This window comes from Amborella trichopoda, chromosome 5, assembly GCF_054954075.1.
Source record: "Amborella trichopoda isolate Santa Cruz 75 chromosome 5, AtrichopodaSantaCruz75HAP2 v2.0, whole genome shotgun sequence".
NCBI lineage: Eukaryota > Viridiplantae > Streptophyta > Magnoliopsida > Amborellales > Amborellaceae > Amborella > Amborella trichopoda.
The window spans coordinates 1,065,213-1,136,847 of record NC_142340.1 but is presented as its reverse complement, the minus strand read 5'-3'; the positions used below and the strand labels follow the sequence as shown (position 1 = coordinate 1,136,847).

Below are 71,635 nucleotides of genomic sequence, written 5' to 3'. Positions count from 1 at the left end.
GATAGGGCTCCAGCCGTATCAAAATAAGTAAAGTATCACCTAATAATTCATTGAAAATTGTAATTCAAGCATTGAAACACCTTTACATTGATCATCTCAACTTGAACATTATGGTTGTGGAAAAAAAAAGATTTCAAACTCTAAAAATAATTTATATTTTAACCAATTATCTAGATTGTCCATTTTGACGGTTCGGCACTCTATCTACCGATGGTTTTGGCCTCTCCAAAACCTTCGGTAACAATGAATTGTTCTCCTTCCGATGAGTACTGAAGCAATTACTATCATTTCTCATAATTGTTCTCCTTCCGATGAATACTTTATTTCCAAGACTTCAATTGAAGTAGTTCTTTTTAACTATGACCTCACTAAGTTTCCCATCCTTTATCTCTATCAAACTCAATGGAGACAACTACTTCAAAGGAATGCACATTTAAATTTTATCGAAGGCTTGAATCTTGAAAATCATCTTGATGGGTCTAGTCGGCTATAAAATGAATTTCTTTATGAGGAACCAAAAGAAATTCAAGGAGCCAATCCAAAATCATCAAAGAACCCCAAATTTCTAGAATGGCAAATGAAGGATAAACTACTATTGAGTTGGTTATTTCTACTCTTTCCGATGACTTGCTCACTGAAGTGATGCACTTAAAGACAATTCAAGAAGTGTGGGAGACACTTTACAACACATCAAAGGAAACATTTGCATTGTCCAACTTCAAATTGAATTGATCAATTTACAGTAGGCCTCTCAATTAGTGACTGAATATCTAAATAAGCTTCAAACTATATGTGAGACCTCCCTTGTGACCAAACCTCAATTTTCGTCCTTTTCAAACCTTGGATCATCTCTCCTCACATTTGGAGCTTGATTTGTATCATCATCGGTAGTTGAGAGTAACCCTCAAGCTTTGGTGAATACATCATCAAGGCACAAAAGGTGGATATAGTCGAGGATGTGGCCGTTATGGAGGTAGAGGACGTAAAGGTCGCAACTAAAATCAACAAGGCATTATTGGAGCTATCCCATCTTACCATTAACCTCCTCAACCAAGAATGGGTATGCCACCTTGTGTAACCTGCCAGTATTGTGGGCAACATGAACACATTGCTAAAAACTGCTGGGACATAAAAAATGCTTCAATTTCGAGGTCTAATTCCTTACCATGGTCTTTGCATGGTATTCACTGGAGATAGTACTTCCTCACATATAATTCATATTTAAACTGTGATTATTTCCACTATATTTGGTTCTTTAAATATCCCCAATGTTTTACGTGTTCTTAAACTAAAGAAACAGATCCTATATGTGTATCAATTTGCTAAAGACTTTAAGTATTGTTTTAAATTTACTCATCGTATTTGTGTCATGAATAATTTACAAAGTGGGAAGGTGATTGCTGAAAGAAGACTTATATATGCTTCAAAGTGATCAACTCTATAGTCTTGCTACGATTATCTCCAAAGCTAGATGATGAGCTTCTATTTTGTGGCATGAGCACATAAGTCATCCTAATTTCACTATTGTTAGTTGTCTCGGAAGAGAATTAGCTCTTGCCAATTGTGTTGATGGCCTACATTCTAGTTCATTGTGTTCATCTTATCAATTAGGAAAACATTCTAAGTCTACACTTGATGCAACTAATAAAAAGTTTAATGATCATCTTGATCTAATCCATAGTGATGTTTGAGGTCCAGTTTTTAGAGAATATTTGAGCCAAGTTGGAATTTATCATCAATATTCATGTCCATGCACTCTAACACAAAATGGTGGTGTTGAGCGCAAGCCTCGTCACATTGTTGATAGCAGTCTTTCCATGATCAAGCTGTCTACCACAATTTCTTTGACCAAAAGCCTTTGCTACTACTGTGCATCTCATTAACAGATTGCTAAGCTCTGCATTATCTTTCATATCTCGCTTTTAAAAGCTTATTTGTATTAAACTACATTATTCATTCCTCTATGTCTTTGGTTGAATATGTTTCCCACATATTTATTCTTCTCAAAGAAATACATTTTCTCCTAAGGTTTATAGGTGTGGATTTGTTAGATCGAACTTAGAACATAAAAGTTATGGATGTTATGACAAAGTGTTGATGCATTTTTTTATTGCAATACATATAACATTTGATGAAACTAGGTTTTATTTCAAGGACTAGTGTTCCCAAACTAACACAAATAATGCCATGCCAAATAATGTGGTTGTACATATTTCATGTCAAATAATGTAAATAAGGTCATGACCGTCAAATTGGGCCAGATTCACTCTGGACCTTTGTTGACATTGTAGTTTTCAGCCCATGGGTTGACATGATCTATTCCATATACACACACACACTAATGTGTAGCATGAATGGTGTGTTGGATGAATGGATTGAGGTGTTATCTTCCACCCTTTCTCTCTATCGCTCACTCTAAGGTTTTAAGATAAGAATTGAAGGGGAGAGAGATTTGAAGGGAGAGAAGAGGAAGAGAGAAAATATTGGATAGAGAGCTGAGGTTAGAGAGAGAGAGAGAGAGAGAGAGAGAGAGGCCAAGGGATAGCCAAGTTTTACATAGGCTAAAGAAAGACAGAGAAGGAGAATGCAAAGGATGGAAATCAAGAGATCATTAGCTAACCATTGAGAAAATCAAGACTTGGCATTCTCCCCTTCTCTGGTTTTTGCTTATATGTTTTTGAAAAAGTCCTCGGTGCATCAAGAGACACAATTTTTTACTATATCCCCTCATACATCCACGATTTACATATGATAGATGATAGAGATTGTGTCCAAATCTCAATTTTTTGATACAATCTCCATTAGTCATTGTAAGTGGACAATGGATATCTTAGGGAGCACAGTCAATAACGACATACTCTAATACATAAAAATTAGACCTATTTATTTTTCATATGAACTTGAAGGCAGCATAAGCATTTTGTGGTTATCAAATGGTTTTTATGGTTAAGTCAAGCCTCATCCAACAATTGAGAGATAGAAGGTAAGAGATGGACAATACTCTTTCATATAATATGGAAATCCTAATATTTAGACGTTCAGTTAGTGATCCCTTAATATTGGGAAGGAATTACGTGGACCTATGTAAAGATAAATTTGTTAATACCTAAAGAATGCGGATCTTCACATGTGAGTGTTCTAGACATAGAAAGACCTTGTTTTAAAGTATTTGATAGAGAGCTTCTAAACTCTTATATTATCCATTCTTTTATGGTATTTTTTTTAATTGTAAGAAGAGAGTTTTGTTACCATGTAGATGTAGGCAATTTTTTGAATTATGTAAATCTTGGCGTTGTGCTTTTTTATTTTTTTTTATTTTTTCCTTTTATTTTTTTACATTTTTTCCTTTTATTTTTCTCAAACATTAATTTTTATCCTCTATAATAATGTGGAGAGTAGTGTTTAGAGAGAGAGAGAGAGAGAGAGTGTGTGTGTGTGTGTGGATGGTGTATGGAAAAGAGGGGGAAAACGGTGAGTTGTTATTAGTGAAAACCAATAAAAGAGGCATCTACCGATAGAGAGAGAGAGAGGGAAGAGAAAAGCCTCTCTTTTAATATAATGGAAAATATTTTGATGCATCCATATTCTTTTGTGTTCCCTTCCAAAAATATATATTAGTGATGACTTCTTGGATCTATAATTTTCATAGTGTGGACCCGAACAATTTTGAATCTAAGAAAATTAAGCACAAGAATTAAACCTCAAAAATAAATTATTTTAAATATTAAAAATAAATGATAAAAAAAATTAAAAAAATGATTGCCCTACACATGGTAGAAATGGACCTTGTGACTTCATGTTGTGGCACTTTGTTGACCAGCTAGCCTTAAGCCCTAATTGTCACTAGAGTTTACTAGTAAAATCCTTATTCATCAAGAAATCTAGATAAACATCAAGGCCGTGACTCATGTGCAACATAGAAGTTGCCACTCCAAATTGCTCTTCTTACGTGAATATGAAACCTCTAAATCTTGCTAAAAATGTAGTTTCAGTGATGAAAACTCTTGCATTGACCTAAATATCCACTTTCCCATCTAATTTTAAATTTTAATAAACCAAAACAGTGCAGATTGAGCAGATCTATAAACACTTCAAAATTTTAGATATGGATAATCTAAATAATATGATAGAACATACATTATTTTTAGGACTAGAAATCCTCCCATATCCATATATATTAAAGTCAAGATTATCAAATGCAGGGTTCTTTGATATAATAACAAAAAAAATTGGTGGATTTTTGAGGTGCATCGAACTTCTATGATATAAGTTTGATACTTTATATAAAACTTTTCCTTTAATTTGCAGCTACTAAGTGGCAATTAAATGGGCCAATGTACCCTGGACATCGGCCTGCCACCAAACAACATTTATGTAAAAAGTCGCACTATCCATGACTTAGAAGTAACCCTAAGTAATCCAAATACTCCCTAGACATGCCCCCAATGTCATTCATATATAACCCTGATGTACCTCTAGATGTATGTATGGGAGTGTCTATTATGATGCCATTTACTATTGTTATAAAGAGGTCACAATCATTCATAACTATTAGATGTCAAATTGGATGACTTGGGATCTATCACAAAGATCGAAAAAAAAAAATTTGAACTTTGAGTCTAGTCAATGACACATTGACAACCACCCAATTTAAAATATGATGGATAAAAGTAATTTTGACATTCTTGTGCTAAAGATAAATGATCCCTTTGTATACTTTTCCTAAATCTTATTAGTTGGATTTGAAGTTTATGATGTAACCCTAATGTACATCTACCCTTACTCGATTCAAAGTTAGTGATGTGCTTCATGGGATAAACTTAAAGGGTTCCCGCCCTTGACCTCCCACACCTAAATCGAAATGTGCTACTCATATATCATTAATGTAAGGGATAGTATACAATGAGGTCATTTAGCTTTGGTGCAGGGTGGTCACAATTACTTATAACAATCTGATGTGAAATCCAATAGCTTGGGTATATCACAAAGTTCGAAAAAATTTCTTTTGAACTTGAGGTTGGTCGATAGTCAAGATTAATGATGACCACCTAGTATCAAAGGTAAATTGTCTCATTATGTATTTTCCCTTAATGTAAATATGAGCATATATGCAATTTTTTTTTAATGTTGAGTAAAGAATTCCTGACCATAAATAACATATATATATATATATATATATATATATATATATATATATATATATATATATATATATATATATATATATATATATATATATATAGTTTTTAGTTCACATATCATTACTCATTAATATAAATGTGGGTGAGTTTATGAAATAGAGACATCAAATACTATAAGGACACAAGTGGTTGGTGAGCTTTTATCTATTAACTCCTATAAATGGTGGGTCTTCATTTAATTCCATTCCATTTCCATCTCTTCCTGAAAAGCCATAAATCCCATTATAGAAAAAGTTTGTTTATTTTTTGTTTTGAATTTTTCACACTTTGTTTCTATATGTCTACATACACTATATATATATATATATGTCTCTCTACCACATATATCTACATGGACCTCTCTCTGCTATATATAGCTACATCTGTCTCTGCTGTATATAGCTATATGCATCTCTCTCTTTCTCTCTCTCCTATATAAATTTATATGCACCTCTCTCTCTCTCTCTTTCCTGAGCGGCATTCTTAAGGCATAAGCCCTAGTTGTGGCATCAATCACAGGGCTTCTATATCTATCCGGCCTAACGCTGATAATCTCCATCCATCATTAGTGGTCGAAAATGTCTTCCAAAAAAGTATTACATCCTAGACTAAGGTTCTTCCACTCTCTCTCTCACATACAGACACACACAAAAACTGAATATGAGATTCACCCTCTCTTTTAAAATTTCTCTCTCTATCTCTTAGCTCTTTAACATACACATGCAATATGAGTTTTTCCTTCTCAAAGGTTATTACAGTGTAGTTGTGTCTTAAATTCTATTGTAACCTAATTTCTATCCTATGTTAACCCTAGTCCCTCTTTCTCTCCGGCCTCCTCTTGCTTTCTAGCCGTAATTGGCCGGCCTCTAGAGGGTCATTCTTGCTGTCTAGCTGTAATTGGCCGGCCTCTAGAGGGTCATTCTTGCTCTCTAGCCGTAATTGGCCGACCTCTAGGGTCATCCCCCCCCCCGCGGTGGGGGTTTGTGGCAAGAGCCCATGACTAAGAAATTTGGGATTATCATGGGGTATTTCCAACATATAAATATACTTCTATATATGTTTTTTGGTTTTGTAATCAAGATTTCTTATGAGAGGGCTGCCTTGTACCTTTTGGTAAGGCTACACTATGATAATGAAGCCATTGATCGTCCTCCCCCCATAGATATAGTTACATTATTGCAGAAGCATGTAAATCTTGGTGTTATTATTGCAGAAATGTAAATCTTGGTGTTCTTATTATGTTTCATTCTATTTGCTTCGTATTGTTGTTTGATTTCTTATTTTTCACATTGTCATCAACCCGATCTAGTTAGGATTTTGCACATCATCTTTCTCTCACACACATACACAAATACACACTCACTCTCTCTCTCTCTCTCACTCGGACACACATATACACACACATACACAAAGAAAATGGGAAATTTTTGTATAGAACCCTAATTCTTCGTATTATTTCATGGGAGACCCTCTTTCCTTTTTTATTTCAAGCGATATAAAAAAACCCCTTAAAGATTTCACTATACCCCATCATCTCTTATCTTCTTTTTTTATTGACTTTTGATTATAAAAATTAACCCCAATAAATCTTTTTATATTATTTCAACCCAAATTTTTTTTTAATGCGTGAAAAAGGACAACGAGGGTTAAAATAGCTTTTGGGATGAAATGGTATAAAAATCTCTTTTAATGTGTGCAAAGAGAAAAAGATAGGTTAAATTTTTTTGGGATGAAATGATATAAAATGATATGTTGGGGCTAATTTTTATGGTGAAAAGCCAATAAAATAGGGATATAAGAAATGAGGAGGTATAGTGAAATCCTTATTTCCTTATGCCGTTTGAAAAAAAATGAAAAAAAAGTCTACCATGAAATAATACAAAGAATTAGGATTCTATTAAAAAAATTCTAAAAAAAAAAACAAAAAAACAAAAAAACAAAAAACAAAATAGGAGGTTTCCCTCTCTCCTCTCTCATGCACACAAAAACATGATGATTTCCCTCTCTCTAAATATGAGGCCCTCTCTCTCTCTCTCTCTCTCTCTCTCTCTCTCACTTTTTCCCCTGACTTTTAACAGCCGTAGAGTTGGTAGGCGTCCCACACCACCAGCAGATGACCCATCAATGCCTGGTAATTACTCTCTCTCTCTCTCTCTTACCCATCACTTTTTCCTTTAATTTCTCTGGAAATCATAGTGAATCTCTCTCTCTCTCAACCATGTGGAGTTTTCCTTCTTATTTCTTTGAAAAATATAGGGGCCTCTCTCTCTAATGTTGGTGTTTTTAACCCATGTGGAATTTTTCCTTTTGATTTCTTTGGAAATTATAGTGGTCTCTCTCTGTAAATTATAGTGAATCTCTCTCTTGACCATGTGGAGTTTTTCTTTCTATTTCTTTGGAAAATATAGTGGACTCTATATAGATATATATATGGTGGGGTTTTTGTTTAGATTGTTTCTTAACCCATGAGGAATTTTCCTTTTGATTGCTTTGGAAATTATAAAGTTCAGTCTCTCTAATGGTGGTTTTATTTTTTTATTTATTGTTTTAAAAACTATAGTTGAACTCAGAGTGGTGGGCATCCTTGGGCCCATTCTCCTGCCTATTTTCATTGGTATGACATTGAAATGGGGATTGATCACTCCAGCTCATGAGCAAAGCCCTGTAGAGTTCAAGATTTTCTACTGCTCCTATGTTTTGTGCAACACACAACTCTTCCTAGCAATGGCATTGAGGCTCTCTTTCTACATATATGTGCCCAATCTAGACACCAACAACCCACTCTTTAGAGCAATGGGTAGCTCAATACTGGTCAATTTTGTGGTTGTGGCCACCATGATTGGTGTTTTCTCTCACTATAAAAGTATTTTGTAATTTCCTCTCTCTTACTCTGCTTTTGATTTGCTTGAAGACATGAGAACTTGCCCATTTTTTGCTATGTGAAAAGTTGAGAATTAATAGTCATTTTTAAAGTGACAAAGTATAGTTATCTGCTTAGTATTTCGTCTTTAAGATTGATTCGTGTTGGATGCCGACACGTGTGGGAGTAGAGTGATTGCTGTTGTTTTTATTTTTATAAAAATAGTTTTTTTTTTGTATATAAAAATGTTTAAATGGTAATTTGGTCAACTGTCATTTGCTATTTAGGGATCTTTGATTGTATTAATTTGAATTTACAATATTTTGTTGTGTGGTGCGATAGTGGTGGTGATGGTGGCGGTGGCAATGCAATGATGGTGGTAGTAGTGGTGACTACGAGGTAGTGGAGATGGGGACGGAGTAGTGGTTGAGGTAGTGGTTGTGGCCAGTGTTGGTGGTGGTGGCGGTGATGGCTTGGCAGCGGCGGGGGAGATGGTGGTGGCTAGTCAGTGAAAGTCGACGTGGCGGTGGGGCGAGCGAGGGAGTACTAGTGGCTAGGTGGTGGTGGTACTAGTCGCAAGTACTAGCGGTGGTGGCAACGGTGATGGTAGCCGTGGTGAAGGAAGAGAGAAAATGAGATAGCCAATTTGATTTTTTATAAAACAATTTCGAGTAAATTTGCAAAAAAATAAAATAAAATAATTTAAAATCAATTAGAATCAATTCAAATTTGGAAATCAAATACCCCTTGATATTAAATTGTAGTTGCAGGTGACGAATTTCCAAACCAACCTGAATCACGACTTTGGCCTAGAAATTCAAAGGTGTAAAAGTGTAATGGGGAAAATTGAAAGGGTGGGATTTGTGCAAGATGTCAACCTTATACTGTACAAAATAAAGCCCGCCTCTAAAAATTGCTAGAATATGTAATTTTGGTGCATAAACTTTTACAATGGATTGAAAATCCATAATTAACCTAAATTTAAATGGAACTAATCATATTTTACCGAGTGGAGTGAATAGACGAATCGTAATACTATTTTTGGCACTAGGTAAACTTTTTAGGAAAAATATCGTACAGAACTCTAATTCTCCATTTTATTTCACCGTAGATTCTATTTCTATTTTTCTTTCAAGCAGCATAAATAAACCCTCAAATATTTCACCTAACCACCTCATCCCTTATTTCCCTATTTATTCACTTTTGGCAATAAAAACGGATCCCAACAAATTATTTTATTCTATTTCAATCCAAAATCCTTTTTAATCCTCATTTCCCCAGTTTTCATTTACACTACGATATTCTCTCTCTCTATACATCAAGACACCAAGAAACCTTGATTTTTATACAAAGAACATACAATAAATGCAGCGAAAAAGAGGAAAGATCAAAATTAATAGAGATCAAAGAGAGAGGAAGTGAAAAATAAGATCACAGATAACAATGAGAGAGACACAGTGAAAAAGAGAACAATGACCCAAGGGGTAGAGAGAGACGAAAAACAAAAGATTGATACGACAACAGTACCAAAAAATGGGAGGAATAGAGGTTTCGAAGAGAGAGAGAGACAAAGAGAGAGAGTATCAAACGGTGAGAGTAATAGATGTTTGAAGGCAGGGGGAGAGAGAGAGAGGAGAGAGAAAGATAGAAACTTACCATGAGAGGTGAGCAGACTTTGCCGAATGGAGAAATAGAGCCCTTGCCATAGTAGAGAGAGATTATCATAGTAAAAATAAAAACATAGAAAATGAGGGTTAAAAATGATATTGGATTGAGATTAGTTTGTTGGGGTCTTTTCTTATGACCAAAAGTGAATAAACGGGAAATAAGGGACGAGGGGGTTAGGTGAAATATTTGGGGATTTATTTATACCGCTTGAAAAAAAAATGAAATGAGGGTCTACAGTGAAATAAAATGGAGATTAGAGCTCTGTACGATATTTTCCCAACTTTCTATGTGGTGTCACCCACTTACCCACATATAAAAGACATCTGATTGATGTTTCCCAACCATTGGATATAATTATCGAAATGGATAGCTTTTGCTTGTAGCTGTTGTGACCTAGACCGGTTGATTGAGAGCATCTCTAAGTATTTTAATAAGATCAAGCTCAAATCTTAGGTATCCATACTTTCACCATTATATACATGTAAAAATATATAAACGATCAATAATGACTACGACCTTCTTGTATCAAAAGTAAATGATCTCATGATAAATATTTTCATACATTTGTAGAGTAATGATTTGTACACACCCTAAGAATCTTGTATTGATAATACTTTTAAAAGGGAAAAGTTTATATAGAGTCGAGGCTCTAAACAATCAAATTTGAGCTTACCTCAAAATTTCATTAGAAGAGGTTGTTTTGATGCCCAAATATCTTCAAATTGATCATCTCGACATCAAGATACATGGACATGAAAAAAAAATGGATCGCAAGTTTTGAAAATAGTTTATTTTGTGACGCATTTTTAAACTGTCAATTTTCAAGTTTTTCTTAGATATATCAATCTACATTATTTTTGAAACTTTAAACTTTATAAATAAATATAAAAATATATTTTAAAGCTATCACAAAGATTTCCAATATTGAAACCACATTTCTCAATACTATTTGAAGGTAGGCTCTAATTTGATTGTTTAGAGCCTAGGCTCTATACAAACTACCCCTCTTTAAAATAAGTAATGTAAGGGTGAGGTTTGTATAAGATGCCCACCTTACAATGAAAGTAAAGCATATTTCCAAACCTTATTGGATTTTGAAGTTTATTTGTCGAAAACATGTATTATGGTTTCAACATCTATTTCTAATCCTTTTCATCCGAGCTTAATCCAACTATTTGGAGCTTAAAAAATCTTAAAATTAGATGGTCCAAATAATGTGTTCCAAAATCACTATTTGTAAGACTCAAAATCCTTTTCTTCATATCCACATCTCAAAGTCAGCATGATTAATTGGTTAATTTTTGTGGTGGAACAACTCCATTTTTTTGGTGAATTATTATCTACGAGAGAGGAGCCTAGGATATCATATTGAAACTCATGTCCCTTACTTTCTCTAATGAGTTTTTGAAGTAATAAAATTTAAATAATTTAATACTATGACAATCATACAATCAAGATCTGATAACAACCGAAAGCCGCAATCACATTGTGTGGATGGTTAGCTGCACTCAATAATCTTCATTTTTCATTACATGTCAAATTCGATTTATAATGTGAAACTACCACACAAAAAAAGATAAAAGAAAAAGTAGCCTACGAGATCATTTATCATCGAGGTGGTCCCAATTAATTTTGGCCGTTAAATGTGAAATTAGATTGTTACATTTATTCTATTGACTAAGCTCAATCTTTATATTTTTTTTTCAAATTTTGTTATGGCCCAGGATATTTCGTATGGATGGTTGTAAATAGTTGTCACCTCTTTCTATCAAAGATAAATAATCTCATTTTTTACCACCCAAAAAAAATTAAAAAAGTCATTATTTTCTGTTTTTTAATAAGTGAGCAAATCCATACACAACCCCATCACCAAATATATGCAGCAAACGTGGCAAAAACGTTTGCAGTGAAAAAACCAGTGCTCAACATGAGCAAATCCGCCATTGTTGTTACAGGGTCTAGGGTTTATTCTTCATTTATGAGGTTAATGGCCCGTAACAAACCCATGGTTTCAGGTGACATGGCTTCCTCTGTGTTGCCCTCCTCTACCAGATCTTGTGTTAGGCGGCGTTCTATTACTAGGTGAGTGTTTAATCTCTGGTTCTTGTGGTTCTTCGGTGTTGATACTTGTTGGGTGATTGGATTTTAGGGTTTCGGGAATTGGGGTGCAGTAAATTTCGGTTTTTGAGTGTTTGATGTGTTTGGCCTTATTGCTGTGTTGCCACCTCTCTTTCTCTGTTTCTAGTGCTGTATTGCCATCTCTCTCTCTCTCTCTCTCTGTCTCTTGCTGTACTTTCATCCTCTTTCTCTCTCTATTGCTGTATTGGCATCTCTCTCTGTGAGCGCGCGTGCGTGTGTGTGTTGTGTATTGTGTATTGGGATTTGCAACTGGGGTGGTTTTCTGATCAAAGATTAGAACTTTACATGGCTTTCTATACTTGTCTCCCCACCGCCTCTATATCTCTCTCCTGTTTATGTATTGAGATTTTACGTTTGAGTTCTTCATTCGGAGATTGCAACTGCTGTCCCCCACTCCCCGCTGCTCTCTCTCTCTCTCTCTCTCTCTCTCTCTCTCTCTGTCTCTCTCTCTCGGGGTTTTAGTATTTGGGTTTTCCATTAAAGTCTTAGACCTTTACACTGCCTTTACTCTCTCTCTCTCTTCCCCCTCCCCCCTCCAAAAAAAAAAAAAACCAAAAGAACACCCTGGTTCAGTGTATTGGGGATATATATTTGGGTTCTTCATTCAATGTTTAGAAGTGCTACATGCCTACATTGCTTTTGTATCTCTCTCTATCTATTTGGACTTTACAATGTGGAGTTGTGAATATTAGATTACCGGTGGAGCTTAGCTGTTTTGGATCATTGCCACTGCACAGTGCAATCGCTTCTGCTCGATTGCAATCGATACTCTCCGCTGAGTTTCATAACCAGGGATTGCTTCCTCAAGGTACCAAATTTCTCCTATCAATAGCTAAAGTGCTGAATTATTTGTGTAGGGTTCTTGTGAACCTTGTAGCTTGCGGAACCCGGAATCCCAAACACCGGGATCCCACCCATGATCGTGTACATGATTGACCAAATGCGAAGTAGATGAATACAACTATAAATCGAGTGCAAGAAACAAAGAAAACATAAAAAACACACTACAACAACACACGATTTACGTGGTTCACCCCATAGGCCTACATCCACGGCCTCGGCAACTAGAAATCCACTATCACAATGAAAATTACCGTTTTGGGTTACAAGAGATATACCTCTCTCAAAACATCAGTAAAAAACCATTACTGATCTTCCCTTCTAAACCTGCTCTCCCGATCAAGCAACACCATCGATCAATACCGTTTTTCCCTCTGCAATACCACCTTCTTTCTCTGCAATACCGCCTTCTTTGCCTCTGTAATACCGCTATTGGAAATATAACTTCGAGAGCAACATAGAGATTTCTCTCTCTAAAAGTGGAAGTTAACCAACTCAAAACTCATGGAAATACCTTCTCTAGAAGTGGAAGTTAATCAATCCAAAATTCATGGGAATACCGCCTCTTTCTTGGAGGCCATGTGTCTTTCTCTCTTGGAGACCCATCTCCATATTGGAGATCCATTCCCATACCCCTAAAGGGGTGACCCTCAAAGGATGGGTATTATGTCATCTTTCACTCTCTTATAAAGATATCACTTTCTTGTTTACCAAGAAAATCAATTTTTTATTTTCCATAATACCCTAATCTTTAGAAGAAAATATGGGTATGGTGATTTAGCTATCACCAAACCCAACAATTTGCTTGTATGGGCTTGTATGGTATAGAAAATACTGTGTAAATTAATGAAAAAATAACTGAATGTACTGTAGTGGATAACACTGTTAAGTGTTAACCTGTTTTTTTTTTTAATACGATTATGTGTTAATCTGTTATTATTATCGTTTTCGTTAAAAAATTATGCGTTGTATTGAAAACTGTTATAGGCACTGGACGTTGACAAACTGGAGAAAGGGATATTGGACAATGTGATTTTTTTTTCTTTGAGCATTGGACACAAAAGAAACTTCATGAAACACCATAAAATAAGAAACGAAATGGAGGCCTCCAAGAAATATATAGTAGAGCTATTTTTTACAGAGTATGGGATGCTCATTTAATTTTATATACTGCATACTTTAGTGATATTGATTAATTAATGGAAGAAAATTATTGGGTCATTGGTCAAATTCCATTTGTTTAAGGTTCACATCATTGGCTTGTAGATATGTTAATTTTTAGTTTCTTGATACATTGAACTGGAAAAGAAGCATGCAATGTTGTAGGCTTTATACATAAAATATTTATGATGTTAGTAACATCACTAGGAGGCTTGGGTCACACTTGATTCACTTGAGATGCAAAATCACCCAAATAACATGCAGTGAAACACATGAAAGCCTTGCATGTTCATGTCCAGTCTTTATTATTTCTACGAGCTGAAGTTACTCAATCCTAATTACTGAGAGATGCGACATCAACTGAATTGTCTCACACTTATATTTCTCATGCTATTTTTTCGGTTCCAAAAACTATCATGTCAATCCTTCTAGATGAACGCATAGCAAAAATGTAGAATATATGGTGTTTCCTCACGTGAATATTGGACTTAATCACTAAAGGCTTCTAATTTCTGTGAATAATTTATTGATTCCTGGTCCTAGAGTTTGTATTCTTGGCATGGTTGTGCATGAACCTCTCGGGGGTCGATAAGACATAAGCCAGAGTCCATTGCCCAATCTATCGTTAGGCATAAGCTCTATCTAGCTGCACCCATCAAAATTTTATTGAATGCAAGAATAATTTCTGTTACTGTTAGTTTTCTATAGGAATTTTTGGTTCTAAGGACATTGGGGCAAACCCTTTGGCTATATCAAACTACTCTTTGAATGATTACCCTGTACTTGTCCTAACATCTATCACATTGTATCTATGTTTCTTCCAAATTCACTAATGTAATGAAACTCCTGGTTTCTTCCACCAGATACCACCACTATCTCTTCTTCTTCTAAACCTAAGAAGAGGGCCCCGCTCAAGGATCCCATCCCTCATGCGAAATCATCCAAACTCCATTCGCTGAGTCAACAAATTTCCAAGATACTTATGTGTGAGAGCCAGAAAAAGCTGCATATCCCTAACACCTTATCTTCATGCAGACTAAATCTTACTTTGTTGAGAAATGAGATCTTCCTCATGAAAAAGTATTAAGGCTACTTCCTTTGGAGTTTGGACCTTATGGGTACTGTGAGATGAACTCTTAGGCAAATCAAGAAGCCTGTTGTGCAATATGACCTCGGGAAAACCATATAAAAGTTTGCGAATATCTCCAGGAAAGAAATTGGTAACCCTTGCTTAATCTAGCCCCCATATCCCTGAGGGAAAATGTGTTACTTTGATCTTCCCTTTCCTAGCCGTAATATCATTAATATTTGTTGAACGAATATATTAGGACTTCCTTAATTGTGACTTGTGAGTCTCCCTCTTGAGCTCATGTAAAATCATTGTTATTTTCTTCTTATAAATGTAATGCTGCCTTTAGATCGTATTTCAACTCTCTTCAGTCTTAACAGATCTCAGCTTTCCAAGGAATTTGTGGCACAGCTTTTGTTGGGGACCTTTGTTTGGCATCACCTTTCTAGATGCTGAAACCTAGAACCTACAGTCATGGGCACTTTTTGACAGCTTGTGGGAGGTGGGACAAACACTACCTCTTGCTCAAGATGAGAATTAGATTGATAGCCTTTGGACCCCTTATGGAAGTTCTCTAAGTGATGAAAGTCCACTAGTCAAGGCTCTTTAAAGCTTGACTTATTTAGTTTGAATACCCTCAAGCACTCATAATGATACTACAAATGATTTGAAATTACTGACCAAGTGCCAAGATATGAGAACTACCCTGCATCCTAGCCTCCAAGACCCAAATTTGCATATGATCCTGTTCCTGCCTTTGAACACCAGAGACTTGAAATCTTCCATGAGCTTCTTTTGATAGGGGTATACTTGAGTATGAACATATACAGCTTGAGTTTTTACTTTTTATAATAACACTTTTTTGGGGCTCACAAACATATGGTGATTTAGGTTTCCAATAATCCTAGATTATCTCACATTCGTTGATTAGATGCACCGGGTTAAGCAAAAAGTTTCTCCTTATTTTCTTTCTCCAACCTGTACAGTTGATTGTATCAGTGATCAAACAGGATCACACTTCTCTGGTGCGATCTCTTTTCTGTTTTCCTTCCCTTGAATTCTAACGACCTTGAGAATACCCTTTTCTCCCAGCTCTGGTACATTACCCCACTGTTCGAGCTGATGCTGCAGCATTACTTGAAGGGGCTAGTGTCTAGTGGCTCCTTTTCCTAAATAAGTCTCAAAAGGCTTATCAGAGTGGCAGAATGATCTAAGCCTTTTGCTGCTATCAAACTTAATCACTTTGACTTAATTCGAGGAAGGGAAGCTGTGGAAGGTTCAAGCATGACTTCATTGTTTATTGATATGGAATGGACTATTCCATTTGGATGGGACATAGGGAGTTTGTCTATTCCATTGGCTTCCTCAAATGATGGGTGTCTGGTGGTCTTTAGGAGCCATGGTTTTCCTCATTTCCATTATGATTATGTAAGCGACTTGAACATGAGTTATCGCAAGTGATGAAATTTCCTATCCGATATCGAGGCTTGACAATCCACAACTCTTAGTGCTACTATGACCTTATCTCGGAAACAAGGCATTATCTTGTAGAACCTTCGAGTTTTTTTTTTTGAACTTTTGATTCTTTTTTGCTAAATGATTGTACAAACTGCATCATTGGGAGAAGGATTGTTCTTCTTTTTATTTTTTTTTTAAATCATCATAAGTATAGGGTGCTGTTATTTGAATATTTGGGGCTCAATGATTTCATAACATGTTCTTCAATGAAAAAGCCTTAACAAGTTGTACCTTAGAAGTTTCTTCTTGGAGGACCCTCAAAGATTGGAGAAATGGATTTTAAGGTCATAATGGGAACATATTAAATCAGCTTCTTGGTTCACAATCAAGTCCTATTTTTTTCAAATAAAGTTGACATTTACTGATTTACCAAGTCCTTGAGCTCTAATAGAACTATTGTTAATTTCTGCACTGTGTTTTCCTCAGACTTATATGACTGAATGGTGCTCTATATAACGTTTGAACCAATCAAACTATGGATGGTTATGGCTCCTTCTAAGATAGTTATCTTTTGGGAAAATTTCGTATAGAATCCTAATTCCTCGTATTATTTCATGGTAGACCCCCTTTCCGTTTTTCTTTCAAGCGACATAAGAAAACCTCTAAAGATTTCACCATACCCCCTCATCTCTTGTCTCGGCCTTTTATTGACTTTTGATCATTAAAATTAGCCCCAACAAATCTTTTTATACCATTTCAGCCTAAAAACTTTTGTAATAGGAAATGAAAAAAGAGAGTTAAAAAAGTTTTTGAGATGAAATGATATAAAAAGATTTGTTGAGGCTAATTTTTATGGTCAAAAGTCGATAAAAGACGGAGATAAGAGATGAGGGGGTAAGGTGAAATCCTTTAGGGATTTTCTTATGCCATTTGAAAGAAAAACGGAAAGAGGGTCTACCATGAAATAATATGAGGAATTAGGGTTCTATACGAAATTTTCCCTTATCTTTGTTTAGGTTAGAACCTGGATTGAAAATTGCAGTCACAGTAAATGGATATTGTTTCCAAATATCAGCGGAATAATTAACACGAAATTTATCTATGAGAATGATGAGGTTTCTGGTACATGAGGGACTAACTTTTGGCTTCCCATCCCCTCAATGCTTAACTGGGTTTTCATTCTTCAATTGTAAGTAATAAAATAAATCTTATATGGGGTTTGTTTCCGACTCCATTTTTACGTTTTCTTTCAAGTTTCAAGTGAAATTTCTATCTCTATTTGCATAACTTACATGAAGAAGAAAATGGAAATAATTGGGACATATCTTTTATTCCGGTTTCGGAAAATCATTGCTGACTACCGAACCTAATGGAGGTTCCGAAAAGGTTCTAGCATTTAGTCTTTTGAAACAGCAATTGAAGTATTATAGACACTCTGGATGTGGATGTCTGATGTATGTTTCTCATAGGTGAAGTATCATAGACAGTCTGGATGAAAGCTTAGTGCTTGATTAGTATTTTAGAGATCTTCAGGGTCTCTCTCTCATGTATAGGGAAAAGAGATTGGAAAAAGATTATACAAGTCAACCAGCTTATATGACAGCGTAAGCCACTTTGAAAAGTAGGGATTAGTTCGACCCCAGATTTTACACACATGTAGACCTCAACTAGGCGAACAAATGAATAAAAGAAAAAAAAAGGAAAATATTGAATTTGTATAAAAGAAGGGAAAAGGTGATTTTTTTTTTTTGAGATGTCAACAATACAAAATGAATAAAATATGTTTGTTTAATTGTTTATTCTTCAAATCAAAATGTGCAAAGTTTCAGCCCAAAAGAATCCCTTCATGTATTTTGGGGATCAACTGATATTGTAGTTGGTCTATATGTGTTGTTGTGTGTGCACGCACGTGTTCATGTGTATGTTGTGTGTGTATGCATCTAGCTTTCTATTTTGTGTGCGTGTGTATTATACCCACACACAAATGTATGGCCACAATACACACACAAGCTTTTGCTTTATGTATCATGGCTAATCATGCTTTCATGTTCTTAAACTCCTTTTTATCTATTTGTTCTTTTGTTATCTTTTTGTAGGTATTTCAATGCCTCTTTGACAAGAAATTATCAGCCATGCTTTCATGGTCTTAAAACTCCATTTTATCGATTTCTTCTTTCTTTATCTTTTTGTAGGTATTTCAATGCCTTTATGACAAGAAATTATAAGGAAATACGGAAGGTGGTATTTTCTTTTTTTCTCATACTTTCAAGTAATTTAGTGGATGGTGGAGTTAACTTTGTTACAACTTTAGAGCAACAGGGGAACTGTGCCTTGATTTTGATGAGAAAACTGCATTGGATTTGCTTATTCCTTGTTTTCTCCTATCTCATTCCTTCATAACCAGATTTATTGGAGCCATGTGGATCTGATGTGTATGAGAGAGAGAGAGAGAGAGAGAGAGAGAGAGAGAGAATTGGGTAACAATGAAGAATTATGTGGTGTCAATGTCATATGGAGCCTAGGCATGCTTGTGGTGTGTGTGTGTGTGAGAGAGAGTGGACACTGAAGAATTATGTCAATTTTCAAGTGGATCCTATCCATGCTTGTGGAGAGAGAGAGAATGGTTAAGTATGTCGTTGTGGGAAGAAAAAATTTATGTTTTTATTTTTATTTTTGGTGGTGGGGGTGGGGTAGGACGCACAGAGAGAGAGAGAGCAATATTTCTTAGCCCTCATTCCACCCATATATTTTCAACAGTCTGTGTACACTATACTCCTGCACTCTTATTTTATACCTGAATCCCACTTTAAGGAAAAAGTTTATATTAGGTTAGAATTAAGGTACACCAAAAAAATCTATCATAAAAATATATTTTTTTTAGAGCTTAATTTTTTTTTTTTTACTACCATAATGTTTAAGTTGAGACGATCGATGTAAAGGTCTGGATTTGTAATTTTTGATGAGTAATGAGGTGAGGATTTGTTTATTTTGATAGTGCTGCAGCTCTATCAAACCAAATGGGTAATCAAATCTTTATTCAACCATGTAGAATTGAATTCATCATTTTTTAATGAAGGGAAAAGAGTGAAACAGTTTTTCGTTTTTTCTCTATCTGTGAAATAGAAAGGACTTTTTATTCATCATCTAAAAATATCTAAATTTGATCCCTAAGACCCTGTAGATAGTTTGAACCATATAAGAACAAGAATAAATTTTAGCTAAAATAGAGTGTAGGGGAATCCCGCCTTCTCTCATTTTCCATTAGTTCCACGCTTATATAAACTCTTATCTAAAGTATTTTTGCAGCTTCATTGCTGGCTCATTCAAATAAATAACTTAAAACAATTGGAAATATATATCACGAGAACATTTATTTTTAGTACAAGAAGGTTACAAATATTATTGATGTAAAATCGGGGGATGTATCGTTGAGTAGGCACAATATTCATAATAAAAATTTTCGAATATTGTGACACTTTAATCTATTGAATATCATATTTAATGGTTAATAATGATTATTATCCCTGTATCAAAAATAAATGGTTTTAGTACCATTTTAAAACAGCTCCGTTGCATCAATATTTCTAGAAATGTATAGGACGCCTCTATTGAGTTTCCAATAGAGAACTCCTTTTTGTATACATTTCATTTTTATAATATAGTGTTTCTTATCTTGGAAACACTATTCTTCAATGAAGAATATACTTGACCTTTTAAGAATGTCCCTAAATGTTTTAATCAAAATTTCAAAACATTAATAGATAGTTGTTTGAAAATTGGGATTGGTGGGGCGCATTGTTCACCTATGGATCCGTGTCAAATCATTGGATAGACGATCCGGATTGGGTCTGGATGGATTCGAATTGGTGATTTATTAAAATATTAAAAAAATAAAAAAAATATAAAAATCAAAATAGAGATTTATGTGGTGGGAATTCACAATAAATCTAAAAAAAACTAAATAAGCTTAAAAGAAAAAAAAAAAGGAATGTAGACAGAAATCTCACCATGAATCTTACCATTTTTGAACCGATTTAGTCTTACCTAATTCCCATCGAAATCAACAATACGAACAAGAAATTTCCAGATTTAAAAATACTGGTTTAGCAATTTTGGGATTCACATAGAGGACTGTTACTAGTTGACCAGAGAGGAGGCCTTCACCTTTCTCAATAAATAAAAAGGTTTAAGAGAAAAATAGGAAAAGGAAATAAAAAGGTTTAAGAGAAAAACAGGAAAAGGAAATAAAAAGACTTCTAACATATTATCAGTTTTGTGGTGGAGAATCATTGGAGCTTTGTCCCCTCTAATAATTTCTATGTCATTTTCTTCACTTCCCCAGACCTTACTCCCTCTCTCTCTCTAAACAAATTGAGGTATAAAAAAACCCCTCTCTTTCTCTCTAAAAAATTAAGGTATAAAAAAAAAACCCAACTAAAAAATATGTCTCTCCCTAACATTAAAAAAAAACAAAAAAAAAAATATATCTCCCTCTCTCTCTTAACAAAACTGAGGTATAAAAACAACTCAACTGAAAATAAGACCTCTCTCTCTCTCATCTTTCCTTACGCAAACACTATACTCTCTCTAAACAAATTGAGGTATCAAAACAACTCAACTGTAATAAGACGTCTCTCTCTCATCTTTCCTTAACCCAACACTACTCTCTCTCTCTAAACAAATTGAGGTATCAAAAAGACCCAACTAAAAAAAATCTCTCTCCCTCTCTCTCAATAAAACTGAGTAATCAAAGCAACCCAATTGAAAGTAGTACCTCTCTCTCTCATATATATACAAAACTGAGGTATAAAAATAACTTTTTCTATGTAATTTTGATTTCGATATGATATTATTGTGCTATATGAAACCCTAACTAATTTCGGCTGTTTATTTATGTTTATTTTCACCCTTTCCACCCTCCCTCCCTCTTTCACCAGCAAGCCACTATTCCGACGTATGAAAAATGACCACATAATTATTATTATAGGCGCAGTTTGTATAAAGTCGAGACTCTAAACCATCAAAGTAAAGCACACTTTCAAATAGTGTCGAAAAATGTGGTTTCAACACATAAAATTTTTGTATTAGCCTTAAAATAAATTTTTATTTTTAATTATAAAATGTAAAGCTTAAAAAATATAAAACTAAAAATTTTTGTATTAGCCTTAAAATATATTTTTATCTTTAATTATAAAATTTAAAGCTTAAAAAATATAGAACATCGAGCATATCTATAAAAACTTGAAAATTTTAAAAATTGACGGTCTAAAAATGTGTTACAAGTTGCATTATTTTCAAAACTTGAAATCTATTTTTTTCTAATGTCCATGTATCTTGATATCGAGATGATCAATTTGAAAGTATTTGAACATCAAAAGAGCCTCTTCTAATAAAATTTTTAGGTTGGCTCTAATTTGATTGTTTAGAGCCTAGGCTCTATATAAACTTTTTCATATTATTATTATGTCTTTGTTTTTATAGCCCAGGCTCTCTCTAGAATTTCTGGCAGTTCAAGGAAACAATGGCCTCCATTTTTGCGACCGCATTTCCTGCTATCCTCTGCAATAGAAGAGTACCCATTAGAGTCAATGGGTCATTTCCTCAGAGCCCATCTTTGAATCTTGGAAGTAAGTTATGTACTTCAAAATTTGAACTTTTTTGTTGCTAATTTTATCTTTCTATTCATGTATTGATAAAAATAAGAATGAAAAGATGAGTCTTTTTCATGTTTCCTATGAATGAATATAAGATAGAGTTGCATACTTGTAGAGAGAGATGGAGCTATGTCTTGTTTATTTTGTTGGGTTATTTTTGGGGGAGTTTATTGTTGTTTTTGCTGGAAATTACAGTAGGATAGAATGTTCACCATGTTTTGCTTTGTTGTTTTATGAGCTTGATTTGTTTTCTCACTTTAGAAATTTTGGGGATTTTGTCCACTCAATGTGAGAATCTCTCTCTCTCTCTCTCTCTCTCTGTAGTGTTCAACTTTTTCTCATTTGAATTTGGGTTTGAGCATTTTACTTTATGATTCCATATAAAGAATAAAACTTTTCTCACTCTCATGTTAATTCATTATGAAATTCCTGGCTATTTGTCTATTATTTACTGAATTCAAGCTTTGGTGGCCTAAATAATAAGTCTCTCTCTCTCTAAAAACTTCTGAATTATTCCTTGAACTCTTATCATTTTGAAAATCTGTTTTCGTACTCTCTTTTTAAATTATTACTTTTTGTTTCAGGAATCCAAAGGGGCAGGACTGTAGTTGCAATGGCCGCAGGCGATAAGTCTGATTCTTCATCTTCGAGTATTATAAAATCTGTCCAAAATTCTGTAAGCTTGTTTTCTACTCTTCATTTATGTTTCATTCTAATGTACTCTCTCTCTCTCTCTCTCTCTCGCTCTCTCTCTCTCTCTCCCCCTCTTGAAATGCATGTTTTGTGTACACACTTTTTAAGGTTAAGAATCCTAGGGATCCTCATGTATTTTTGTGTTTTCTTGACATCTTTATTCAATCTATATTCTTGATATCTTTATTCAATAGATAATGCTGAATTGGCCCTTGAATTTCATTTGTTAGTTACCTTTTGGGATTAGTAGATGATTAAATGTGATTGAATTTTTACTGGTTCATGTGACTCTTGTTGAATATGGCCAAGGCAATGGAAGCAGTTTGGGTTGCAAACTTGAGCTTAATTTTCAAATTTCAAAGCCCAAAGCATGCAACAATCGTTCATCAGAAAATTATCAAGGAGTATGTGCACTCTAACTATGAATGCAAATGGACAAATTACCCATCCACTTTTTCATGTTTTCTCCCAAGTTACATGACACAAACAGAGGCAAAAAAGTCAGACTTCATTAGGGACTTGCTAGGGTCCTGATCCCGATTTCCCCAGTTCGAGGAGTGGACTGGGGAAACTTTAATATTAATAATTTGAAATTATGAAAAACCAGGAGACTGGAGAGATTCAGGGGCCTTTCGGCCCGAAATCAACTGGCTCCTGATCTGGTCTAACTCGGGAGAGCCTCGAGTGAAGCTAGCAACTTTTTAAACACTGAACACAAATAACATGAAATTGAAAGGGAACGATCTCACTAAAGAACGACACCACTCCCAATCAAAAGCTGAAGAGGTATGCATGAGCAATGTCTGAAGAGCTCACCTAAATGGTGGTAGTAGCCCTTTCTGAATTTACATTAAGCGCTTGCTTTACACAGCAGGTTAGAGAGTGAAATTGTAAATAAATCAAGTAGCTACGATGAGTGTTAGAGTCCTTGTATTGGAGTATTCTTGCAAGGGCATCAGTAGCCACCTCTGAAAGAGACAGAAGAAAAGTTCCATTCAATAACTTATTTGACTTTCTTTCCTAGTGATTTTTTCATTGAAGAGAGGGAGGGAGGGAGAGAGAGAGAGAGAGAGAGAGAGAGAGAGAGAGAGAGAGAGAGACTGCACAGTACTGCTCTAAACCTCATCCATGCTTCCATCAAAGAGAGCTGCCTTGGTAGTAAGGGGTAGCGAAGGAGGTAGAGACACTTCCCAACTTAGAGAATGAAAAGATGACAAAATTGGACTTTAAAAAAAGGGTGAGGTTTGTATAAGGTCTCAACCTTAAACAATCACGGTAAGGTGCACCCCAAAATCTCGTTAAAAGATGTATTTTTGGTGCCAAAATTGTCATCATGGCCTAAGAGTCTATTTTCCACCTCTATTATGAAATTGAAAGGTCCAAAAATGGTGCAAATCTAGCAGATCTATGAACACTTGAAAATCTTAAAAATGGATGGTCCAGATAATGTGGTACAAAATACACTATTTCTTAGACTCAATTCATTTTTTCTTTCATATCCATATGGAGGTCAAGATGATCGATTGGAGAATTTTCTAGTGACGAAACAACATTCTTCAATGGGTTTTTGAGGTGCACCTTACTTCTACAGTATAAGGTTGACACCTTATATAAACTTTTTCCTTAAAAAAAAGGTCACTTTAAAGGGTAGTTTGCTCATTTAGAAAAATGAACAGTTTGGTAAATAAAAGATTGGATGCTTTTGTGAACTATGGTGTGGGACAAAAATATGGAGAAACCCATGAAAGCCCAACAACTCCTAACCTACAAATTTCTTGCATTTATATTCGAAAGCTTAGTGTGCTACATTTATATCTGAACTTCATATCTAGTTAGATTAGCTTTAGGAATTACTAGATGATTGCATGCAACTCTTGCTTAACTGGTTTATATAACTATAATTTGATTTTAGTCTTGAGCCTAATATAAACACTTTTAAATATTAATACAACAGGTGGGGTTCCCGTACAAACCAATGCTAATCTAGTGGTAAAAGGAAAAAAAGAAAGAAAATAAAAGAAAAGAAAGAAAGAAAATAAAAGAAAAGAAAGAAAACAAATTTGATATGGTATGCTTCATTTGTAGCTGTTGATTTTTTCTGGAAGAGAAAAAACTGAGTATTAGTATGTTTGTTTATGTTACTTTTGAAACAGTGGAACAGGTTTGAAGACCGACTTGCCATCATCGGTTTCGGATTTGCTGGTGTGATTGCAGTATGGGCATCCAGTAATATTATTCGGGTAATAACTTCTTTGCATACAAAAAATGCATGTCTGTTTATGTGCTAGAGAGAGAGAGAGAGAGAGAGAGAGAGAGAGAGAGGATGGGAGGGTGAGAGGGGGTTTCAGATTAAAATTTCAATGGGGATTAATCTCTCTTACTCTCTCTTTGAGGGGGTGGGGGATAGAGTGAAGTTTCAGATTAGAATGTTAATGAGGATGTGATCTCTCTCTCTCTCTCTCTCTCTCTCTCTCCTCTCTCTTGGGGGGAATGTTTAGATTAAAAATGTTAATGGGAATATGATCTCTCTTTTTGTGTGTGTGTGCAATTCACAAATTAGTTTGTCGTTTGGTTATTTTGGCTTACTTATTATCTAAGACTGTGGTTTAAGTCCTAATTTCAGGGGTTGTCCATTTTCAGATAATTGACAGCCTTCCTTTGATTCCTAGTGCATTAGAATTTATTGGGATTTTATTTTCTTGGGTAAGTAGCTTATTCTCAAACCCATCTTTTGCAGTAAAAACTTGGGCATGCTTATTGCTTTCAGTTTTTATTTCTCTCTTAGCTGAATTCATACTTACGTTTGCATTTTGTCTCTCCTTTTCCTTTTCCCTCTCTCTGCAGTGGTTCATATACCGCTATCTTCTATTAAAGCCTGACCGGTAAGAAGTGTCTGCTATATATCATCTTGAAGACCTCTCTTACTTGTGTGTTATGCTCTCTAAACATTAACTAATTTTGTTTTAATTTATCGATTTCATGGCGAACTTATTGGAAACTGTTATCAAATCATATTTGATGAGATCCCTAGCTTGTATAATCCGAGGTATAGCATGCCTCATCACCATAAGCTTAGCAAGAATAAAACTGGAGTGCTAATAAACTTACTCCCTCTGACAAAAGAGCTAGTCAGGAGGATTCTTCTGATTTGAAAATTTGAAATTTACTTTAGAATCTTGGGATGAGTATTTCCCATAAAAAGGATTTTCTGTTTCTAAACACTTAGATATGACTGTTTTAGTTTTGATTTCTCAGATCTAGTATGCACAGAATCTTGCACAGAATTTCATATCTAATTTCCTTTCATGTGCCCATCTGACCCTGTAATTAGGGTACTGTTTGTATACTCATTCATTACTCTATATACAAGTTATTTTCTCTAAAAAAAAACACAGATATGACCATCCATTAGGATGGTCTCAGTCTTAAGACTTTTTCCTTTCAGGCACATATAGAATGCGTAAAAACATCTCTTTTTTTTTAGTTATCTTTTGAGGTTAGTCACTAGGTAGAGGACGTTACATCTCTGAAAATCCGGGTTCCTTAACACTCCTAGATAGGGGTATACCTGAGGGACTGAATGACTGATAAGTCTCCTTCAGGAGCATATAATCTTTTGGCCTAAAACTATAGTTAGAACTTGAGAGCATTTGTTACACACACTCTCTCTTTTCCCCCCTCCCCCCACACAAACACAAAAAAAAAGGTCTGTTAGTCTATTGATTCTTCCATAGGAGATATCAGATTCCACTATGCGCTCACTAGTGCATGATCTGGATGAACGGTTGTGGCCCTGTATTCTTTGCTCTTATGTCAAGTACTTGGAGATTATACGTATGGATTTTCATTAGTAATTATCCTTATGTAGTTTCATTCTTACTCTTGGACAAACACTTGATCTTGGTCTTGGATTAATATGGGTTTTCAAGAGGAAGCTAAATGTTTTCTGTGTATTACTTTAATGTTCATAAGATATTATGTATGTTCATATGTATGTTTGTACTCATACGGGGAGACCCTTTATACTCTCATAACACTTATTGTCCTTAAGCAGGGAAGCTAAGATGTTATGCATTGCATGCATGTATACATATGTATGTATATATGTAGTTTTAGGGACTTATTCTTTGCTGTGTGTTTGAAGATACTGATAAAGATTTTCTGCCTTTGCTTATTGCCAACAAATTGAACCCTATTAGTCTATTGTTTCAATTATACTTCCATGTTGGTGATAGTCGTCATGAATCTAGTTGGTTTCTTTCTCATATGAGATTAAGAAGGTTAAATCATTATATTCGTGTGTTGTTTCAGTGAAGAGCTGTTGACGAAGATCAAAGATTCAATCTCTGAAGTTGTTGGCGAGTAACTTCAGTTTCAGTTGATTCTGATAATTGTGTCTTAATGTATGTGTTTTCCCTGTCAATTGTGTGTGTGTGTGTGTGTGTGTGTGTGTGAGAGAGAGAGAGAGAGAGAGAGTTGATTTGCAACAGCAACTGGCATTTGTATGCAATTCAACATATGAAGTTCAGGTTTTGACTATTTATAGTTACATGACCATCCATGCTCTGAGATGGTTGATGCACTGTTTGGTCAGAGAGAGAGAGAGAGAGAGAGAGCGAGCTAATAAAACGCATATACCTATCTAATGAAAGGAAACCACCACAACAGCAGAGGGAAATTTACAAAAAAAAAAAGAAAACATGATTTGTTTTTGTGAGGGACGAAATTCAGTGGGGAATAACTGACCCTACCCGTTTTTTAAATGGTTGGATTTTTAAAATTGTCAATGAGATTGGAGAGCACGATGTGCGACTAAGGTGTTATTGTACAATGTTCTATAATATTTCATTTAGTAAAGTAAGATAAAAAGCATAACAAGAAGGAACTGAGTGAGAGAGCATAGCATACTATTCTTTGCCATCTTAAGGAACAAGAGTTTAGAGAGGGAAAGAAAGCATTAGGCCAACGTAGAAAAGGGCAAGGATGATTCAGAAATGGGTTGCATTCTAATTACGGAGAATCTTTGCTTAGAGAGAGAGAGAGAGTAGCATTCCACTTATTGGGCGTGTAAATAGGAGAGAGAGAGAGAAACATGTTCCCATGGGCATCTAAAGAGTGTGTTTTGTGTGTGAGAGAGAGTATGGGTATCTAGAGAGAGAGTGCATGGGCACATAGAGAGAGAGAGGCAAGATGTTTATTGGGCATCTAAAGAGAACAGAAGTAAAAAGTATTGAGAGAGAGAGAGAGAGAGAGAGATCTGTTCATTTAGAAAGGAGACTTGAGAGAGAGAGAGAGAGAGAGAGAGAGAGAGAGAGAGACCTGTTCCTTTACAAAGGAGAATTGGAGCATGAGAGAGGGAGTGAGTAGTATTGTGCTTCTTGGGAATCCAACAGGAGAACAAGGATAAAAGTTTCGCCATAAAAAGATACAATTCTCCTTTGTAAAATGAATAAAAAGCTCTCTCTATATCTCTCTCTAAACAATGGTCCCTTCTGATCTTATTTTAAATAAGCAAAATCCTTGTCTTAATGATTTTAAATTACATTGTTTTGTTCCATTATGTAGCCAAAAAAACAAAGCATAGCAGAGACAGAGACAGAGTTTTTGCCAACTTTTTTTAAATTTGATGAGTGGCATTTCAGAAATGTAATCATGCATTTAGGGGCCGTTTCTTGATTCCCCCCTATATTTAAGGCAGAAACATCTCCTGTGCCTCCTGTAAACAAGCAGTGTCTGAATTTTCCCTCCATTGAAACTATACCTCTCTCCCTCTCTCTCATATTTAAAGGAGAGACATCTGCTATGCCTCCTATAAACAAGCAGCGTCTTAATCCTCCCTCCACTGAAACCATATTCTCTCTCTCTCTCTCTCTCTCTCTCTCTCTTTCTCTCTGTCTCTCTCTCCCCCTATAAATCTCTCTATCCACTGAAACTATAGCCCCTAAATCTCTCTCTCTTTCTCTCTCTCTCTCTCTCCTATAAATCTGTCTGAATTCATAGTCTTTATCCATTGAAACTATAGCTTCTGTCTGTCTCTAAAAATCTCTCCTCTCTCTCTCTCGAATCCCTATGATTCGTATTTTTATCCACTGACTACTCTCTCTCTTACGCTTTTGTTCATATGCCGCTCTCTTTCTCTGTCTGGCAACTCCTTTAAATGAAGAGTAAAAAGACCATATGTGAGGCTTCTCAAAAGCATAAAAAATGGCTTCAAGTTTCAGTCCTCTGGAACTCAAGCAACCTTTTCACGCTTCTCTCCTTCTTTGTAAGTACCCAAAAGCACTTATCCACAAAACCCAACATTTTCCTTGTCTTATGCATGCTTCATCTAGAGTATTAACAGGCAACTCTTCTATGTTTTCTCTCTCTAGAATTTATGCAAAAACTTTGTCTGGAAATCTTTCCATTGATAGTGATGAATGCAAAACCAAACTCGATTTTAAAGCTCAGACAAATAAATACTTGAGAGAGAAAAACTTGGGTTTTGCAGATGATAACACAGGCAGTAAGAACATTGGGGAGAACAAGAGAGAGAAAAGCTTGAGATTTTCTGAGTTGGGTATTGCAGAGAAGAATATAAGCAATGAGAACTCTAGCAAGCATGGGAAGCAAGGAGGGAAAAACTTGGAGTTTGCTGAATTGGGTTTTGCAGAGAAGAGCATACACAGAGATAACTCCAAAGATAATAAGAGAGATAAGACTTTGGGGTTGTCTACTTTGGGTTTTAGAGAGGGAAAAACAAGGGATAAGAAATCCTTGAAAAATGAGGATGGTTCAGTACATTTGAGAGCTAGATTTGATACAATCAACAAGAATTCAAAGAAAAAACAGAGAGAGAAAAACTTGGGGCTTTCTGAATTGGGTTTCTCAGAGCAGGCTAAGGGAGGCGAGAGCACTAAGAAAAGTAAGAGAGAGATAACCTTGCAATTGTCTAGTTCCAGTAGTAGAGAGAGAAAGACAGGAGCTAAAAAATCTGAGAGAGACAAAGATGGTTCAGTGGAATTTAGAGTTGGGTTGGATATGTGTTCTAAGAAAGGGAATGTCTTGAGAGCTCTATCGCTTTATGATTCGGCCTTGAAAGAAGGTGCAGAGTTGAAGCAGTATCACTATAATGTGCTTCTCTATCTATGCTCATCTGCTGCAATGGGTTTGGTTACTCCTGCGAAGAGTGGGAGTAATAAGGCTCAGGATAAATTGCTTCCTAGTTCTTTGATTTTAGGTGATTCTTCTCTAGATATGGATAAGAATGGAGCTGTTTCTCTCTCCAAATTTGACAATTCAGACATAAATTCTCAGTTTTCTAGTCAGTTCCCTATAGAATCTGATATTAGTGATACAGAGGATTTTGAGGGTTTTCATAAATCAGAATCAAGTTCTCAGTTTTTAGGTAGTTTCTCCAAAGATTTGGATTCAAACTCACAATCTTCAAATGGGTTTTCTGAAAAAATGGGTAGAAATGAGTCTGAGAAAATGAAAGAGAATTTGGAGGAAGAAGGTATACGTGTTCCTGATGAAGTGAAAAGGTATGCTCTCTCTAGAGGACTCGAGATATTCGATAAGATGAAGTTAGAGAAAGTCCCTTTGAGTGAAGCTGCTTTAACTGCAGTGGCTCGAATGGCTATGTCTGTTAACAATGGGGATTTGGCATTTGAAATGGTGAAGAAAATGAAGGAATTGGCTATAACCCCAAGGTTAAGATCCTATGGCCCTGCACTCTTCACATTTTGCAAGAATAGGGAAATTGATAAAGCATTCGAGGTCGAAACCCACATGTTGGATTGTGTGGTATTCCCTGAAGAGCCAGAATTAGAGGCACTTCTAAAGCTGAGTGTCTTAGAAGGTAGAGGAGAGAAGGTATACTATATTTTACATAAACTTAGAACTAGTGTGAGACAGGTCTCTTCATCTGTAGCAGAGCTCATTGAACAATGGTTTAAGGGGAGAGCAGCTTCAAGGGTAGGAAAGAGACAGTGGAATAGAGAGAGAATAGTTCAGGCTATGGTTAATGGTGGAGGAGGTTGGCATGGTCAAGGTTGGTTAGGTACGGGCAAATGGAAAGCTGAGAGAACAAGTGTTCGGCATGATGGTGTTTGTGGATCTTGCGGACACAAGTTGGTGACAATTGATATTGATCCAATTGAGACAGAGAACTTTGCTAAATCGGTTGCATCCATAGCTGCAAATAGAGAGAGGAATTCGAGTTTCCAAAATTTCCAGGTATAAATCATGATCATATGTTTGATATCGCAAGATTTTGTGCATGAAAGAGTGGACTCCATTTCTAAGGATGATCTAAGTTTGTAATACTCCCATAAATTAATTTACTTCGGTATACATGAGTTTGAAATATGGCAATTCTCATGCAAATATAAAATATAGCTATATTGTATTCTATCAACACTAGCTTCTTGTATGTGCTTGTGTGTAAAACAATTGAGCCCTAGAAGTTCCAAAGTGAACTATGTAGATTGCTATTGATTAGAAGAAATTGAATAAAAAAGAATGCCTGTTAATTTTTCCATGATAATTGCAATTTCTCATTTGGATGTTCATCCAACATCATACAATAAACATTTTACTGAAGTCTTTATTTCTTCGACAATAAAGGACATTATTGTTCTAACGATTGTGTTTATGTACTAAAAGAGTAACTTGTGAAGTATGTGTGCTACATCCAATTGCGGAGGGTGTACCATAATCCGATGGAGTTCTGCATATGGTATTCAAAAGAGGTATCCTCCATCTGTTCCTGGTGATGGACAGTGGAGAATGGAGATTAGCTACAATGGCATCCTGCAAGATAATTAATGCTTTTTGAAAGATGTCCTTGCGGGACATTCGCTCAGGCATGATTAATCTCCACCGTCTCTCATTGGAAGCTAGCAGTGGATACCCCTTTATAATAGGGCATATCATACCTTATTCGAGTATGGTATACTCCCCCACAAAATAAAGTTATGTCACTTGACAAAGTCTAACTCCATTCACTTGTATAATGCTGCACTATAAATTTTGGCATATAACCCATTGCAACTTTCTTTTATTTTTTATAATATAGAACCCATTTTCACTTCTTTCTTTATATGCGAGGCTTAAGTTTTGATACCTGTGTTGATGAAATTATTTATGCTGTCTGGTCATATTCGATGGAAAGCTCAAGGCATGTAATTCTTAGACTTAGGTCTCTTTCAATTTTGTACCCTCCATTTAGGTTTCAGAGCATTTTTCTCTCTTGGATTTTCATGTCTTATCTAGCTTATCTTTTCCATTTTCATTACTTTGATTAAGTAAGACTTATATGGCTAACCTACCCAAGATCAGGGAGTATTTCCCTTTGAAACTTAAAAAGCAATCAAACTGCGTATGCATGCATGTTGTGTGTGTTTTTGTGTGTGCGTGTGTGTATGTGTGTGTGTGAGAGAGAGAGAGAGAGAGAGTATGAGCGAGAAAGAGAGTCTTGTGAATTGTTATTGTTGTATGCTTAATAAGGTAGAGTTGTTTTGGTAGTACAGAAATGGCTGGACTACTATGGACCATTTGAAGCCGTCGTGGATGCTGCTAATGTGGGCCTTATGAACCAAAAACGCTTCTTGGTGTCCAAGGCAAGTTATTGGGCCTCTCCCAGGCCTAAAAGGTTTCAGCTTATTATACCTATCTACACAAAAAAATTTAACCCCAAATTGATTTTGAGTTTTCTTTCGAGTAATTCACCATTTCTTGTCAAATACATAGGTCAATGCTGTTGTTAATGGCATTAGACAGAAGCTCCCATCAAAGAAATGGCCGCTGATCATTGTGCACCATAGGCGTATACAAGGAGGGAAGGCAGATGAGCCAGCTGATAGAAAAGTGATAGAAAAATGGAAAAATGCTGATGCACTTTATGCCACCCCGACTGGTTCAAATGATGATTGGTAAGCCAATGCAGTTTTTCCATGAAGACAATATGTCATGCTAAGCTTGTGTATAGTATATGGTAAACAACAGAGGGAATTGCCATCAATTCTCCACGATGAATGGTGAAATGATCGTAGTTCCCGATTCCAGACATTCATCCTAGTACAAATTAATCTCCTCCTGCATTGTTGAGAACAGAAACTAGACCCTATTACTGTATCGTATATCATACAAAGGCCGTGTACAGTATAATATCCCTTTTTTTAACAAGTTTACTCACATGTTTCGACAAAATGCATAACAAAAATGTCCAGAAAAGAAATTTTCAGTCTGTAGAAAAAGTATCGTAGAAAACAAAATATTTTAAAAATAATGTCATTACAATTTTTAGACATGTATATCCTTCTCATATGGTGAAAAGAACAAAAACAAATCCAAATACCGAATTACGAATATAGATATAAACTACGTATCCATGTTTATGTGTGTATGTTTTGATAAGTATGATGCTTTGGGATATCTGTAACTTAATTGTCATGCAATAAGACCATTTATCTTTTGTATAATGAGGTCACAGTCATTTGTGAATGTTAGATTTGAAATCAAAAGTCTGAGAGTAGATGGTCTTATAATATACAATCCCAAGAAGTATATACTGGTTACTTGTTTCATGTTTTTGTACAGTTAAATAAAGCCATTATAGGTATTGACCTATGCTTCAGGTACTGGTTGTATGCAGCTATCAAGTACAAGTGCTTGATTGTGACCAACGATGAGATGCGGGATCACATATTTCAATTGTTGGGGAATGATTTCTTCCCCAAATGGAAAGAAAGACATCAGGTGGATTATTAGTCATTTAGTCAATAAATATTTTATTTTTTAGTTTTATTCATTAATGATTATTCAGCAATTGGAATCCTATATCTAACTTTCTTTTTTTTTCCCTAAAAAAAGTTGATTGTATATTATACCGTAAATAGTTAGAGGAAACAAATCTTGAACTATACAAAATTGGCCACCAGACCAAAACAGAACATGTACAACATGCTTCACCAAAGGCTCCTAAACAGGACTGAAATCTAGTTACATGGATACCGATGGTACCTGCTTCATTCTTTGTTACTGTATTCGCAACAGAGTTTGACTCTTCAAACATGCTCGAAAGTCATCTGTACGGAATTGCATATATCAAATGCTTCATCAAAAACTTGTTGGGGATACCAGGGGCAAAGGCCCACCAAATGAAATTAATGGAGTCACTTTCTTCTACAAAGGCAGAACCCCAATAATGGTCGAACAACATAAGGCCTTCCAGCTGCAGCTTGGCCTCAGCCACGCAAATGGACCCTGACAGGGATAGAGCTTTGTGGATTCGTGAGACCTAAGGTACCACCCATGCTCGCTGGCCCCAGGTACCAAGGGAACACCCATCAGAATTCAACTCAATGACCCTGGGGTCGGAGGTGACCGCTGATGTGATCAAGGGATCGCTATAGGCCAAGCTTTAGCATATGACTCCAGTTTCAAAAGAAATTTGAGGTCACCTAGCCAGGGAATTGTTTGCTGAATTTCGCGAATCACAATATTTTTCGGCAAGTTTTTGTCTTGGGTTGTAAATTTGCTTGAAATCATTTGGAAGGATACAGATATTTCAACTGGAGCTATTGGCTTTTAAGTTGGGGATACTATGCCTGAGCTTTTTTCTTTAATGGCTATTGCAGGTTAAGCTGAGAATTAGTTTATTTTCTTAACATTTTTATCCGGCTACTAACTCTGAAATTCGTTTGCTGCTTGTGAAGGTCCATTTCACTTTCCAAGCCAGTGGCCCTGTGTTTCAAATGCCCCCACCTTGCTCTGTGGTCATTCAGGTCTGCAATTCCTTCAACATCCACTCACAGAAGTCGGAGGGTTTTTTTAGGAGTGCTTTTCATTACACTCACTCTAGTAGTAGATTTGTTGATGAGTACTTTTGTTATGGAGAATTGTTTGGTGCGTCCAAGCATGCACTTGTTACTATGCGGGCTTGGATATCTACAACATCCACCAAAGAAAGTGTAGATCCACACCATAAATAATAGTCATCCAAAGAAAAAGTAAAATCAGTCGTTTAAATATTTCCTCCAAAAAATATCATTTCTAGTTTTTAAAGTTTATTTATTTTTACATATTAATAGTCTACATGTTAAAGATTATATATTTCCTAAAAATTAGGATTAAATTCTATTTCAAAAAATAAATTACCAAGGGTCCTGCATTTCTACATGCGAGTTCATGGACTCATAGAAACCGTGTCCTTTAGTTATTGATATGCCTCTCTCTCTCTCTCTCTCTCACACACACACACAACACATAAACACAGACATGCACACGTGCAGACAAACACACAGAATGAGAGGTTTTGAAGTGTCTTCTGTTAATGATATGTTTCTCTCTCTCTCTCTCTCTCTCCAATAGAAAATGAAAACTATTTTGAAGTTTAAGGTGTTAATGAGATGCTACTCTCTCTCTCCCTCACTCACATACACACAAAATACACAGATCTTGGATTGTACTCTCTCTGTTAATGATACGCTTCTGTCCGTCTGTCTCTCCAGCTCTTGGATGCACATGTATGCACATGTTTTTCTTGCAATATATGGACAGAGAGACACAGAGTTAATTATCTTGAAGGAATATTCTCATGCTTTTCCTTTTCTCATCTCTTTGAACTGCAGGAGTCAGAGGACGGAAATTGGCACATCCCGTTCGCTAGGGAACATGATACAGAGAGAGATCAAAGCTGGTTATGCATAACACGCTCTATGAAAGATACATCCACAAAACCACAAGGTAATAAAACCACACCAATGAATTTCTCCAATTTCCTCTAGGAACAAACCTGAGTTTTATTTTTAAATTTGACATCAGATTCAACGCCCAACTTATTTTTAGGGATGAATAATTTGATATACCATGTATTTCATGAAACAAATTAGAGAAACACACTCGTCTCAAAGGCAAGGATAAAATTTGTTTCTTTCTTGAGAATGGGAAAGGAGTCATGAGAGAAAGTTATACCCATGTGCAGTCTAATATAAAGGATAAGAATAATATCCACATGGACGCTTGAAAGATGCGCAAGCATGCTTTCAATAGTTTACATTGAATTTGGATCGATCTGAAAGCCATAAATTGATTTGGTTTATTATTTTTGATCGTTTTACACATTTTATTGACATGGAAATGGGTGTATATGCATCTTTATAATGCACCAAAAAAACAAAATTCCAATAAAAAATTGACCAAAATACTCTTGAAACAGTTAAGGGTCAATTTTTTAGTAGAATTATTTTTTTTCATTTTTACTGGGAATACGCTTCTTAGATGCATGGATGTCCTAATTTTCATGAAAATAAAATTTAGTGAAAATAAAAAACAAAATTAACTGTGCACCCTTCAAGCATTAACATGATGCGGATGTTTAACTATTTAGAAAGGAAAGGCTAGTTTCCGATCCTTTTTCACGGGAAAGGAGCGACGGGAGAATCTTATAACAACAGGCCGAGATAATGAGAGAGAGAGAGAGGGGTAGCTTTGATCAGAAAACCCAGTCGTAAACTCAAGCGCGCACAGAGAGAGAGAGAGAGAGAGAGGATTCACTGTTGGCTGATGATTGATGCTACTGGTTCAGATAATGAAGCTTGCTCCCAGTATAAGGTTTCAACCGGCGGTGTAAGCACTCACACCCACTCTGAATCCAAACCAGACAAAAGAGCATACACAAAAACAATGGCCAGCTTATCTTCTTCGGCTAAGATATCCTCGAATTATCTGAAAATTTTATCTGAGATTGAGGCCGCCGAGAAGCTCGGAGATTGCATTATTGATTTCCAGATATGATGAAATCCTATTTAATCATAGAATTACACATCTGATGTAAGATACAAAGGCCTGCTCAAATTGGGCTTTGTAAGTTAATTTATATGAAGTCCCCAAATTTCTTGATTTTCTGTCATGTGTGTTTTCACTTTGTTAGACTGGTTATGGTACGTCTAGCTCTCATTGTTTGCAAAATCGGGTGGTTCAAATCGGATATGGTAAGTGATCGGTGCCGGTTTTGACCGGTTGTGGTAATCCAGTCAGATATTTTTAAAAAAAAAATAAAAAAATTATATAAAATCTCAAAAAATAAAGGACTTGTTTCTAATGTGTTTTGAAATTTTTTCATCATTTTGGCAAATATTGTAGAGTACAAAAATACACTTGGGCATAAATCAATTTTTTTAAATCTATTTTTTTTCACTAATTTTCAACTTTATTTGGATATGTTTTGTTCAATCATACTTAAAAAATATTTTTCGTATTTTTTATTTTATTTCATTTTTTTGACCAGCCAAGACTTGTCCGGTTAAGTTAGTTGAACCGGCCCTTGGCCAGTTTCCGAGGGCGGTTCGATTTTTTTTTAACACTGCTCTCTCTCTCTCTCTCTCGTTAAGTATCAAATGCAATTTGTTTAGGTTGAAACACTGCTCTCTCTCTCTCTCTCTTTAACTGTCAAATGCAATTTGTTTATGTTGAAGCCAAAATACAATAAAGAGTACTCATGTTTTGATTCTATTTGCTCTTATATACAAAATAAATCACCTCAAAAATTGAAAATCAAAAGATTCATGTGTTCTCGTGTTCATGTATAAGTAGTAGACCTCGATGTGGTTATAGGAACTGATGCCTCAACATAGTATCCTATACTCCATTCCAACCCAACTATTACGAAGAAAAACAAGGAGAAGAAAATCAAAGTTATGTTTTCAAAAATTCTCAAATCCAATCATCTCGAACTTGAAGTTTTGAAAATAGTGCAAAATGTAATACATTATCTGGACCGTCAATTTTCAAGATATTCAAATATGCGTCACGCAATGCATTATCTAGACCGTAGATATTCAAATATTCATAAATCTGCTTGATCTACACACTATTTATAAAATTCAAATTTTATAACTAAAAATGAAAATAAATTTTCAGACAATCATAAATATTTTCAATATTAAAACGACATCATTAGTGCGTTACTTTGATTGTTTACGTACTCAGCCTTACACAAACCACACCTTTTATATATCCTTGCCTCAAGCCTCATTGGAATGTAGTAGGAATGTGTGGGATGCAATAGACAAGGCGATCATCATCACCTTGACAATCAAAGATGTAGGGAAAAAAAATAGATTGCAAAAACTAAATATAATTTATTCTGCAATATCTTTTTTAAAGTTTTTATTGGTTTGTGTGATTTGCACTATTTTTTGAACTTCAGATTCCACAATTAAGGTTGAAAACGGATTTACGGGCTACACCAAGGTTTCACAACCCCAGATCTAGTTTTCCTGGGAGATTTTTGAGATGCGGTTTTACCAAATTTCATGCGACCTTACCAAAACCCATATTTATCTAATTCTATTACTTTTAATATATAAAAAAAGGGAAATGAATTTGTTAGACCCTCCCACACCTATATGTATAGGAACCAAAATGTTAAATTTGACACATCTAAAAACAAAAAAATCAAATCTCACCCTCATGTGATAACTTTGCTAGAGATTTGTACCAAATTTAATGGTGATCCTTTGAAATTCTACACACATGTATGTAGAAAGATCTCATAAGATCATTACTCATAAAAAAAAGCTTTGTGAATGAAATTTAACTCAATATAACAAAGACCCCCACTTTTTGGATTGCCATAGACTTTTCTTTTCAAGTTTATGAAAATGCTGAATTGGTGATTCTAAACTCAATCCCACATTTCAGATTAAGTGTAAGGCATATGCTCTCAAGGGTACACACTATACCAGCTCTTACTTAAATTCATAAGGAAACAAGTACCAGTGTTATCACGACCAAATTCACTACCAAACCTATAAGGTTATAAGGGGTTCGGTTCAATCAAAATCAGTCCAGCAATTAATCCAACAGTTAATCCAATTGAACTGCAATTTAGAGTTGGATTTGTATACAAAGAGATCATTTACCTTTTGATCATGAAAGTCACAATCATTCTTGTACCTTCAATTTCAAAATGGGTGGACAGTTCCAAAAAAAAAATCTCAAACTTCATGACTCACCCAAACCTATCCAATATGACATCTAATAAGTGAGTATAATTGTAACTTCCATGTACAAAAGATAAATAGTCTCTAAACAATCCTTTTAGAAATAAAGTTTTTTTAAAATAAAAATCATAATTTAAAACTTAAAATATATTAAAATTGCCAATCATCATTTAGCTAATCAATACGGTTAAAACCTGACCGGTCTGAATTGGCCCAAACTAGTTAAAAACTAGTTTTGACAACTTTTTCACTAAACCCAATTTCCACCTTGAACCAAACTAGCCAAAGTACTAGTTGGCAATCAAACCAATCAGATCAACAGTCCGGTCCAATCTTTATAATTGTGGCCAATATTACATTTTACAATACAATATGCACACACACTCATTGACTCTCTCTCTCTCTCTCTCTCTCTCTCTCTCTCTCTCTCTATCTCTCACAGGTGGGTTGCGCATGTCCATCCCTGTCAAACCACAAGCATTGTACTTAAAAAGTCCAACTGGTTTGGACTTAAATACAGAACCAATAGGTCTAAAATCCAATTTGAGTCACCCGTCCTTCAATTCACAAAAATTAAAAAGTGAAACACTTCAGCAGGATACTTGATGGAAATTAATACTGATATATACTAATTTTCTTTTCTATGAAAAAATACTTATTATGTTTTCCCCCTGGTATCAAGTCAATTGGTAGCAATGCATGTAAAGGTGGAGGGTTCCGAATAGACAATCCCCGGATCATTAACTTCCCGAGAATTTCTGTGAAAACTATTGCCCTGGCCAACTCAGGAACTGCCTGAGTTCGACCCAGCCGAGCAGGGGCTTTATTTTAATTTTTAAACACTGGAGGGGTGGAAAAAGGAGGGACAATGCACAACATTGGTTCTTTTTTGTTTCCCATTTTCCTCAATACTCATTTATTTTCCTATACAAAAAATCAAAACAATCATAATAATATCATGTAAGAGAAGACTATACATGATTTTCTTCTTCTTTTTTCCCCTTGAAAAAAAAAATTAGGTAAGCGTGGACAAGGCTAGGGCCCAAAACCAGCACAAAGAAAACCTAAAACCACGAACACCAAAAGCGAAACCGCTCAATCTACATGATGGTTTCAATGATTAAAACATATAAATATGAGGACCAAAAGAAACCCATTTTGAACAAAATAAAATAAAATAATTCAAAAGAAAAAAGAGAGACAAAAAGTGAAGAAACAAAGAGAAAACCCACTCACAATGATTTACAAACTTCCAACTTTGCTAGGTGTGGCTTTAGGCTTTGATTTGGCAAAGTCAACCAGGTCCCCGAATAGCTTATCTTCAGGCTTGGCTGGTTTATTCATAGGCTGCTGGTTCAAGTAAGAAGAGGTGCTCATCTGGTAGGGGCTCATATTGTACCTTTCATCTTGAAGAGAGAGACCATATGTTCTTTGAGTTAGCTCTTGAGGGGTAATAAAAGAGTAAGCCGGTCTTCCTTGTTCAAGGAATTGGGCCTCGAATCTCTGGCCATATGGGAAACCAGTTGGTTGATTGTTTGGGAAACCGGTCTGTTGGCTGTTTGGGAAACCAGTTGGTTGATTGTTTGGGAAGCCAGTCTGTTGGTTGTTTGGGAAACCGGTCGGTTGGTTATTTTGCGTTGGCTGAACCTCCCATGGTGGTGGTGGCAGGCCCCCGGGACTTTGTTGACTTAATCCTGTGAAAAACAAATATATATATACATATTAGATATAATAAGATTTGTGAATTCACTTTTCATGAAATATTTAAATTGCTATTTTCTTCATTTTTTAAGAACGATAAAAGAGAGGGTCATTGAAACATAAATATATATGAACACCCATTCTATTATGCACACCCCAAATCTTGTCGAATTCAAGGTTTCCCCACGAACGGAGGATACTCTGTTAATGCGAAAAGCAAAACAGTTTAATATCTTATCATACGTGAGGTCCCATTTACAAGGTAGTCAAAAAATTTAGAATGATCAGATTCCTGCAAGGTATTTCACTTTCATGAAAGAGATTAAGAGAATAAAGAGGGTTGCTGAAATTTATGAGAACCAGTACAACAAATCTTGTCCAATTCAAGGTAACCCTATTAAAGAAAGATTAATTCTGCTTACCACAAGGAAAGCCCTCCAACGGATCATGGCAACTACTACAGCCGTGACGGCACCTCCAAAACCGTTTTAAGAGGATTTTTTACACTTTTCCTATTTTTTTTAATAGATCTTTGAATCACCTTAGAAAAAAGAAACAAAAAAGCTCTTAAAACTGTAGGTCTTATCATCGAATAGGACGGACAGACCAGAGTTGTAGTTAAATCTGGAGCCACAGTCCAACAAATTAATGGTGTTTTGGAGCCCGGCTAATGCTGTAGAATTTGACCATGCATGCCCAAAAAATTATTCCAACCATGAAAGACAAGACAGTTGACTATCTAACTTAAGGCCCCCTTTTCAAGATAGTCTTAACTCCAAAAAGTGTGCTCCTAATTTCCAAAGGTACCTATCTTCAAGGCAATAATAATATGTTTCTCATTCTGTAAAAAGCTAACCAGCGTACAGGTCATTTCTCCATAATCAATTACAACCCTTACCCTATATACATACATATGAATATATATATATATATATATATGAAAAACACTACAAAACGCCTATAGGTGAAGTTCTACCGTACTTCACCTACGGTTTTATCACCGTTCAGAGTTTATCACACGGTCACAAATATCTGATAGTGTTTGAATTTTAATCGTTTTTTTCATATCATAATAATCTGAAATTTTGTAGGTGTGTGCACTTTAGTGAGATGCACATGAATAAAATATAAAATAAATAATTTGAATGATAAAAATTATGCAAAATACCCCTATAAAGTTTCAGGGGTAATTTGTCATTTTATTTTATGCGTAATATTTTTTTAATATTTTATTTTGGTATGACTTGGTCATATGTGTATAGGCCCCGAATTTTAGATAAATTTGATTAATACAATAATTATAAAAATTTAAATACTACTGGACAACTGTGACCATGTGATGAACTTTGGACGGTGATGAGGTATAGGTGAAGCACTATAGAACTTCACCTATAAGAGTTCTGTACATGCTTCTTATATATATATATATATATATATATATATATATATATATATATATATATATATATATATATATATATATATATAAGAAAAACAAGATTGAAAATTTAAACCTTGTAAAACTTAAAAAATAGTGCACATCAAGCAGATTCATAGACACTTGAAAATCTTGAAAATAAACGATCCAAATAATTGTTACAAGATGCTACTGAAAATGATCAATTGGAAAGTTTTCCAACTTCATAATACTCTTTCGGAACCCTAATTATGAAATTTAACATTTCAAAAAATGGTGTGCATCACGCATATTTATAGACACTTGAAAATCTTGAAAAAAAACGATCCAAATAATTGTTACAAGATGTGCCTGAAATTCTTTCATTTCATTATATCGAAACATCTCGATGTCGAGATGATCAATTGGAAGGTTTTCCAACTTCAAAATACTCTTTTGTACTGGATTTTTGAGGTGCACCTTACTTCTTTGTAAGGTGACAACCTTATATAAACTTTTTCCATATATATATATATATATATATATATATATATATATATATATATATGTTCTTTTCCAAGATTTTCACAGGGTTTATTGAAATTTTGAAACTTCCTAACAAATTATCTCACAACAAAAATCCCAAGAAGACAAGATTCAGGGGTGTGGGTGTTTATGGGGGGAGGGGGGGGCGGGGGTGAGGAGAGAGAGAGATTACCATAGACATGAGCCTGCGGCTGCGCATTCCAAGCAGGATTGGTGTGATTCATAACTGCACCTTGCGCATAACCGACCTGCTCATACTGGGGTACCATGGTTACCTGACCACTTCCATTTGGATAAAGTAGTGGTTGGGGCTGGGCTTGTTGAGTTATTGGACCACTTCCATTGGGATAAAGTAGCGGTTGAGGCTGGGCTTGTTGGCTTATGGGGCCATTTCCATTTGGGTAAAGTAGCGGTTGAGGTTCGGGCTGGGATTGTTGTTGAAACTGAGGGGTCGAAGGAAAAGCTTCTTGCGGTGCTTGAAAAACAGACTGGTCATTGAAAGCATTAGGAATAGAGGGCATTGAGTTCTGGGAATACGGATCTGAAAGAGCTAGAACAAGTTGCTGCTGAGAAGAGGAAGCAACAGGTGTTGAGGGGCCTGTAAAGGTTTCATTAATTGGAACCAGTGCTGATGATGGCAGAGGATTTTGGGTGGTGGTGGGGGAATTGTAGTTTTCACCACTTAGAAGGTCCATGTTCAGATCAACTCTTGCAGGAGGGGCGGTAGCCTGTGGTGCTGATGGAGGGGGAAGTAGTAATTGCTGAAGGGGCAGCTGACTCCCTGCATTCATACTTGAAGAGGACCTGCATGAGAGCAGATAAGAATATCAGTTTCTGTCTCTCTCTCTCTCTCTCTCTCTCTCTCTCTCTCTCACACACACACACACACTTCGTAACTCAAGTTCCCCATAGTTTTACAGAATGGCAAGGATACTATACAAGCAAGGACCACATATAAATTTTGTTAGAAAACATAACTTTGGTGGTGGAAACGTTACGATGGCTTGAAAATCCATGTCCAACCCTGATTATGAAATTTCAAATTCTTAATATGGTGAAGATCAATGCTCGAAAAGTCAACATGGGCCGACTACTCGGCCCATGTCCCAACTGAGTACTGTAGCAGTTAAAAACTATTATAAATAAATAAAAAATACAAAAATCCCAAAAAAATAGGAAAGATATATTCAAAATAAAATTTAACAAAACACAACTAATTGTGATTAAAAAAGTAGCGAAAAATAGATTTAAAAAAATGAGTTTGTGACTGGGGATATTTTCAAAATTTTCCAAAAAAGATGGGAAAATACTTTCCAATCTTTGCCAAAATGATAGAAAACACAAATAAACATGTTACAAAAATATCTCTTATCTTTTTGGATTCTTTTATAAATTTTTTAACTTTTTTTTTTAAGATCCCTGAGTTGGAACTCCAACTTGGGACAACTTGGGCTTGGCAAGAGCCCCAGCGCGAGTAACTCAGCCGAGTCGAGACAACTTGGCCAACTTTTCGAACACTGGTGCAGATCGAGCAGATCCATAAACACTTGAAAATCTTGAAAATAGAGTCCAGATAATTTATTGTAAGATGCACTATATCCATACATTTCAAAGCCAAGACGATCACTTGGAAGGTTTTCCAACTTTGCCATACTCTTTTCTACATGATTTTTGAGGTCCGCCTTACTTCAATAATTCATGGTTGCTAACTTCAATAAACTTTTTCCTTTTACATAAAGGCAAAAGTACGCACCATTGGGATCATATCCTATTGCTCATGGGTCCCACTCTCTCTCCATCATCATTCAAATCTCAAAGGATGGTGATGGCCCAAAGGACTATGGTTTTCCATAGTCCATTGGGTAATAATATAGTTTCTATCAGGTTAACTCGGGAGTTGCTTGAGGAAACATGAATTACCTACGCCCATCCTGGACTCCATTTGAAGTAGAAGGATCATCAACATCTAGGAGTGCCTTAGGAGCAGAAGCAGGAGCAGGAGACTTTGGTTTCTCTTGACGAGGAGCAGTTCCTGAAGCGATGGCATCATGCTTATTCAGTAGGCGCTGCAAGTCATCATTCAATGCCAGACCTTGACATAGCAGCTCCTCATCTCTATGAAACATTTAAAAAAGGCATTAAATTCCCACACTGCGAACTTAAATAAAGGAACAGTAACAAGTTAAAAAATAGAAACAGAAAAAACATGGTTTTCTTTCAGAAAAGTATACTAAACTTCAATGGAGTATAGTATACCAAAATCTCACTGTCTCATATTGATGAAGAAATGCGATATAAACTGTTATAAGGTGAACATCTCTTAATAAGCCCCAACGGAGTTAAATTTCCAAAGTATCTATCATCAGGAGCAGACATTGTGTGCCTCTTTACTATACAATATCTACACTGCATTGAATCATAATATACTTTCCCTTTTTCAGTAAGTATTCGACAATATGATTTTGAGGTTCTACAGCAATAACTGTGGCAATGTGTAATCGTGCTTAATGGAAGTTGAAGTGCTTTTCTAACAATTCTAATGGCTTATAAAAAGTATCATCCCCAACAAAAGTCAAAAGTTCTACTCATAATTGTACCTGACTTGCAAATCCACTACTAACTAGATTTCGTAAAATATTGTCTTAATATTACAATGGACTAGCGAAATTAACATTCCTGAAGAATTTGAATAACTTTCTAATAAGTGCAATAGACTTGAAAATTAATCACTCTCAACAGAAGTGGAAAGTTTTCCTAAAAATAAAAATGAAGCCGGGAAATGAAGTGGTAAAAGTCTTACGAAGTGGTGTTCACAAGCTGTAGCACCCTTAGCTTGTAAGAACGACATTGTTCGACAAGGTCTACAATCACCTCCTGTTTCAGCCCCTGAAAGTAAGAAATTTGACAATCAAACACTCACAAGATACAACTGGTATGGACTCAATGAACCAATCGAAACAAAATATTTACAAAATGTGAACAGCCAGAGGCACATGTAAATATCCTTAAACTCATGTTTCAGAAAGTATATTATCAAATGGACTATAGTTTTCCATGATCCATCGAGTTCATCACCATCCGGTGAATTGATCAATGCAACCCACCATTCGGTCCATATTATGTTATGGTGGATCACACTCTTTTCAGTATCCATTTCATTGGACAATAATAACCCCAATGGTTTATTTGCATCTTTTCGATAATTAATCAGCCTACATGGTACTTCCCCTGCATGATTTCCGAAGGTAGTTTGTAATTTTATCTTCTCTGCCCGTTAGTTTGCAATATCATCTTCTCTGCATATTTAGAGTTTTAAAGGGAGTTGCCCTAAAGTAGTCTCTTATTATCATAAAAAGGAAGTTTACCTCCTTGTTGCCTGGATCTAAAGCATTTAGCATCTCAGCGAGGACATCCATTATATCACGGGCATTTTGAATCTCCGTCAAACTGAAAAAATGTATATTACTTCAGCAAACTGGATAGGCACAAGTAAATGCAGTGTTTCTACAGCTAGAAGAATCCAAGCTTTCACATAAACAGGAAAATAGTATTTCATATAGCATGTATAAACTATTTGAGCTCATGAATAAACCGTTATGTTCTTTATGAAATGCTAAAAAGCATTTAGTTGAAGTATGGTAAGGCACGCAGATCACCAGCCACACCTTTTCGTTGATGTATCTAAGCACCAAAATTAACTAGAGGCACATAAGCAAATACAACTAGCATTATTCCAGGATGATGATTGAAGTCCAAAAAAATTCTCCAAAATAAAACAAAGTCAAGAGTTATCCCCACTGAAACGGAAAGTTAGAAACAGGAAGAAAGGCAATCATATACAATCAAGTAATATACTACATTTCTTGCAGCCTACAAAAAGGATTTTTTTTGGAATGCACTCCAGATTCAACCATGTACCGAAGAAAATATATGTGACATCATCACACCTCAAAGTTGGAAGATCTGAAGCCACAGACGGTTCAGGTACATCCCGTCTGTAATCTGGACTGCTTGATTGAGGGTAGTTTGTGAGAGGTTGTGTCTGAGGCGGCGTAAATATTGGGGCAGTGCGCTCAGTTCGTTGAGGAAACGCTGCTCCAGCACGCTGTTGAAAGAAAAAAAAATTACACCATAGAATTTCAATAAAAAAGAAATACAACATCAGAGTTCAATTTTAAGAAACTGCATTGGAATTACCCCAAAGGTAGGTAAAGAATGCCTTAACAAAAAATAATTTACATCATAAGAATTTAAAATAAAAAAAGTGCACTATAAGAACTTCAATAAGAAATCACACTGGAATAATTCATAACAACAAAGATATGTGACTAATCAACATGCATAAACAGATACAGCAAAAAAACAGATTAGAAGTAGATCTTTTCACATTTATGAAGCCCATATGAACGGAATCAGTCTCAACTTACAAATATGTTTAGACAGCATGTGGAACGATTTATGAGCGTTCATCAAGTGTTTGAGAATATCTTCACACAATAAAAATTCTCGAGCCATAAATCATTTACCATTTCTTTGTTAAGAACATATTATGCCAGGAAATAAATAAAAACAGAACATTGGTCATGATATGGGGAAATGCTCCAGCCAACCACTTTCTCGTTTTTCAAGGGTAAATTAATCTGGACATCTCAAACCAATATAATTAAATAAATAGACATGCAGGCATGTGTGTAAGCTCACACACATACACAGGATAAAGATTCTACGAGCTAACAGGCCTATGAAACAGTATAGAATGGACGGCCCATATTGAACGACAGTAGGCGATATGGACAGCCTATGTTCACTGAAAATGGAGGACAAGTTTTGGCCTAAATTTTTGGCGTATCCATATTTATATTTTTATTTGTAAGGCTTAGATGAGGCCTACATGTTTACAAAGTTTTGGGTCCATCGGGCTCCTACTTTTTTTTTTTTCTTTTTTTTTGAGTAAATATCGGGCTCCTACTATTTTCATAAAAAAATTGACACACAACACTGCCATCTCACTTTGGTGAGCTTATATCAAGGTCACTAAGACTAGGCCAGACTAAGAACTGCCAAACTTGTGCCCCCTTTGATTTGTCCAAGCCCCATGAACCGGTATGTCCATTGAATCAACATCAAACCAGAGATTATCCAGTTTGATGCCTAGACAGGCTGATTCAACTGCTCCAAATCGAATCGGCTGCTCCTGATGCGAACAACAAAATCTGCAAAATTTCCTCGTGTCTCCACAATCTAGACCATTTTTGTCCCTTACAAATTGATGAGGGGCAGGCATTACAGTAAATACCGCCATTTGCGTGAGTTTGGGGTTTAAAACAACTTTTTGGAGATATATATATATATAGAGAGAGAGAGAGAGAGAAAGCAATTATGGCGATTTTTGCTCTTTCTCACTCTTTATAACTGAAAAACCCTAATTTTGAGTGATCTTCCAGTGACTTTCTGAGATTAATCCAGGCACTAAATCCAAAGTTTCCAACCTCGAAGTAAGTCCATATGATTTATTCTTTGATTTCTTTCTTTTAGATTTTAAAAAAATTATCAAATTAAAAAAGCTCTTTTTTTTTTTTTTTTTTAAAACCATTGCAATCGGTTGTTTCTTGCATTCATTCTAGGGTTTTTCTAGATTTAATTGTTAAATGATATATGTATTTTCTTTTTTGAAAATTTTGCGCATTTTTTATATGTACATGTTTGTTTCAATTACCTGCTTATTTTATTTTTTGGTTCTTTAATACTTCAACAGAAATATGGAGAGCGTTCATATATGGAGATTGTTCCCTAGTTAAAACTTTGTGCAACTTCTTTATAAGAATATTTGATTTTTTATCTATTTTTTGGTTATTTAATTATCTATGCATATAATGAACATAGTGAACAGTGGAACTGTTTTTTTTTTTTTTTTTTTTTTTTTTAAGAAAAGCACCTTGGAACTATTCGTATTTAAGAGTTCGTTTTTTTTTCTTTTTGTATTTTCAGCTTTGTTTATATTGATATTGATATATTGATATATTGATATTGATATGAAATAAGATTTTTTTCCTTTTGTTCAATTATTCAAAACTTCAAATACTTCATAGATCATATTAATTCTCCATTCAATATTTTTAAAGAAAAGCATGGGTTTTTTTTAATGATATATTTCCCATTCTGTACTTGTGTAGGGTTTTGTAAAATATAGGGTTCTCTTTTTAGACTTAGAGTCAAATTGAAAGTTTGCCCTATGCAATTTCCAATGGGTTTGTGTTTGTGTGCCTTCTTTTGATGTAGGGCTATGACCATGTGATTCTTGTGAAGCGTGTCAGTGGTAGTTTGGGTCTTTAGGATTAAGATTGGTGGTTTGTGCAGATTAGTGGTTTGAGTATGGAACTTAGGTGGTTGAATTAGGAACCCCAAAGGTCTTCAATTGAGTCAAAATAAAGCAAGACAAGACCTGGCATGGGGGCATGTCAATAAGGTACAGAGTGGACACAAGTTTGAAAATTACGAAGTTACTATAGGTAAAAAAATAAAGGGAAGGGGCAACACAGGATTAAGGAGCATTTGGGTTACAAGCAACTACGAGATGCAAAAAAACATAGAAAGTTATGAGACAGAGAAGCAAAGAAGACAAGTAATTATCGATGAACTAGGTAATCCTTAGCCTAGCCCAATGGAGACTATAGACATGGAGGAAGGAGAGGAGCCCCAGTCTAGGAGATTGACAGTAGGGAAAGAGCCTGCTAGTAGTGCAACTAACAAGCCTAGGACTAGGAGGCAAAGTGGGATAGGAGATTATTTCCCACATAGGACAACACTAGGTACCCAGTCAACCATCAAAAGTGTGTTGGCTTGGAAGAAGGCAACAGAAAGGGCACTCATGTGAGCAGGCCTGTGCATATATGACCCTATTGTCCCTTTAATGCCCTAAGCTTCTATTTTCAGCCAATGTTGGACGCAATGACATCCACAGGCGCAGGGTATAACGGCCCTTGCTACCACGATGCCACAAGTTGGTTATTAAATAAGAATGTGGAAGAGGTTAAGGAATACACAGATGCATATATGAAGAAATGGGCTAGCCACAGATGCTTCATCAAGGCTGATGGATGGATGGATATATGGGAGAGAAACGTAGTTGATTAATTTGTTAGGAAATTGTAGCAAAGGGACAATTTTCTTGAGGTCAGTGGATGCCTCCAATATTACTAAGACTGGAAAGAAATTATTTGGTTTGTTTAAGGAAATTGTTCAAGAAAGGAATCGGGCTTGGGTTAAGACGGTAGCAGCTGGGTTTTCATAGCACTGCGTCTCAAGATTCATTCCTACATAACTTTGTACAAAAAAAAAAGGGAATTGTTCAAGTGGGGCCATATCATGTGGTCTAATTTATTATTGACAATGCAGCCAATTACTCTATTGGGAACAATAGCAGCAAAGGCATGATACCACAATATTTTGGACTTCTTGTGCGGTATAATATATTGATTTGATGAGGACTTGAGGATATAAAGCAGATGTCACATGTCAAATCGGTTGTAGAAAGGCAAATGATATCAAAAATTTATCTACAACCATTCGTATGTACTCAATTGTATGAGGAAAACATTCATATGGGAGGGAGTTAGTAAGGCCAGCAATAACAAGAATGACCACTAATTTCCATAAATTATAGAGAATTTTGCAGACTAAGGATGCCTTGAGATCCATGGTTATATCAGGCGCACAGCAGGATTCTTCACGGGCTGAAGATTCGTGGGAGAAACATGGTTTTTTACCTCGATTGCCAATATAATTTGAGTTACAAAGCCCTTAGTGAAGGTATTGAGGATCGTTGATAGCAATTCTAGGCATGTCCTGGGGTATATCAATGAGGTAATGGATAGGGCCAAGGAGGTGATAGTTACAACTTTAAAGCCCAATAAGTCCCAATATAAGCAGTACTTGAAAAAAATATATAGAGATGAGGCAGCCGCATAGCCCATTTATTTGCTCAAACTAAATTTCTTCTTCAATAGAGCCTCAAATCATCTTTAGGTTTCGAAGGGTATACCATGATAGAAATGTTATACCTTGACAGAAATATGCAAGTCAAGATTGGGAAGGAGATGATCTCATATGAGAAGGGCCAATGAGATTCTGAGCGACTGAAGGCAGTTAACATGCATGAAGAAATCTTTCCAATTAATTCAATTTATTAATTTATTCTTTTCCCTCTTAAAGTGCAATACAATTTAAAACTATAATGTCCCACTCTAATGTTGTTTTTTCAGATCATCTCTTGTATTCAATTACCAGTTTCAACTGAATGATGATGGCAAATGGGTGGGGATTCTCCTAACCTTCAAAGACTCACTATTTGTATCTTCACCCAAACTAGCAATGCAAGTGGATGCGAGAGGAACTCGAGCATTTTCCAATGCATCCACAAGGAAAAGCAAAATAGGTTGGAACACACTTGAAGGCATTGAACTTGAAGAGCAATTGTATAACTGAATGGCAATGGAACCGCCAAAAGCTTTAAGTTTTATACTTACTTTCTTTTTGACATTTTCTTTTTTTAATGGAACATGATCACTCTTACAAGTTTTATACTTTATGTTTCAAGGTTTATGCACGTTATTTGGTTTCGAAAGTCTACATTAATAAGTAGAACTCCTAGGCTCCCATGGCATATGATTCATTAGTGACTAATAAGATTGTATTTTATAATTCTATAACTTAGTAATATTAATATATGATCTTTCTTTCTCGTAGGTGGTGGGGAGGTCAATAGAAAGGAATGCAATGATGATGAGGAAAGAGGAGATGAAAATGAGGAAAGAGGAGATGAAAATGAAGATGAAGGATGATGAAGATGGCCAATGACATATGAGACTTGGATTTATTTCGTTTATCATTTCTGTATTGTATATCATATATAATCAGTTACATTATGTAAAAAACGAGCAATCTACCTGCTGGATTCTTGGGTATGGACAAATGGAGCTGTGTTGTGGTCTTGTGGACTGCTTTCTGATACCTTCCTTTCTTTTTATGAACTGGTCTTTTTTTACTTTCATGATCATAAATTCATGGTTCATGACTTGATAACTTTTGGCCTTCAAATTCATTGTTATTGCCTAATGAGAAGTGTAATTTTTTACTTTTCTGATGTTTCTATTTTTAAGTTTTTTCCTTATTTTTCATATTTTTATTTCTTATTTTTATTTTTTGGCCAGGCTAACCTGTGAAACAGCCCAGTCTGACCAGCCCAATTGGACTGGTACCCCACTGTTTCGACCCCCAATACAATCTTAATAACATCGATATACACATACATACATATATAGAGGGTGCGATTTGTATAAGGTACCAACCTCAAACAATCAAAATCAGGCGTCCCTTCAAATCGTGCCAAAAGATATAGTTCTGGTGCTTGAAACTCTCAACAGGCATTTCTATGAAAACTTGGAAATCTTGAAAATGGAGGGTCAAGATTGATCACCTTTTTTTTTCACATCCATACATCACGAGGTCAAGATGACTAATTTTTTAGGTTTGAGGATCTTTTAGCGCCAGAACAACATTTTCCAGTGGGTTTTTTAGGTGCGCAATATTTTAATGGTATAAGATTGACACCTTATATAAATTTTTTCCATTTTCGCAAAATATAGACTCGGATATCAAATTTTTAATAAGAAATGACTTCTATATAAATGATGAGTGTTACTGAGATGAAGATGTTGAGATGGATGAGTAAGAAAGGACATAATTCAAAATGAAAGCAAGGGAACTTAGGAGTGACTCCAATAGGCGATAAAATGATGGAAATTAAACTTAGGCGGGCCATGTGCAACGTAGACCTAATACAACACTGGTTAGGAGGGGGCATTTGGTTCAAGTGTAAGGGAGGCCCCAAAAGGACATAGATGAAAGCAGTGAGAAAATATATGGTGACTTATAATCTGACTGAGGGTATGGACCTTGATATAGCAAAACGGCGGAACAAGATTCGCGTAGCCGACCCCAAATAGTTGGGATAAGGCTCTGATGATGATGATGATGATGATAATGATGGCGATCATAAACAATTCCATACAAATGAACATCAATAAAGTACATTCTTTAGTGATGAGTCTATTAGACACGAATTAGCATACTACCAATAGCTTTCCCTGCATATTGCTCTGTTTTTATAGGATGCTCATACTACATAATGCTGTTCGTGTCACATAAAATGCTTCGCTTAATACAAATAACCCATTTAATAGTGGAATCAATGCGAGTGTGAAATAACCACAAATCTCACAATGGTGAATTTGTCCCATAATGCAAACAAAAAGAGGGTAGTCGCAATCCCATTCCCCAGGTGAGTACCTTGTTGATGAAACTTTTTATAACAAAATGCTTTTAAGGTAGAAGACATATCGAGCTTACCAATAATTCCTGGTATGCAGCATAGTATTGTGGATATCTAGCCCTTGGCCCGCCAAAAGCTTCTTGCCATGTGTCTATAAGGGTCAATATCTTTTCCTTGACATGCATATCAGGCTGCAAAGAAATAGAGAAATTAAAGAAAACATTGTATGAAGAAAGAGGAGTGTGAAGAAGATGTTAGAGCCAAAATAAAATCAGCATTAATAGCCTGGCAAGCAATTTTGTGACCTTTTTCTTGACTATCTTCACCATCTCATGGAGTAGGTCTTTCTCTGCAACTTGCATATGAACAATGTCTCCACAATTCTTTATCAATGTCTCCAACAACTGAAATGCATTAAAGAGGTCACTGCTTATAAGCACATTTCAGGGGAGATGAAATGAACTGATTACCATCATGATATCACATCAGACATAAACATAGATAACACAACAAAACACTCCAATTATTATTTTGTAGTTAAAATTTTATGACTAGCAAATATCATTTTGGTAGAGCTAGCCTAAATCGATGAATAACATATATGATTTCAATTAATTAAAGGTACCTAAAGGAGTTGAGGCAACCGCTATGCTCGTGCTTTAAGTTGTTTTGAATTCTAAGAGTGAATTTCAGTGATCCATCAAAACAATCAATTCCAATTGCTGGAATTGAAGTTTTTTTTTTCATAATATTAACTCAATTTTTATTTATGAATATTAGATGGAATTATAATTAGGCTGCATTTCCCTAAATAATCAGGGAAGAAAACCAGCAGTGATTCCTAACTGCTGCTTGAAATGCTAGATTTCATAATAAAAACTTGAACCTCATAAATATTATAAGCTCCAAAGGAACTCTAGTAGACAAATTTTGGCATAAAAGAGCATTAGAGGAGATCTACCTGTAGTGTACAAAAGCAAAGAAAGCCATGAAAGCACCATATAAAAAGTCAAGCAACATACCGTGAGAGCAAGCAGTTGAACCTTTGGATTTTTACTTCCCATGCGCTTTTTGATTCCTCTGACAACATCTTTCGCTTGCCTGTTGAGCAAAACACAAAAATATTAGGGAAACACAGGCACCAAATGCCCCATTAAGCAGCATAAGCACCTTTATAGCCCCACAAGGGTAGATAGAAAACAGAGTTCACAATGCATCACAATCGAAAGTATTCTTGCTGATTGGAACTGAAGAGAGATGCCACCCATGTTAGAACAACAATAGGATCTTCCATTTGCCTTCCATAGGATACTGATAAATGTCAAGTATTTATTCACATCAGCTAGACAAAGACCTTTTGGGTAAACCTGCCCTGTGAATTTAACCACATTTACGGTATTTTTCACATATGAGACAATCAACTCGATGAAACATATACAGTTTTTCAAAAGTAACCCAAATTACAAACCAAAGTAATAGTAATGAACTCCCTTTGAAAAAATACTGCAGAATTTACACCAATATACAACCAACAAGGTAGTAAGGCTGTATAACTACAAAGTACTAACTACTGAGTAGAAATTCAGATTAATGCCTTCTAATACCCAATTACTCAAAATTGGAATCTGTTTGTCCACGGAGTTCTGAGATGAGCATCAATTGCAAGCAAAAAGCAAGACAAGTCAGGACCTTTTTGCCAGTGAGTGAGTTCCCAGCTTTGAGTCTCATTACCATTGCACGCAAAGGTGAATCAAGCTCCAAGCTTCGAGTCTTTCAACCCACCACACCCATATATGAATTCCTGGGCTATTTCCAAACTTAGACCAGCAAAAATTTTAATTACACGATACCTGATAACACAAGATTTAATCATTTCACACACGCATACAGCAATAGGCTGATTCTTATCATTTCTAGGAGACTTCGCTGGCAATCTAACCCCGTATATCACAACTCTGGAAGAACCAGATTTCACAGTATTCAAACAAACACGAATACACCAGAATCCCCAAAAGGGTGCTTTTTCTTTCTTTTCCCAGGAAAAATATGGATTAGGCAAAGTATTATAATTCCTACTGGCACAAAGACAAGAAAAAAAAAAGATATATATATATATATGTCAAGAAACTCTCTGAAGATAGTCTAGTCATGTGGATGTTTACAAAAATTTACTTAGATCTTAAGTGAGTTAAGCAATCAAACAATGATTACTTTTCCTCCTTTTTTTTTTTCTCTTCTAGTCTTTCTAATTCTAAACTCCATCAAATTTCGTGCTTTATAAACCTTTTTTTTTGTACAGTTTTTTTTTTTTTTTTTTTTTTTTTCAATTATTTGGCATGCACATCGGTGGGAAACCATCAATAAGTATGGTTCAGTTTAATAGGGGATAGTACTCTGAACTCGTAATCCCGAAATAACAAAGGGAAAAAAAACAAAAAAACCTAGAGTTTAAATACTCCTCTAAAATACATCATTCATCATAACTCCGGAAAAATAAACCATCAATATCAAAAATAGATCTTTTAGAACTTTCCACATAGAGACTAGATCATCTAATTCATAAACTTAGAAAAAAGGAAACAAACAAACAAGTAAATAGCAATACCAACAAAATACCATTTAATTCTAAACCCAATAAAAACGATTACAGATAAAACCAAACACACGAGAAATTAAACAAAAGGGTTGAAATTAAGGACCAAAAAATCACAAAAATAAAAAAAAAGCAAACCGAATATGGAAATCGACATACCCAGGATCATGATTGAGAATATCACAGATCTCTATGTTCATGGCCCAATCCGGCCCTATCAGCATATCACTGGTCGCCCTCTCGACAAGAGAATTCACCATCTTTAACCGATCCTTCTAAGCCCTAATTCTCCACAAAAAGATCACCAAGAAACTGTAGAACCACAAAATCTCAGGCAAAAAAGCACTGGTACCCACAATCGCCCTAAAAACCCCTCGTAACCAGCGATCAGTCAAATTCCCCAAAGAACAGCTCGATGATCCCCGGAAAGATCCCGGAAAACCTTTCCGGTGCCGGAAATTCGCCTGAATAATCAGAATCCAAACCCTAAAGCCAGAAATTTCATTACGTTAAAAAGGTTAGACTCTGGAGAGAGAGACGATGGCTTCGACGAGCAGAAAGAGATGAGGATAGAGAGAGATGGAGAGAGAATTTCATACTGGCCCGAGGCTTCGTTGGACCAATGAGCACAAGACGCGTGTCCGATTCTCTTCAATGACGAGTCTTTCTTCGACTCGGCCTCGCATCTTCCTAGTTGCAGGTGGGTTCTACTTTGATTGTTTAGAGCCTCGGCTCTATACAAACCGCACCCATTTTTTTCTTTTTCTTTTTCTTTCTTTTTTTCTAAAAAAAAAAAGCCCATGGTTTCTTAAAAATTAGGAAAAAGGTTATGAGCGGTTGATTCCTGTGTATCAGGGGGATACAGTATTCTTATTCTTTGTACGTGTCAATATGTCAACGATGTTATTTTAGAGAAATTTGATAATATCTTAAATATTTTATATTTCAAGAAGAGGTTCTAGATACGTATCATGTATTTTAATTTTATTATTTTTTATATAAATCGGATTTGGACTAATTTTATTGTTTTTTATATAAATCGATTAGCTTTTTCAAACTTTTCATTATCATAGACTTGGATATATACATAATCTCTTCATAATTGTTCATGTATACTTTTCTTATATATTCTTTGATACTTTTTCCTTTGGGTAATTCAGTGGGAAAACAGACGCAACCTATTTTTCCAAATAGGTTAAGAATTAGCTTTTTGAAGGTGTTAGTGGGGTGGTGTTAATGGTGGGAATGAAAACCACTACGTAGTGACTATAGTATAGGGTGCTACCACCACAACCTTAACCCTTTTCTAATATACATAATATATATTTTTATTAATAATTTTAATATATAAAAAAATAAAACTAAAATTCAAGACCCTCAAATAAATGGGATATGAGTATAAAATATGAAGTATTCTAAATATTTTTAAATTCTGCAAAATCCAATTTTTTAAAAGGATGCAGTTAGCATGCGCCCAAGCCTGCACATGTAAAAATGAAGGCTTGGCAATAAATATATTTTTTAAATATAATTTGAGTATAATTTTTAGAAAATATATAGTATTTAACATGGAGATTATGAACATGAAAAAAATAAAAAATAATAAATAATTGAAAACGATAAATAATTATTATATTAAGAAAACATTTTGACCATTAGTTACAATTGTTTTTAGATAGACCATCTATTTACATCCATCTTTAAGATGGATGCTTTATATCTTTGGACCGCATATTGTAGAAATATGATCTAACCTGCATGAAACAATAATTGTTTTTAAATTTATATTATAGATTATCTAATGTTACCTAAAATCTAATCTCTTGCTTCTTTTTTTGTGAAAGTGTGACGTATAGTAGAAAGAAAGCTTTCTATATGATCCCACCTACGTATAAATTATATATGATTTAACTTCTCAGTTGTTTGATCAGAATAGATGGCTAGGATTGTTCATCTCACTATGTCACACCAAATATTGTTTGCTTTTAAATTTTTTTGTACAATTATTTTGAGGAAAAATCTTGGCTTCCCATCTTCTTATTGGGGTTGACCTATAAAAAAAAAAAAAAGTTCCTCAATATTGCAAGAGTATTCTGGCAATTTGCCATCATAGGAAATATATTTTTATTTTTCATTATTTTTATCATGTGTCCCTATCAGATGTATGCATGCCCAAAGTTTACCGCAAAATTATTTATAAAATAAAAATTACAAATAAAACACTATAAATTGTTAGATCAAGATCTAATGCTCAAAAGCCAACTTGTGATATTGTGACTCAAGCCATCCTATTAGATCTGCCGATTGAGACTAAGGGTCATCACATACTTTATTTATGGGTGGGTTACCTGTAAAGCCTACCCTATTTATATACACACAGCGTATAATATATGGTCTATACATTGGTCATGGACCTCATCTCACATCAATGGAGATGAGCCATCGTTATGCTCAATAACTTATCCCAATCGTCTGTTGATGACGATGAATGGTCGATGACCAGGAGCACACATCATACATGCAATGTGTATGAGAGATGAGACTTATGTATTAAATGTGGCTTTCCAATGATTTAGGACTCGAAACACATCCCAAATGCAGATCCCATTTCTCTCTTGGATCCACAAATTTGGAGCCCCAAAAAACAATGCAAATCGGACACTCCGAAGAATTTAAATAAGTTGTCAAAAACAAATACAGCTATGCGATTTTTAAGGCTCAAAATTCTTTTTTTTTGTTTTTTCCTCTAAATTCATGATAGTGATGGCCAAAAGACAAACCCACAAATTTTTTTATCCAAACTGGATGTCAAGAGGCTAGACTCACTATAGCAAGCACGTCCCAAGGTGTGCCTGAGCCCCACCACTTGGATGAACGGTTGGGATGAAAGGTGAACCTGTCCAAGCCAAAATCAGCCTGACCCGAATGATTTTTTCCCATTTTGAATCACCCAAATTTATAAAATAACCATTAAAATATGCGTGTGAGCTTACATTTGACCTGATTTATCTTGTTAGCTAAGAATTGGAAGACATCGTTTTCCTTGGAGAGATGAGTGGCTGAATTTTTTTAGTCTATGAAATTTGGTCAAAATTTTGCCAATATTCAACCTAAATTTATACACATTTATGAGTTGTTCCTAAACTTTGAACATTGACAATTGTAAGTCGACTTTCGCAAATGAAAGTGACCATTATCAAGAATTAATTGAGAATATATCTTGCCAAAAAAACATACAATGAGACCATTTACTCTTTATACAATGAGGTCATGATCACCTATCGTTGTCTCATTGACCAATGTTAAAGTTCAACAGAAAATTCCTCAAGATTTTATAGAAACAAGCATCCATTTTACTCATCAAAATTTATTAGTTTCTATATGAATCTTCTAACATACAAGAACCTTTGGCTAGAAAACTATAAGCAACAAAATTTCTCCAAAAAAAAAAGGGATAATAGTTTGTTCACTCAAGGCGGAAGGGCAGACACTTACATTGGTCTATCCTTCTCCATTTAGTTGGTCTCAGCATATTTGTTTCACCCCAAATTTTGCATACACATTTTTTTTGGACCCAAACCTGAACCTGGTCGGGTCGACCCGACCCAATTCCCACCCCTACTTTGATATTCCCAAAATTTTGAATAAAATGCTTTTGATTTTGGAATTGATTGAAATAAACTGAAGTCAAACTCAAAATTAGGGAAAATCAGAAGTATCCTTAAAAGAGAGCTTTTATATTCCTTTCATTGTTTTGGAAAATGACAAAGTTGCCGTGGATTTTAAAGTTAGCGTCTGCAAGTGGACTGGAAAGCAACAATATTGCTTTTCTTAGTTTTGTGTGATAAAAAGATTCTTTTCCAACTATCTTTTTTATTTTATTTGTTTTTGTATAGGTTTTTGAGAGGTGGGCTTAAAAACTATGAATATGAGGATTTATAAACACATTATTTTACTATGCCTAATTATGATAATGGAGTTTCTAATTTTACGATTGAGAAGATAGATGTGTCATTTGTTACACACTACACATATATGTAGGTATTTATATATGGGATTGTATACTGTGAGTCCATTTATTTTTTATACAATAAGGTCGCGACTTTTCTTACCCATTGGATGTGAAATCTAATATATTAGAATGTATCATGGTTTTTGAGAAATTTAGTTTCGGACTTTGTGCTCAATTGGTGACACGTCACCACCTGTTTGATTTCACATCCAATGATTGTAACATTCTCATATCTAAAGTAAATAGTATCATCATATACATTTCCTTTATATCTACGTGCGACGTAGGTATGGTAAAAGATTATATGCACCCATGAGCTAACTTTTACTTGGGCATGTAGTGTAAGAAGAATATATGTGGGAATCATTTGAACCTAAATTTTGCATATATGCTCTCTTGAACATACAATCTTAAAATAAATAAATAAATAAAAATTAGAAATAGATTTTGTTAGAAGAGAAAAATCTGGTGAACATCAATCGTCCATTTTGAATCTAAATATTTAACTACTCAATCTTTTTTAAAAAAAATTGATAATATAGTAATGATGAGAACAAGTAAAAAATATAGGTTGGACAATTCCCTATGGAGGTTTTGATCTAACACAAATTTTTTCTTTCTTAAAATGTGCATGTATCCACTATATTTTCCCTCTTTTTGAAAAACTAATTTTTCGAATATTTTTCCAACTATTTGAGATTAGCTACATGAATTATAGTTTTTCATTATACTCTATCAAAGGTCATACCCTCAGTGAGGTTGGGCTTGGATTTTATTACAAGCTTGTTTATTGGGATGAATGTGCCATGTTCAAGACTTGAGTGAAACAAATCCTACTAAATAGTTTTTTTTAGGAGCTTTTGTCCAAATTAACTAAATTCTAGATGTAATTTTCACACACACAGACGCACATTGGGCGACACTTACGAGCACCTCCAGCCGAATTATTACCATACTTCTATCATCGACTCCCAATCGTCCAATCAAATTCTGATAGTTGGAATTATTTGATAGTCTTTGAATTTTAGTCTCATTTTTTCTTATGAATCATAATCATCTAAAATATAGAGGTATGTACATCTCACTTATGTACCTGTAGAAATATAGAACAAATTTCTCACATAAAATAAAATGATGAAAATGCCCTTATAATTTTTTTGGGTTATTTTGATATTATTTTTATTTTAACCTGGTATTTTTTATTTTACCCTGGTATTTTTTATTTTATGTAAACATATGAGAACAAAAAAAGTTCACATATATTAATATGAACTTCTTTTTCATGGAGATTGTTAGGTTGTAATTTAGCTTTTAGCATGAAATGAGAGGTGTTGTAGGCCCTTCCCATACAAACGAATTCTTGTCTGTGTCGATCATTTTTGAAAGTTGACCTAGGTTCTTCCACAGGGTCTAACGTGGACAAAAACCAAAGGTCCTCTCACCCTCAAATTTTGATCACATCAAGCACTTGGTTGGTTTTGTTAGAGAGAGAGAGAGTTTTGTTAGAGAGATGTTAGATAGTTTTGTTAGAGAGATGTTAGAGAGAGATTGGTTTTGTTAGAGAGAGATGGCTTTGTTAGAGAGAGATTGGTTTTGTTAGAGAGAGATGGCTTTGTTAGAGAGAGATTGGTTTTGTTAGAGAGAGAGAGTTTTGTTAGAGAGATGTTAGATAGTTTTGTTAGAGAGAGCTTAGAGAGATGATTTTGTTAGAGAGATTTGGTTTTGTTAGACAGAGATCTTAGAGAGAGATTGGTTTTGTTAGAGAGAGATGTTAGAGAGAAGGTTTTGTTAGTTTATATAAGGTTGCAACCTGTAGAAATAAGGATTTCTTTTTGAGTGAAAAAAAGTGAATAAGAGAACAATTACAGAAAAAATATATATATTGTGCGTGAGGGGACGTACTTGTAACTTTGTGTCCCATGATGCATCAAGCGTCCATCTTAAAGATGGATGCATAAAAATGGTGTTGTCATGGATGACTAAAATAGATGGTCAAGAATTATTCTCCAAAAAAATGTTTTTTTTAGTTTATTTTATTTTATTTACATATTAATGATTCTTATGTTAGAGATTATATATACCTAAAATATTTGATTCAAAATCTTCTAAAAAATGGAGAATGGAGCTAGGGCGTATATCTACACGTGAGTCGGCCAACTTATATAAACTTTGTCTTTGTAGAAATAATGTTGTAATAATCTACACTGACTATTTTATTTTCATGATCTACATTACATATCATCTTAAAATATAACAAATATGTTAATACTATCTTAAAAAATATGTAAAATTTATAACATTTAAATAAAGTAGATGTAGGGGGTGGCAATGGATCTGCACCCAACCCGACAACCGCACCCGACCCGACCCGACCCCAATCCGGGGTATGGGTTCAAAAATTGCACCTAGCAGGTCGGGTCCATGTCCAAGTATTGGACCCAAACACCATTTGGGTCCAGGTCCACATGGAACCAACCCGAATAGTATTTTTATTTAAATATTATATAATATATAATATTTAAATACATATAACTGTATATTCTTTGAATTTTAAGAAAAAAAGATTACATCATAACCTAAAAGGCTAGGAATAAAAGATTCTCCTTTAGCCAAGGCATCCGCAATAGCGTTAGCCTCCTTGTACACATGAAGAACTATATATTTTTTATTTTAATATTTAAATAATACATCTATATATTTAATATAATATTAATTTTTTTTTTAATATTTAAATAATACATATATATATTTAATATAATATTAATTTTTTTTTTATATTATTTTTGGATTGTGTCCAATCGACATATGTCGGGTCTAAGTCCAATAGCTTCTGGTCCAATTTTGGATCTCATAATTTTTTTTCGAATCCACCCTAGCCATTGCCACCCCTAAATAGATGGTGTAGAGCATCACAACCTCTATTCTATAAGTAAGGTTGTAACCTCATGCAAACAATCCCATAGATAGGTATCTACTAAAAAGGATTATTTAGGTTGTAACCTCATGCAAACCATCCCATAGATAGGTATCTACTAAAAAGAATTATTTTGTCAATGTGTTGTAAGTACTTTAATATTGTCGAAGTTAGGTACTTTTATCATTGTTTATAAGATTATAAACACATAAAATGAGGCCAACTTTCAACATGCAAATATAGACCATGCATGTAAAGACATACTATACCTAATAATTAATGTCATCACACTACAATCATTTCTTTGTTTAGCTTTCCTCAATGGCAACGTGGCTCACAATAGGGTTTAATACATGGGACACGTAACACGTGCGCTACCCACGTATAAAACATATTTCACTAGTATTCCTAAAAAAGAAATATACAAAGAGACCATTTAATTTTAAGGTCCGTTTGGATACCAAGAAATATATTGTCAGTCAAATATATTATTGACGTAATACATTACTGATAAATGGATTGTTACTGTTTGAGTAGTATTTAGATACAATATGGAAAATACATTGTTATTATTTGGCTATGTCTGGAAGAAATATAGGAAATGCATTACCAATATTTTACCAGCACGTGCCTATAAACTATCATTTATTTCTTTTTTGTTTTAAATTCTACTAAAATGCAGAATTATCATTTCTTTCTTTTTTGTCACAAAATTTTACTAAAATACGAAATTAAAATCATCATCACATCATCCTAAAAAGATTTTCTAATAATAACTTGTACTATTTTACAGTCATCATGACACTTTCCTACTTATTTTATGTCTTTGGCACTTACATGGAATCACATGTTTTCTAACATTGGTTTCAACATGATAAGTCATTGAAACTGTATGATTGAAATAACATGATTTTATTATGGTAAGCCTTAATTTTATTTATTTTTTATAAAAGTCTTTCAAATGTCTCTTTATGAATGTATGAATGTATCTATGACCTTTGTCCTTATTTATGCCAATGGTTCCTTCTACTGCTATGTTCCAATTGTGTTCGTCATTTAATACTTTTTTAAAATAAACTCTTCACCTTTCCATTACTCCTTTATCCTTCACCAAGACCCTTTGATCCTCATTCTGCATTTAATATGGTCTAGATTCTTACACTTTTTCTCTCTCATTTTTGCTAATTTGAATACATCTTTTCACATAGATTCTCATAGTCCTTAAGTTTAGTTTTACTTATTATATGTTTATCGTTTTTTAGTATTTTATATTCTTCTCAATTTTGATTATTTCTATTACATTGTCAAGTTTTATATTCTTTTAAGTTTTGGCTATTTCTATTCCATTGCCAAGTTTTTTAACATGACCGTTAACTTTATTTCATCTACATGACATTAATCCACACATTCCACTTTCTTAAACAATCCCAATTGAAGTTATTCATCTTTGTTTATACAGATATACATGTTTAGATCACTTACCAGAAGCCAAGTTTTTCCATTAGATTTCACTCATTTATTTATGTTGATCTCCATATTGATATATTTTAAAATGATCAAACTTTTGATATTAAATTATCAATCAACACGCTTAGTAAGGAACTGGAACTCTGACATTTGGTGGACCGGATTTCATGTCCTCTAACAATAGGTCAAGAAGAGCTTGGGCCACAGGGCCTTCCTTACCTGCATAAATTACAAGCAAAATAGAATATAAATACCTTAATAAAAACATTAACACCACCAGATAATTACTTTAAAAATAGATTTAATCAACAGATAATTATTTAAAAAGTAGATTTTTTAAGTTCTTAATCAATTGGATCTGACCTTCCAAAAATTTGACTTCTGTCAAACACATAGTGCATTTATTTTTTTTTCTCTTTCGAGGTTAGTCAACTAGGTTGAAGCGGCTGTATCCTCAAATTTTGAGGTCCTAAAAGTACGCCTAGATTGGGTTTTACTTGAAGGAGTGAATGGAGGAAATGCTGCCATAGGAGCATAGAAACTTTTTACTATGATGACGCGGCAGAACCTGATGGGGGCCCATTTCCAATCTGGACTTGTAAGAGTAGGGTACTTGTTGGCCCAGCCCGGACCTGGTGGATGATGATGATAATATAGGACCTACCAGAACAAGACATGATTGTATCTGGTTCCAATCTATTCCTATCTATCACAATCCATCAATTATTAAAACATGATAGACCCAATCGAATCGGGCTTTCTAAAATCATATATTTCAAATATTCGATAGTTTAACCTTGGAAAACATAGCACATATCATGGGTGCATATTTTATCCAGACAAAGATATGCTCCCATAATTACATTTATTTCCTTGGGTAAAACCTTAGGGACATTTTAGGATACCAAATTTGGAGTTGTAACCTCTTCAGCCTAGAGACCAACCTAAGAAAAAGATACACACTCTTTATCTGCCTGAAAAAAATAATGTCCAGACCCTTCTTTTGCGATTCTAGAGTGGATCCCAAAATTACTCATTTTGTGATTCCAGAGTGGATCCCAAAATTTCTTATCAAGAAATTACTCATTTTGTGATTCTAGATTGGATCCCAAAATTTCATATCAAGAAAATCCTTCTAAATAGATCTTTTTTTCAAGGGACTAACGTGCTCTTTATCCAAATTTAATCACATCATCCCTAAGCTGATACCTCTATATACTTAACTTATAGAACAAATGACCCGGAAGGCATGAAGAAATTGCTGAAATTCCCTAGTATGCCATATAGCATGTTACCGAAACCATTTTCCGAAAATTTAATGGCTGAAAAACCTGAAATTCTGGAATATGTATCACTAAAGGCCAGTAGAAAATATGAAATAACCAAAATGTCAAAAAAGCTTAAGTGGTTATGCTTACCATCTCCTATAACTTGGTCATCCCAATGTGTAACAGAGGATATAGGAAGCCCACTCCCAATAAGCATCATCTCTGCAGCTTTCTTCCCTTCTTCCACTGTTATATTCCCCACTCTGATCCCTTGTAGAGTCCCTTCTCTCACTAAACTCTCAGCAAGAACCAACACTCTCTTTGCAGTACACCCACCAAGTATCTTCTCAAAAGAAGGCATAATAAGTTCTTTCCCTTCTGTAACAAAAGCCACATTCATGTTTGGACCTTCAGCTACAAATCCTTCATTGTCCAGCCAAATAGCAACAAACCCACCTCTCTCTTCAGCCTCCATCTTTGAAAGAACATTTGGAAGATAATTCACACTCTTCATGACTGCAAATTGTGGAGATTTTATAGGAATTGAGGACGTAAAGACCTTAACACCACTTCTATCAGGTGGATTCAGGTATTGGATCACTATGGCATAGAGAGAAGGTTTCATGTAGTTAGAGGGAGTGAGAAAAAAGTCTCCAGGGCCTGAAGAGAGCCAATATCGAAGCGATCCTTGCCTGCATTTAGAGGTGCTTACGGTTTGTATAAGGATGTTTCGAATGGTGGAGCCATCAAATGGAGGCTCAATCTTTGCCATGGATGCTGATTTTAAGAAACGGTCAATGTGTTGGTCTAGTTCGTATACGTACCTAATGATTGGCATGAAGGGAAATTTGTTAAGAGAGAGAGAAAGATAGAGAGAGAGATAAAGAGGTTTTATCAGTAAATAGAGATTAAGACTTGTTTCTTCTTAATTAGACAAGGTACAATAGATGAACAAAAACAGCAAGTTCGTGGTCGACCTTTCTCTCTCTCTCTCTCTCTCTCTCACACACACACACACACACACACACACATACATGTCTCTCTCTCTCTCTCTCTCTCTCACACACACACACACACACATACATGATCATGAATTAATCATATAGTTGACATTTTCGTCATATGGTAAGGGCAATAAAAACTTCTACTGTAGGAAAATGGTCATTAATAAGAAACAAAGCCATTTATCAAGTGATGTTTATGAGGCCATGTCCTTATAGAGGGGGAAAAAATTATGTAGTCTGAAGGAAAACATTCATTAGGTCAATGTCCTTTTGCATGTAGTTTTATTGTATCCCTGCTAATGACCAACCCACCCGTGTGACATAAACAACTCCAGGTAGTTTTAGTTATTTGAGAGATTAACCATAAAAGAGAATGAACATTCAAGAAGAAAACCATAAGAAATTCCTAAACCTTAAGATATAGAATCTTAAGAGGTATAGAGATCAGATCAGCCCATAAATAAAAAGCTCAAAATTGATGACCCTGCTCAAAACGACTGAGAATGGCCCAATCCCTTGGTAGACCTTTTTTTTTTTTTGGGGCTGCAGTTTTGGTCATTTATAAGAAGCATGAATTGATGACAACTTATGCTAAGGGGAACAACTATTTCATCAGATGATTCCATGAGAGTATATGGGCTTGGTGGAAATCGATGTAAATGACATGGGTGCTACCAAAGAAGCAAATCTCTTACCCATTAACTATAGCTGCGGTGTCAAAAACACCATGTCCTCTATGGACCATGTGATCATCCATAGGAATCACCATCATAGAGGGATCAACTGTTATACCCCCAAAAACGCTGGAGTACATAGCCAAGAAGTTCTGCTTGCTGTTTCTGCATTTCTGGTTCTCCCTAAGCACTTCCATAACCTTTGAATCAATCAAGCTTATGCAATTAGGAGCATTACAAGAAAGAAAAAGGAACTCCAAACTATTTGGACAGAGAACCAAGTAAATAACTAAAAAGTGAAGAGATGGAAGGCATTTAGCTAAATGTAATATATACAGGCAAGTCTCAAGTTGCATAATTTGAAGAAATGCAAGTAATGACATGTATATACACATTAGGTAAGTTTATGCATCTACTTACAAGTGCATAGACAAAAAATAGGAGGATCGAGAACATTTACATACACTTGATCCAAACCAAAATCTCTCAGCACAATCATGATACAGTAAAGGGTAAAATAAACCAAACCAAACTTGTATAATACCTTCTCATGCTTCCTCTCTGCCCTGCTTTTTAAGGCTTAGCCCAGAAAACATCACTTTAGAGGTCATTAGGTGTCAGTATGCCCATCAAAGGTAAGAGCTCAATGTCTCCTAAAAATCCCCACTAACTGGCTTCATGAGATGATTAATGTTAGCCCTAACTATTCCATGAAAGTAATATCCTTCTCCTTGTTTCTTGCTTTGAGTCCTTAATTTCGCTCATTTTTCTCATGCCTTATAACATCTCTAGTTGAATATGATTTTTATACTTGTTCTGTGTATTATGCTTCCTCCCTTTATTGAGAAGAACGACTTGTCTATGTCTCATAGCTGCCTTATGTTAGTACACATGCTACTAATAAAATTCAAAAGATCCATAACTGGCTAAGTAGGGGTGGCAACGGACCCAGACACAACCCAGGAGCCAACGATCGAACCTCACCCAGGTTCGGGTATGGGTCCAAAAATTGGACCCAGCGGGTCGAATCTGGGTCCAAATATTGGACCCCAAACAATATTCGGGTCCCAGGTTCCAGTCCATGTGGACCCAACTTAGACCTTACCAGAATAGTGTTATTATTTAAATAATATTTAATATATAATATTTAATGATATTTTAATAAATATAACTATATATTTTTACTTATAATATTTAAATAATACAGATATATCTTTAACATAATATTTATATATTTTTTTTATTTTTGGGTCCGGGTGCGGCCGACTTGTTGCCACCCCTATGGATAAGATGAATAATAGAATAATGCTTAGGAAGTTAGGATAGGCATTTATCAGTGATCCTAATTTTACAGGAGTGTTTTTGATAGATCATACACCAAATGAAAATTGATTTCAAATGTCAATGTGTAGAGGTTCCTAGAATGTCAATGGGAAGCCACTATTATAAAAAACAAAATCATATTGTTACAATTATTTGATGTTGAAAGAGATCTGTCCCAATGGAGCACACTTAGAATGGCATATGCATGCTTTTGAGAAATCAATTAATCTTCATGGTGCAGTAAGAAGCAATCGCAACACATATCTTCAGCAAAGTATAATATACCATTGCGACAGTAGCGAGGTTTTCTTGTTTCCGGTATGTCATTGAGGAGTCCCATTAGCCTAAACCGCACCCATAAAACCCCTCTACCTGGTGCTCTTTCCCTCCAAATCTGAGAATGGTGAGAAAATTTTGTTTCATCACAAACAAAAGGTTATAGCTGGTAAAAAATTCAGTATCATATGGCATTTATATATAGATTTTTTAATATCTGTCTGTGACTCAGGCACTTTTTTTTAAAAAATACTTTTTGGTTGGAGGGACATCCTTATTTGTTTGTACTCTCACAATCAGGCAGATATGTTTACAAAATCAATTAAATTATTTACAAAAAACTGTCGTCTAAGAAAAACACTTCTAATGAAGGAGGTGCCCAATCCTTGGTGTTATCGGAACTCAGAAATTCCTAGGCAACGTTTATGGAACAGGGAAACCGGAGTGATAGCAGGAAAAGATGCAAATTTTTATAGGGAATCACCGAGGGCTTTCTAAGGAAGCAAGTATTTGGTTTGGGGAATGTTATCAGCTTACAAAGTTCTTGCAACTAAGACTAATCAACTCCAGTTGGAGGTTCCCTCAAAGGATATCTGTTTTGGTTTTTGACTGATCTAGCTTCGTATTGGTTCTTTCTTAAAGTTAGAGTGTTAAACCTTTTGCACCTTACATCAACACCAGACACCAGTTATTCCCTAAACCCTTTGCTCATAATGTCCTTTGTCTAAATAGGCAAAGGATAACTGTATCTTTCTAAACAATCACTTGATCCTCAACCATGTATACGAACTTCTTCACTCCAAAATAAGCAGTGGTCAAGAACGAAACACAAGAAACATGGTGTTACCAAACCGCCACCAGTAAAAGGGAAAATGCATTATATAAGCTATACTAGAATCCAGTGCTCCATGGAAAACAGTAGTTGATTTGGACCGTGATGGAGGATCACACCTGCCACTGGGAAAGTATTCTAGTATGGTGGGTCCTTCTTCATCTCAAGCAGCCCATGATCTATTAGATTATCTTACACTTTCCATTGGTAAGATCTCTATGCAATACAAACACCTGACATGCCCACTATTACCTGGGCCTTCAATCTATTCATACTTCTAGTGTCCCTGTGCCATTATAACTCAAGCCTTTGGGAAGAAAACAGACAATTGGTGTTCATCTAAAACAAATACACAGTAAGATCGCTATTCATTGTAGCTTTAAAGCCAGATCACTCTAGCTCCAAGTTATATGTGGACTTGACGTTCTATAGGCAACGCTTCCACTGCCCAAGCTTGTGAAAGCTCATTGTCCTTCACAAAAGACTACTTAGTATGGACTATTAGCTGTATAAAACCATCCTGTAAATATTAAGATCAAAGACCTTGGGTTACACTTTAAGACCAGAAATTTGCGTTGTATTGTCACTCTCCTGATAAATAGAAATGTTGCATATTTCTGTGTATCATCAGAGGGACAAGCTTGACAAAATGGCATCTATTTCCATATACATGGCAAGTAAAATTAGGTATTAGCTCAAATAGAGAGCAAGGTTTTAATTCAATAAGCTGCTAAACCCACATAAATCTTCCAAACAACACAGATTGAAACATAAATACGTCAAATTAGAGGAACTTTCTTCAAATTATATCAAAATCCAAAAGCAACCATTAAAAGAACACATGAATCAGAAGAGATGAACTGTTCTCAAACACTAAACCATGTAGATCAAATAAAATAGGATTCAAAAGTCAAAACTATGTACATACAGGTAGATATTTGAATTACTAACATACTCACTCTATCCCAGAATTAAACATCCATGTTATAACCCATTCCATAGAAGATCAGTATAACTAATTTCGTAACGAAGAATTAGCAGTATCCTACAGTGAGCAAGAAAAAAACCTGGAGATCAGATAGAAGAGGAACATTGAATATTGGGGGATTCTGATTCTCATTTTCTGCAATGGAGATTGCAAGTTATTCAAGAACAATAAAAATAAAAAACCAAAAATTAAGAATCATTCACGAGCAAGCCAAGAGATGGAAATACTCCATACCCAATCCACGAAAAGAGAAAAAATTGAACACCCAAAGCAAGAGAGAAAATATTCCATACCCAAAAGACACAACAAGCATGAGCACATAAATGATTCAGGAATAATCAATTACAAAAACCAACAAATGAAAAACCTTGAAACCAAATCAAAAGAGAGAAAAGACTCCATACCCAATTAAAGGCACAGAAAATAGAGAGAAATTTTATCACAAATCAGCTCAGAATTGATCCGAGGCAAAAGGAACCATGTGAAACTCACCTGCTACTGCTTCTGTTAAATCTGCAGTCCCTGTAACCTGGTTCAAAATTATATTTTTTGATCTTGGTGGTCGGAAAAAAGAACCACAAATTTTGAATTTTCGGCCTCCAAAAGTTGAAACTGATACAAATATGGGATTTTTAGACACTACTGAGAACTGGGGTGATGCGCTTGGATTGATTGATAAGTGAGAAACTTGAGTGGTTGCCATTTGCTGTTGCAGGAAAGGAAATAAACCTATGGAAGGCACTGAGAAACTTATATTATATGCTTACTTTTTAGTTATTTTTCATTGTTTATTTTCCCGTTGAGTGTAGCTCTCTCTGTCATGTTAGCAGAAATTACTCGAAGGAAGCAGTTCGGCCGATTCGATTCGAGAGAAGGCCTCCACTATTTTTTTAAATTGTATGCTCATTTTTTACGCTTTTACGGAATGTATTGTATTTTAACATTAATATTTTCTCATGAAGCTCATATTTTTAATATTTGTTTTCCGAATGTTATGCACATGAAAATATAAATTATTGATTTAAAATTAATAAATAAAATAACCACAATGATTAGAAAATCCAAAAATTATTCAAATATTTTAGTCATATTCTCCAAAAATTATTCAAATATTTTAGTCATATTCTTTGTATTTAGATAATGGGGTGTGGTTTTTATGAGGCCAAGGTCCTAAAGAATCAAAGTGAGGCACACCTTAGTGACAAAAAGATATTATAATCTTTCCGACCTGAAATTTTATTTTATCCCTAATAAAAAATTTGAGCTTAAAAAATAATGTAAATCGAGCAAATTTATGAACATTTGATAATCTTGAACATTAACGTTCGAAAAAATGCATTACAAGAGACACTATTTTCAAGATTTGAAATTGATTTTTTCTCATGTTCGTGTATCTTGAGGTCGAGATGATCGATTTGAGGATATTTGAGCATCGAAACAATCTCTTCTAGTGAATTTTTTAGGTGTAACTTGATTTGTTTATTTAGAGACCCGACCTTTATATAATTTTTTCTTAATTATTTATTATTATTTTTTTACAAATGCATAATGGTGGAAAGTAAGTATACACAAAATTTGAACTCGATCCAACTTTTTTTTA

The 71,635-nt window shown here is 35.0% G+C and overlaps 5 protein-coding genes across 13 annotated transcripts; 3 read left to right on the top strand and 2 right to left on the bottom strand.

Annotated features, from left to right (window-relative positions):
* The first annotated feature begins 11,616 nt into the window (after positions 1 to 11,616).
* On the top strand, positions 11,617 to 18,742 carry LOC18426631 (uncharacterized). The gene is made up of 3 exons (XM_011622256.3): positions 11,617 to 11,790; positions 12,540 to 12,655; positions 18,472 to 18,742. The coding sequence occupies exons 1-3, from the start codon at positions 11,636 to 11,638 to the stop codon at positions 18,489 to 18,491; spliced, it is 291 nt and encodes a 96-aa protein (XP_011620558.1). The 5' UTR covers positions 11,617 to 11,635; the 3' UTR covers positions 18,492 to 18,742.
* A 2,991-nt stretch (positions 18,743 to 21,733) lies between these two features.
* LOC105421942 (CURVATURE THYLAKOID protein) lies at positions 21,734 to 27,261 on the top strand. 2 transcript variants are annotated; one of them, XM_088866635.1, is made up of 6 exons: positions 21,734 to 22,002; positions 22,614 to 22,705; positions 24,876 to 24,962; positions 25,363 to 25,425; positions 25,567 to 25,604; positions 27,034 to 27,261. In XM_088866635.1, exons 1-6 carry the CDS (start codon positions 21,897 to 21,899, stop codon positions 27,086 to 27,088), a joined length of 441 nt encoding a protein of 146 aa, XP_088722761.1. In that variant the 5' UTR covers positions 21,734 to 21,896; the 3' UTR covers positions 27,089 to 27,261. The 2 variants fall into 2 exon arrangements, with proteins under 2 accessions (XP_088722761.1, XP_088722762.1); XM_088866636.1 differs by having other exon boundaries at positions 21,735 to 22,002; positions 25,567 to 25,649.
* A 1,052-nt stretch (positions 27,262 to 28,313) lies between these two features.
* LOC18426630 (proteinaceous RNase P 1, chloroplastic/mitochondrial) lies at positions 28,314 to 36,611 on the top strand. 7 transcript variants are annotated; one of them, XR_016055529.1, is made up of 8 exons: positions 28,414 to 28,987; positions 29,213 to 30,939; positions 32,235 to 32,324; positions 32,455 to 32,636; positions 33,359 to 33,462; positions 34,422 to 34,490; positions 35,337 to 35,451; positions 36,293 to 36,611. XR_016055529.1 is itself a non-coding variant. In XM_020662667.2 (8 exons), the coding sequence occupies exons 1-8, from the start codon at positions 28,927 to 28,929 to the stop codon at positions 36,499 to 36,501; spliced, it is 2,574 nt and encodes an 857-aa protein (XP_020518326.1). In that variant the 5' UTR covers positions 28,414 to 28,926; the 3' UTR covers positions 36,502 to 36,611. The 7 variants fall into 7 exon arrangements, 3 of the variants coding, with proteins under 3 accessions (XP_020518325.1, XP_088722759.1, XP_020518326.1); XR_016055530.1 differs by having other exon boundaries at positions 33,323 to 33,462; XM_020662667.2 differs by having other exon boundaries at positions 33,342 to 33,462.
* A 2,248-nt stretch (positions 36,612 to 38,859) lies between these two features.
* LOC18426629 (TOM1-like protein 9) lies at positions 38,860 to 55,831 on the bottom strand. 2 transcript variants are annotated; one of them, XM_011622254.3, is made up of 11 exons: positions 55,437 to 55,831; positions 53,707 to 53,785; positions 52,990 to 53,088; positions 52,762 to 52,875; positions 46,302 to 46,459; positions 45,720 to 45,801; positions 45,155 to 45,240; positions 44,275 to 44,469; positions 42,527 to 43,158; positions 39,948 to 40,405; positions 38,860 to 39,268 (listed from the first exon to the last, which is right to left on the bottom strand). In XM_011622254.3, the coding sequence occupies exons 1-10, from the start codon at positions 55,535 to 55,537 to the stop codon at positions 39,954 to 39,956; spliced, it is 1,998 nt and encodes a 665-aa protein (XP_011620556.1). In that variant the 5' UTR covers positions 55,538 to 55,831; the 3' UTR covers positions 38,860 to 39,268; positions 39,948 to 39,953. The 2 variants fall into 2 exon arrangements, with proteins under 2 accessions (XP_011620556.1, XP_011620555.1); XM_011622253.3 differs by having other exon boundaries at positions 38,860 to 39,174.
* Positions 55,832 to 63,616: 7,785 nt separating this feature from the next.
* Positions 63,617 to 70,999, bottom strand: ADCL (D-aminoacid aminotransferase-like PLP-dependent enzymes superfamily protein). The gene is made up of 5 exons (XM_006833270.4): positions 70,528 to 70,999; positions 70,115 to 70,170; positions 66,638 to 66,816; positions 65,089 to 65,762; positions 63,617 to 63,889 (listed from the first exon to the last, which is right to left on the bottom strand). Exons 1-5 carry the CDS (start codon positions 70,736 to 70,738, stop codon positions 63,795 to 63,797), a joined length of 1,215 nt encoding a protein of 404 aa, XP_006833333.1. The 5' UTR covers positions 70,739 to 70,999; the 3' UTR covers positions 63,617 to 63,794.
* Positions 71,000 to 71,635: the final 636 nt, after the last annotated feature.

Coding starts and splice junctions, on each gene's coding strand:
- LOC105421942 (XM_088866635.1), top strand. CDS start 21,897: ATGGCCTCCATTTTTGCGACCGCATTTCCTGCTATCCTCTGCAATAGA. Junction 22,706..24,875: donor TAAAATCTGTCCAAAATTCT/GTAAGCTTGTTT, acceptor CTTTTGAAACAG/TGGAACAGGTTTGAAGACCG. Junction 25,605..27,033: donor CTTCTATTAAAGCCTGACCG/GTAAGAAGTGTC, acceptor GTGTTGTTTCAG/TGAAGAGCTGTTGACGAAGA.
- LOC18426630 (XM_020662666.2), top strand. CDS start 28,927: ATGGCTTCAAGTTTCAGTCCTCTGGAACTCAAGCAACCTTTTCACGCT. Junction 30,940..32,234: donor CGAGTTTCCAAAATTTCCAG/GTATAAATCATG, acceptor TTGGTAGTACAG/AAATGGCTGGACTACTATGG. Junction 34,491..35,336: donor CTTGCTCTGTGGTCATTCAG/GTCTGCAATTCC, acceptor TTTGAACTGCAG/GAGTCAGAGGACGGAAATTG.
- ADCL (XM_006833270.4), bottom strand. CDS start 70,738: ATGGCAACCACTCAAGTTTCTCACTTATCAATCAATCCAAGCGCATCA. Junction 70,171..70,527: donor TTTAACAGAAGCAGTAGCAG/GTGAGTTTCACA, acceptor TCTCCATTGCAG/AAAATGAGAATCAGAATCCC. Junction 65,763..66,637: donor ACCGCAGCTATAGTTAATGG/GTAAGAGATTTG, acceptor GCCAATCATTAG/GTACGTATACGAACTAGACC.
- LOC18426631 (XM_011622256.3), top strand. CDS start 11,636: ATGAGCAAATCCGCCATTGTTGTTACAGGGTCTAGGGTTTATTCTTCA. Junction 11,791..12,539: donor AGGCGGCGTTCTATTACTAG/GTGAGTGTTTAA, acceptor TGTGAATATTAG/ATTACCGGTGGAGCTTAGCT. Junction 12,656..18,471: donor CCAGGGATTGCTTCCTCAAG/GTACCAAATTTC, acceptor ATCTTTTTGTAG/GTATTTCAATGCCTCTTTGA.
- LOC18426629 (XM_011622254.3), bottom strand. CDS start 55,537: ATGGTGAATTCTCTTGTCGAGAGGGCGACCAGTGATATGCTGATAGGG. Junction 44,470..45,154: donor CAGCTTGTGAACACCACTTC/GTAAGACTTTTA, acceptor AATGTTTCATAG/AGATGAGGAGCTGCTATGTC. Junction 43,159..44,274: donor GGAGTCCAGGATGGGCGTAG/GTAATTCATGTT, acceptor GCTCTCATGCAG/GTCCTCTTCAAGTATGAATG.